The sequence below is a fragment of the Panicum virgatum genome, chromosome 1K, assembly GCF_016808335.1.
Source record: "Panicum virgatum strain AP13 chromosome 1K, P.virgatum_v5, whole genome shotgun sequence".
Lineage (NCBI taxonomy): Eukaryota > Viridiplantae > Streptophyta > Magnoliopsida > Poales > Poaceae > Panicum > Panicum virgatum.
In genome coordinates, this window is record NC_053136.1 from 33,199,083 (window position 1) to 33,266,423 (window position 67,341).

A 67,341-nucleotide genomic window follows, 5' to 3' on the forward strand; every position below is an offset into this window, starting at 1 on the left:
CGGCAAAGGAGGAAATGACAGCGAGGAAGAAAAAGAGCACCGCTAGGACGAAGTTGAGGATAGGGTAATTAGGTCATGGGTAAGAGCCCTCGCCCCAGCGCAGATCATTGTAGTGATTAGGCATGAATTTGGACAACAATTTTGCCTTCCAAATGAGGCAGAATGTTTTCAATTTGCTTTTCTCCGAAGCAATTTTTGAAATAGACCCTTTGGCAAAACATTTTCTTGAACTGGACCGTACCCAAACCTACTCTTTTGACTAAGTTGATTTATAGCAATTGATAATGTATTAGAAAACCAACACTATACTACAGCCCCTCATCGCCGACACCGTAAGGGTCGGTATAAGCCCATGTAGCGATGCATCATCGGTCGGTATAAAGTTATACCGACCCCTGCTACGGTACTTTTGTGTTTATACCGACCCTTGTCTGACGCTAGAACGGGGCTGTGGTATAGTGAAAGTAGAGGTCAGCACCCATGTTTCAAGACTTTCACCTAATAAATACCCTCTAAGTTGAAATGGAGAGAGAAATGCTTAAAAGTCTATTGGTAAATATTTTTTTATTGAGTGTGTTGCCAGGTACATTTTTTACTTAAACTGCTAAATTATTTTGCTTCTGCATTATTTTTTCTGTTTATGTATGCAAGTTAATTTTCTCCCAAAAAAAAGATACAAAACCATGCCTTCTAAAATATTTTAGACATTCATAGGTCAAGCCTTGAATCTTTGATATGCATGATCATGTATTTCAACTAAAAATGTGGAAGGAAGAAAGCTCACAGAGGCACTTATTGTTTCTCTGATTTTTTCTGAAATATTTCCATGAATAATTAAGGGTGTTTGATTTTGAGAAATTAAACCAGGGTCGAATTCTGATTATAAGCAGCAAAAATGCAGACCCAAATAAATTACTTTCTCGGACAGGACAGGGACGGACGAGGTGCAGACTGCTGTACTCATATATATCGGATAACAAGAGCAACACAAAAGTTACCATCGCAACAAACATGTACCACACATTCTTAGTGAATAGTGATTCATTCACTCACAGACCGGACCGGACACAACTGAATCAACCGAATCACACCGTCAAAATGCAGGCACGGAGGCACATCACGCTAACACACAGGTTTCACTCACTGACACACGAACACGAGCTCACTCACACACAGCGCGAACTGGCCATTATTCTAAACTCCGATCCAACACAGCACACAAGACACAGCAGATGGATCAGACCCGGGCATGCCTGGGCGCCATCTAAGGACAGCAAACCAGTAAGTAACGATAGCCCCCTCCTCCTCTAAACACATAGGATTTAGATGGAGAGAGGGAGACCTGGAAGAAAGGCTTAGCCTTCCCTTGCCGATAAGACTTGCCTTCTTTCTTCTGCACTGCCGAAGCATCCCTGCTCACATGCCGACCCCCGGCGAGGCTCCCGGCGGCCAGCATGGCAAGCATGCTTCGTCACACTGCTTGCGCTGACACAGTCACACTCACACCGCCGCTGACAGTGTGACCAGTGCTTCACTCGCAACACCTTCTGCTTCGCCTCTCTTCTTCCTCTTCCTCTTCCTCTTCCTCGACATGGTATGCCGGGACCTCTGCTTGATCAGTTAGATGAGTTAGAACACTGATCTGGCCATGGCCAACCTCCCTTCTTTTTATAGGCATGCTCATCGGTAACTGAATCACTGAAGCCTCTGCGAGCGATTGGCCTGTGGGGTTTGTTAATTGGCAGCCGCGGATTCTTTGGCTGCGTTGTGGATTCTCGCATATCTGCACCCACTTATCTTTGAGCCACTGGATTCTCGTGCTTTTAATACTTTTTATGGGTGGCCATTAAGGCGTTAACACTTTGTTAAGCCTAACCTAGGGCGATATAGTCTACAATAACTGTCCTTTAGTTAGCGCCGGATCCTCTGAGGTACAATCAGTCGACACCTGTCGATGATTAACACCGACAGTTTCAGAGAAAATACCTGAGTGTCAAGGAATCTCGTTGGGCTCCATTGCTGCATACTAGTCTAATAAGTATCGATGTGTATCTCCAACAGTTATGTCACTTAGGACAATGATGTGTGCTGTTGTCGGAGACTCGGAGTAGAATTTAATGATTAAGTGAGTGCTAGCATGGATTTTCCTACCCCTACTTATCTGATCATTTTTTTTTGAAAAGGGAAATTTTATTGATTTCAAGCACAATACATCAAGGTGATACATCGTCTTGAAATTTTCCCGACCTCTGCCTAAACGACACACAGCCTAAAAAGAGTTTGATAAAGATCCTTCCACACTAATGACTGTCAATCCGAAGACTAGACCGTCACCCATGTGCCCAGGCAAAAAAATCCTTGGCCACCTGTGCCAAGAAATGGGAGGTCGCTACAAGCTTGTCCTGTAAAGTATACTTCTGAAGGATAGCACATGTACGGAGCCAGTGCGTAGTTGAGTAGATAACCTGCAAAAAGAAAGATTTTTTGTTTGTATACTTATCTGATCATAATGTTTTCCAAGACAATAGTGGAGAGATCAATTATATTTCTTGTATTTTTGTTTGTAAAAATGACTTATTAGTCTACATCTACAGAAAAGTATACTTTTCATACATGCCCAAAAGATGTCACAGCCATATTTTTGCAGAGATATTGTTTCTGTGAACATTCAGAAAAAAGTCCAACTGGAATGTTGTTGAAAGGAGATGATAATCCATGAAGCTGCGGCCCCAGAAGATCCGGAAATTCTTGCCCCTACCGAAGAAGGGTGGAAGGAGACGACTCCCTGTGTGAGTCTCGGCATGATTCACCACAAGTGCAGGACAGCAACGCAAAGCAAAGCTTAAAAGAGTTGCACGCTTTGGGAAAGCGCCATGCATTAGCACGTCCCTGCAGGAGCCCCATCCCGAAAAGGAAGCAGCAGATCAAGCAGGAATCTGATTGTTTATAGATGATATCTGGTCCCTCCAAATGGGTTATCCATCACCCACCACCATCCAATGCGGAATGCGGTGCGCGCTGAAATAGCGGGAATGTCGTCGTCCAGACATCAGAGAGACTCATATCCTATTCTCACTGTCCAAGTTTACACCGAACTCTATCTGAATCGAAAGGCGAAGCTTTCCACTGGGTGGGGTGACTGATGTGCTTGTCCTAAGTGATGGCCTTATCACCTTCTAATTGCCTTCAACTTGCATGAAATGGACATCATTATTACCACTTTCTCATCCTCATGCCTGCCTTTTCCTCCAGGGGATATGGTAATTTATATAGCTAAAGGACAGGCCATGGCCTGGAGATAAGTGCTGATGAGTGTGACCCTGGAAGTGTGCCTTGCTGGTTATCATCAATCTCTAGCTCTCTACTTTATTTTCACGAAAGATGAGCAAACTGATAGTGTCTATTTCTTTCACAGGTAATGAAAGGAGACTTACAGTGGGCCTATGTCATTGCAAGTCTTAGACTAGATCTTATTTCATTGAAAGGTTGAGCAGTAAATTAGTTTAAATAATAACATAAATTGGAAGAAAAGAACAAATACACTGTATTTTCGTGAAAGATGCAGGAAATAATATATAGTGTACGTCTACTGCTTTTTCTCAAGAAAGTAAAGGAGATATGGTGCTGGGCCTATGTCATTGAAAGTCTTAGAATAATTATTGTTTCATTCACATGTTTAGTGCGTAGTAAAATTAGTTTTAGAAGTAACATAAATTGGATTGTGTACTTGTTTAAAACAGTCTGTGTGTAAGCATAGTATATACGTATTTTTTTGACAAATTCATTATTCTAATATGTCATGGTTTTAATAATTATCTCACATCAAGAAAGACAAGAACATTTAATCGATTCAGATAAGTTTTACTCCCGTTTCATTGTTTTCAGGCAGAGAGATCTTGAGCCGCTGTGGACAGAGTTTGACGCCTCGCAGATGCTGTCTTACTGGATCACTCGTATGGACTCGGATTCTGTTGAAGTATTACAACCATCTGTGTTCAGTGCTTGTGCTTGTATGGAAGTGCGTTATTAATAATCTGTACTAATGGTGATCGCACAGCGGCACAGTACAGGAGTGTGTGCATGCCAGGAGCCCGATAATATTACAGCCAACTGCCACTTAACAAAAGTGCAGTGAAATAATCACCCACAGCACGATTATTGCCGAATCTGAATCTGAATCACCAGCCATGCTATTATCCTGTTGTCTGCTGACGCAGAAATTTTCTGGCAGCATAGCACAGGCACGTGCATGCATACATAATTGCATATGTATTCTTTAGAACTAGAAACAGCACTGATAATCTTTTTCCCTGTTTCTTTCCTGATGGAAGGATGGCGCACGCATGCGCTCGTGGCGGGGGACTCGGAAGTCGGAAACCACAGATCAGATCAGACGAGAGCAGAGAGAGCTAAACGTTGACGTTGTCTGTGAACAAATCCGAGGGATTTACATGGGCCGACTTGTCCAGTTGTCCAAGGAAAAACTCCTAGCCTAGGTAGTGTCCGACTCCGAGGCCCGGCACCAATTCAACAACCTAGCGGAGGCCCGGCCTATAAACACAAGCACACGCCGCAATTTTCCTTGAGCACTCTCGCCGTCTCGCGCGCACGGACGGATTTGCCCCCGGCCGGTCCCCGCAAGAACCCAGCGAGAAGCGAGTAGGCAGCTGCCGGCCGCGTGTCATGGAAAACGGCGGCCGCGGCAGCGCCGCGCCGGCGGCATACTTCTGCGTGGCGTACGTGGGCGGCGTCCGCGTGCCCGTCCCGGACAACGTCGGCCTCGCCGCGCCGGCCGGCGGCTTCACCTTCCCGGCGGACGAGGCCCAGCGCGCGGCGGTGAAGGTCGCGAGGCAGATGGACCACTACCACCGGGCGCGGCGCCGGGCGCCGCGGATGCCGGAGCTGGCCGCGGTCGTCGGCGGCGAGGACGCGCTCGTCGACCTCATCTACGGCGACGTCGACGAGTTCGGCCGGGTGCTCGAGGGCGCGCCCATCGCGTCGGGCGTGTACGCGACATACGTGCCAAACTGACTCACGATGCATCGGTGTTTATTAGCGTCGTCCTTCGGCAATCGGCAGCTAGCAACGATGTTTGCTGATGTGTGTTTCTCGGTCGGGTGTCTGCGAACGCCAATTTTAATTTGTTCTTTCTTGGAGCTTGTATGTTTTAGCTATGCTTTAGCTATCTATATGGTTAGTTGATCAACTGGTGAACCTCTGATGTGTACGTGAACTGGATGTGGCTGTTTTACGTGGAAAAAATTAGACGGGCCGATGGCTTGTACGGTTTCGGTCTTTGTAATACAAAACAATAAACTACTTGACTGTAATCTAGCTAGTTTGTTGTGCTAATCTTGCTACGATTCTACTGCCATGATGTCTAAGGTCTTAGCTTGTTGGTTGCAAGGGAATTGAAGCGGATTAGAGACGGGGTTGAGAGAGATTAAATCCCCAACAAGTCAAAATCCCCTCAATCCCTTCCAATCCCCCTCAATCCTCTTTGGAGGGGATTAACCGAAGGGCCTAAAGGAATTTTGATGCTCCTAACTCTGACATTCAGGCCTCTTCTGAATTATGAAGAGTTTTGAATTATGAAGAGGCGAAGAAATACGTTTTTGAACCTCACCTCAATGCCACATAGCATACTTAAGTTTAGAAGCTCTAATCTGGGTCGAAAGCTGGGCCTGGATCCTTTCCCTTTTTTAAGAACAGTACGTCAGCACACAGGACTGAAGATAATGGAGACGAAGGAGGCAGCCGTCTCCGGCTGGATTCTACAGTAATTTTAAGATTATTGCTTAGTGGAAGAATAATATTTTTTTACCTGGTGCATGATCACCAGGCAAAACTAATGCGTGGCGTCGCCCTGGGAGAGAGGGAATAGTTTGCTTCGGTTCAATCTCTATTTCGTAGGCCAACACGACGAAAGAAACGAGCCATCGGATTCGGATTACAGGCCAGCGCTTGGTTTGGCCCACTCAAACACGGCTCTGAGGCCCATCAGAGGTTGAGGCCGTGACGAAGAAAGCCCGCATCACACGCTCGCAACAAGACTGCCTGCACAAGAGCTGATAGTTAGTGGTTACAAGAATTTTAGTAGCATGTCAGTTTTTAATTTTTTGTAGGAGCAAATATTTTAAAATTTAACAGCTATGCAGCACAAATACGGATACGTGTATCGATATCGGAAAGATACGGATACGCGGATACAGCAATTTTCTAAAAAACCCAATACGCAGATGCATTTTACTATTTTTTAAATAAATAAATAATGGCACATATTAAATTTGTAAAAACAGTAAATTATCTACTATCCTAGCGCTAGCGGCCCACTAGCCCATCTAAAGATCCAATGCTGATTTTTATCCTACCGGTCAAAGTCTCTCCGTGTTCCCAGACCCAGCACATGGTGGGTCCTACCAACCTTATCACCTCCGCAGCAGTCATCTCCTCCCTCTGTTCATTTTTCTTCCACCATTCTATCGCCTTCTCTTTCTCATTTCCTCTCCTCTCTCGATCTAGATTCCGAGTCTGCACAAGAGACATGACGGGGAGGCACAAAGCAGCGGCGGAGCTCCCTCTCCGTGCGTGGAGGGTGCAAGGCGACAGCGGGGGCTTGCGAGCTCCCCCTCCCCCGCTGCCTACCCTTCTCCTCTCTGCTCGGCGCGGACGGCCGCGGGCGGAGCGGCGGAGGCGGGAGAAGCAGCACGGGTGGCACGCGGCCATGGGAGGAGCGGTGCGCGCAGCCGGCTCGTCGCCGTTGGATACGTATCCGTTCGTGAGTTTCCAGCGTCACTGTTGTAGGGATACGCGGACACGCCATGGATACGTATCCCGGCCGTATCCCAGGTGTATCCGTGTCGGATACGTATTCGACACGGGATACGCACCCTCCCTGCCGTATCCGTGTTTCTGAGTTTAACAGCGTTGTGCTTGGTAGGCGACGTTCTCATCGGCATTGAGACGTCTATGGTGACTTCGTCAATCTCGAAAATTTGTTGGATCCGTATTCGATGATGTTTATAAAGGTAGAGTTGCGTGAGTGCTTTTATAAAAATGAGTGTGAATGTTTAAATTGTACTATGTAATTAAAAAAACAAGGCAAGTGCCCACCGGATCGGGCTTGAGATCGAGCAGTAAGACGCTGACAGGTAGCGTACGCACAGGGGCGGCGCTAGGGGTATGCCCCTGTATGCCAAGGCATACCCAAGATTTGAGATGGAATACCAATACATATACTGATATACAAAAATTTATACAATAGCTCATAACCTCGTAGGCCTAATTCAGCAAAGAAAGCCCACGAAGAGGAAAAAGCCCAGAACCAGAAAAACTTCCGTCCGTTCATCCCGTCGCCAACCGCAGGGCCAGGCCGTGCGCCCCGTCGCCCGGTCCTCGGTTCTCCCCTGCCGGCTCCCCGCCTGGCGCCTGGCTCTGCCTCCGCCTCCGCATATCCCCCACTCCAGCGTCCGGCGAGGCGGCGTCCGGCTACCTGCTGCCCTGTGCTGCTGACCGTTGTGCGGCTGTGCCCGGTCCTCTCGACCTCCCCAGCACAACAGCACTCCACTGGCGAGGAGCGGAGGTAGCCACCGGTGGCCAGGCAGCGGGCCAGCGGCGCGCGGTGCCCCGACGGTCGGCGGAGGCAGGCAGGCAGCGCCGCAGCACTATCTGTCCTCCACCACCACCGGCCCCTCAGCAGCTTCAACTTTCAAGCAAGGTAAGGTTACACCCTAGACAGTATGACCTTAGATCCACATTCACTCCTCAGTAAACTACTGAAGATATTCTTTTCCAATTCTTTCAATTGTGTTGAAAGAGTATTTTGTACTATGAATTTTATGAAGAACAAACAGAGAAATAAAATGGGTGATGAATATTTGAACAATTGCTTGGTTACAGAAAATTCTTCGGACAAGTGAACGATGGGGATATAATCAATCTTTTCTAACAAGGGGATCGTAGGGTTATATTGTTGTAGTCTTCAATGTTTTGTTATATTTTTTTAATTATTCATATTTAGAACTTGTACTTTCGTTATTATTATAGATTTGTTACCACCGTTATAACTTATCATCCATTATATTGAGTATTTGCTTCAAAAAAATTTATATATGACCTATACTTGGCATACCCAGCAGCAAATTTCTGGCTCCGCCACTGCGTACGCAGCAATTTGTACTTGATCCGCCAGTGCCATCAGCTGGTCACGCGCGGTCGGCAAGGGACGCGAGAACGCGACAGAAAGGGCGCGGCGGTGCGTGGGCAGGTTGCGTCCGCGAGATCATGGGATCAAACAAAAAGCACGCGCAGCACACACACACACCGCTAGCTAGCTGGATGCGCACAAGCCCCCAAGGCAAGCTAAGGCAGCGTCACTCACTTCCCGACCGCTGGAGTATAGCTCATTACGGGCGAGAACTTGCTTGCATCCATGGCGACCAGGACGACGTCTACGGCAAGTTTTGCGTCGCCGACTCGCCGTCTTCCTCTCTCTCAACGAAGGTATGCGTTTCTCTTCGGTCAGGGCTGTCGATATCAGACCGCCGTCAGCTCGTTACCCATCACTGAAAAATCGTGGAGTGGAGACAGAGATCAGCTAGCGGCGATGTGCACAAGAACAGTGCGTTCGAGTCTCGTCCGGCACTGCCAGGGCCCCCCGGTTGCCTGCTGAATGCGTGTAGCTAGCAGCCGCTCCATTCCAGTTCCAGGGGCCGCCGACTAGCCTACTTTCCGTTTGCCATGTCCATGTCCCGTACCCGTACCTAGGCTCCCAGGCCACAGCAGTCCGCAATCCGCATGCAAGATCTGGAGAATACTAGGGAACTAGTAAAGATGGGGAGTTCGTAATGCTAGATGGTGAACATTATACTACAAAGGATACAAATTACAGATTAAGAAAATTCCAAATTCTAGATCCTGAACATACTACTAAACTAAGCATATTCATCCCCAAATCTTTGCCATATATGCTCAACCAAGTCAGCCTTGAGTTGATGATGCTTTTTCATCCCCTGATTCAGTTTTCTTCAATCTCTTGTTTGCAGCCATTTCTTGGTTCTCACTTCTCTTTGCCCATTTTGGTTGGTCCTTCACTGCTTTCCACCAATAGTCTAGAGTGAATGCTCTCCCCTGTGTTTCTCTTTTGTAAACTGCATGGACTTTTGCCATAATCTGGTCGTCAGATTCTCCACTGCGATGTGCATGATGCATTCTAATCCAGCATCCATTGAAATGGACCACGAGCTTATTTTGTCTCGGTGTAGTGGGTTTTGCATTGTGCAACTGTTCTTCTTCTTTTAGGTCTGACATTGCTATTGAATTCTGCCACAATATTCTTCCAAAAGCTTTCACCCTTTTGTGAATTCCCCTTCATTGGATCCACAGAATGACGCAACCAAGCACTAACCAGTTTGAGATCCTCTTCCTCACTCCAATGCATACGACCAGACTTCTTTTCTTCACCTTCACTAGTATCACTCCAGACTTCTTGATTGCTGATATCTGCATTCATATTATTATGTTGTACAGGAGATATCGGTGATGCCGGACCTGACCCAACATCACCATGGCTATAAGCCATGGACTCAACTGGTGATGAAGACCGAGCACCTTCAATTACAGCTCCTCTTCCAAACATTCCAGCAGAAGGAAAGCTAAAGTTGGCTTCATATGGAATACCAGGATGAAACCCTCCATATGGGTGGTAGTTTGGAGGCATGCCATATGGACTAAAGTTTTGAGGAAACTGAGGTTGAAGCTGTGGATTGAATTGAGGAGGAAATTTTGCAAATGATGGTTGCTGGTATCCTCTGGTGGGTCTATTGCTTGGATCTCCTTGCTCTCGAGGATAGGAGTTTGAACGTTGTAGTGGATTTGGAGTTGAATCATCCATTGTTTTTTTTCCTTCGTAGTGGTCCAATTTGAACCGGATGTACGCATAATTATAGCCAGGCGCTCTGGTGCTCAACGTTCATGGAGTGCAGCAACGGCTACTTGTAACGGCCAAGTGAAGGGAAAACAATATTCAATGTTGAGCAGCAGCAACAATCTTAAAAGAATTAATATTCTATCTAGAGCACTGGGTGCAAAACTAGGCTTCCAAAGCCAAACGGATGCTTTCTGGCACCCACTCTGCAGCGTGGAGCACCACAGAATCTTGGGGATATACTTTGGAGCACCCTTCCCGCACGCCGGAGCTGCTCTAACAGAAATTCCAGTGGAGTGATTAAATAGACTGACATCCCCATATTTACTCGGTGAGTGCAAAAAAATTCATCTCCAACAAACCTTCTAAATGAGCTGTCATTTTGATAGCCCTTCCAAATTTCTCCCCAACCCCCTCGTTTGGTGACTCTCTATTTGGGTTGACAACTGTAGACCCCACCAATTTTTTTTTTCATTTTCGCCTATGCGATCTTGGCGAAGCATCCGCCCCCGGCCATCATGACCTTGAACTCCTCGATGGAGATGAGGTCGTTGCCGTTCTGGTCGACGCCCGACGGAGGCGGACTCGCCGAGCCCCCGGAGCACACGCGCGAGCTCGGTGGCGGAGATGGTGCCGGTGCCGTCGGCGTCGAAGACGCAGAAGGCGTGGCGCAGGTCCTCCTCGACGGCGGCCGCGTCGCCCGCGACGGTGGCATTGAGGGCGGCGAACTCGTCGAGGCTAATGAAGCCGTCGCCGTCGGCGTCCGCCTCAGCCATCGTCCGCCTTGTCATCCTTGAGCAATCCCTTTCCAACCTGAAACGGGCACATCAATTTTAGTCCGGTCCTCCCATCTCAGAACGATTAGCTGATAAATCCAGCTAGAAAGAGAGGAAAAAAAAACCCAGCTAAATTCGTACCTTGGCAGCTCGAGTTCTTGCTCTTGACCACTTGGACATGGCGGTCTCGTGCTTCTCGATGTCGAAGGAGACGGACCTGCGCTTGAGCAGCGCGAAATCGAGCAGCTTCCACCTGTCCAGGTCCAACCACGGCAAACAAGAAGCAAATCAGCACCACGCGATGCGCAATGCCGCTTCGAACCGACGAAGGCATCCCAATCGCAAGCATCATCAGAGTGAGCAGCAGCGCACGCACCAGCTCTGCTCGACGAGGACGGCGCAGTCGGCGAGCTGGCGGCGCGTGCGGAAGCTCTTGTACACCTTCTGCAGGCGGGCGTCTCGGCGGGCGTCGGCTCGGCGAACCGGGCCCCGGCGGCGGCGGCCCGAATGGAGATCTCGGTCTCGACCTGCAGGGAGCCCAGGGCGGCCTGCGCGCGCTTGAAGCTGAGCGAGCCCTCGATGAGCAGCTTGCCGGAGCCGAGCGCCTTGAGGATGGGCGGATTCCTGGCGGGCGGCGACGAACAAGGTGTGCGCAATCCAAGGAGCTGGCTTTGCGGCCTGGCTCGGGACAGGGGATGGGAGAGAAAGGAGGCGATGCGAAGGGAATGGGGAGGAGAAAGAGGTGGAGGGCGGGGGGAGGAGAATGACAGGTGGGGCATAGTTGTCAGTTGAAAAAAATGGATTTCCAATTTACTCAGTCTGCTGTAGTGGAGGTTTATATTTAGATGAGTAAAATTTAGAAGTGGTCTTCTAAATGGTCATTTGCTCACCCAAATTTGATAGCCTACTAGAATTGCTCTAAGCCAACGAGCTGAGAGGAAGAGCGTTCAACTCTAAGCCAACAAGCTGAGAGGAAGAGCGTGCTAGAATATGCATGACATAGAAACTGATTGATGCTACTCGGCTCCACTGCTCCTCATTCCATATGCAAATCACTAGCTTTGTTTGCACCAAGCACATCACCCGTCATTGGGCTTGGCTGATTCCTGCTGGTTGCTCCAAGGGTGAGCGGGAAAAGAAAAGAAGAGGAGTAAAATCACCAGCACTACTGCAGAAATGGTTTATTTTCAGGGGTGGGTAAAATAGGGTTTGTAGGGGTGGGCGCGATACCCGTCTCTATATCTCGCAGCTAAAAATCAAGGTTTCTAGGAGCGGGCCGTTTACCCACCCCTGGAAACACATTTCCAGGGGCGGTTTGTGGCATCAGCCGCCCCTAGAAATATATTTACAGGGGCGGATCATGCCGTGAACCGCCCCTTTAAATAGGTTTCTAGGGGTGGTTCGTTGTACAATCCGCCTCTGGAAATAGGTTTCCCGCCTTTCAATATTTCAAATTTTAAAATTTGTTTCCTGCCAATTTTCACCGATTTATTTAAATCTTGTTTCTGTCAAATTTAATCAAAATTGTTTGACGCTTTATTTAAATTTCTGTTTCTCGCCAATTTTAACGTATCAAGGTATTGCGCGATTCTATCAAGCTAGCGCGCTATTGAGTTTGTTGTGACCGCCAAAAAAATCATATAGAAGTATCATTACAGCGCATCATTAGAGTACATACATCATCAAAGTGCGCATAGAATATATGCATGCATGCTTTTGTTATATTTCTTCTGAGTAACGCTACTATAGCCGGCTCAGAGTTGCTGATTGTCCCACTTACGGAGGCTTCTGTATTTTGAGTCAGTTGACAGTTCATGCTCTGGGTGAACAAAATATCCATCTATATGGACCACTTCATGCAATATGAAACGACATAAATCATCAACTACATAGAGAAGTTGTTGCTCATGGAGTTGACCTTTGTGGGTTTCCCGTTGATCCTGCAAATAAAATATCCATGAAAAAATTAAGGCAAGTATTAGATGCAAGCAATAACAATATGCAATTATGCTTCTATTCCTAGCAAATTGTAGACTCTTACACGTTGGGGATCCATTGTGTATCTCCCGAGCTCCCTCATGTGCTCGCACATGTAAGTATCCACAGTACACGAAACCTGCATGTTGCTTGTGGCATGGAAAGTTTTTGCGCATCACCATTTTTTCTTGTCTATCTGGGGGATGAATTTCTCCTTTGTAAATGTAGTGCTTGTAAGTCCTGTTATTTTATGGAAAAAATAATTAAGAAGTTATTTGTATCTGGAAGATTTAGCATGATGTCCAATACAATATATGAAAAAATAAATGTAAAGGGTAACAATTTTGCTAACATGTTTAGGATGCATACGAATTCTGCGTATGTGCTCGACTGAAAATCAGCGGAGTCTAATACAAGTATTTTCCCAAGCTTCGGCTGTAACGCAATTGCAATCCAGTGATTTCTGCAAAAATAACACATAGGCATTTAGTCGAAGCAAGTGCATATTATAACAAATGAATAAAATTACATATACCGGAAGTGGTATGGTGCCCATATGATATCCCTGTAATGCCACCGTTGCATCTGAAGCGATATGTAGGCACCAACTTGCCTTACGATATCTTTGTGTAACTTTTTTCGCATTTCAAGTTTTGCTTGGCGCATTGAACACTTGTTTAGCTCATCGTTGTCATCCTTCCACATCATTGGTCCATAATGCCTTGACTCACAAATAGCGAACGGGTCAAGGAACGCAATCTTACGATTTAGAGCATCCGCTTGTCGTTGTTTGCATCCTGTAGAATGAAATGTCCCAACTAATTAGATATGTATGCATATATAATTATAGATCATTGCATATAAGATATTAGTTTGGATGCGACACTTACATGCACCAGAGTCTGAACATTTCTATGCTTAGTTGTTTGAGGCAGAACATGTCATGGATGTCTTCAAAATTGAACATGATATCATTGATACCCTCAGATTTGATCCAAAAATATCCGGATCATACCAAGCCCAAATAGTTTGAGTCCAAGTCTACATGATCTCGTTGTACCAAACTATGAATTCTCCCCTAGAAATGTCTTACCATATTCAATTTTTGTATCTATTCTGCAGAACATACAGGGCATTTGTCCAAGTCTTTGAAAGTATCCCCACGATACAAAATACAATAATTTGGGCATGCATGAATTCTTTCCACACCCATTGTGAACGGGCTGACAAGTTTCTTTGCTCGATATGTGTTTGCAAGCATTTTATTTGGCTTCGGAATCAACCAGACCACATAGCCAGGAGATCATTGAAGCTACTATCTGACAGCTGTGCTTAGCCTTTAGGGTCAATAGCTCAAGTACAAAACAAAAAATGGTCCAGTGTTTCGGATATCCATTAGATCGCTCGTATATATTTTTCTCTTCTGATTTCTTCACCGTCTCGAACTTTTCTATCCCCTTTGCACTACCAACCAACAGCTCTGCTTTGGTGTGCCGCAACAACTGGCTTAAAAAATCACCATCATCAAGTTCATCGCTATCATCATCACTGCCAATATCGATGGGCCCCCTGTCCACACCATCACTATAGCCACCACCAACATCTTCATCATCACCGCACGCATCATCATAATCATCAAACAAGATATTAAACTGGAGGTCTTGCAATATTTCGAGTTGATTCTCTCTCGGAGGTGGTGCTTCTTCACCATGTTTATTTCAGATCATCTAATTGTCTACAAAACCACTAATCAAGACATGCGATCTAATTATAGTTGTGTCACTGAATACTCTCATATTATTGCATGGTCTGCACAGGCAATGTATCAGCTGTGTCTTCTTAATTCTTGTATGGTTTTCCGCAGCTTGAATAAATTTATCAAGTTCTCCGTGGAAATATGCATCCATCCTTCGTACTTTGTACATCCATGTCCTATCCATCTCTAAACACCAACAACAGAAAATCAATAGATAATTTAAACGGATTAAAACAAGGTCTTAAATAATATTGAAAATAAATGCTAAATAAATCAACAGCTAAGAGTAGATATTGGAAACAAATAAAAGGGGAAAATAATTCAAACCCCAACCCATTATTACACCATTACATTATGTGAAAAAATAAAGGGGGAAATCAACTCTTTCTCTCTCTCCTCTATATATCTAGTAATTTGTTTTCTTAGCCTAAAATATGAAGATTGGGCCCAAATAATTACATAATTATGTTTTCCAACTAATTTAGCATAACTGTATCCAAAAACTTAAGACAAATCGTGACTTAAATGGTAAATCCACCCAATGGAGATCTAGATCTAGCTAGGAAATGTGAGAGCAATTTAAGCCTTCAAATTAACCCAAAAGCTTAGGAAATATATAGAATTAGCATCTACTTACCTCCTAGAGCCCCCAACTCCAAGGAAATCAAGTTCAAAACCTTCCCACCTCTATTTTTGATTTATGATATTTTCGGACAGCACCTCTCCTGAGAACAAAGTGTTCTGTCGGGAGGAGGAAGAAGCTCTTGCGCGCCTAGATATTTATGGTTTTTTCAGAGGCAGGTGACCCCACGATCCACCCCTAGAAACAAATTTCCAAGAGCGGTTGATGACATCAATCGCACCTGAAAATAGAGCTCATTTTCAGAGGCGGCTGATAGCATCAACCATCCCTAAAAAAAGGAGCGTTGCTGAAAATCATTTCTGTAGTCGTGTAGGCGCCAGTCACACAACTTACAACAAGTCACCTTATTTCAAAGAAAAACACTTACAACAAGTCACTAGTGCATGCCTGGTTGGGCATGAAATGATGGGCGATGAAGTTCTGTCCATGGTGGTACATCACACTAGACCAAAGAAGAAAACACTTACCGCAACGTACGCGAGAAGCCAGCGTAAAAAGTAGCGAGTTTCGGACTCCAGTGGCCAACAGTATAGCTACCACTGATATGACCACAACACAAGTTGGCTTCTAATAACCTAGTGGTTAGAGCACCTGAGTTTAGGAGCGAATTTAAAATAAATCAGGATCACATAAAAATTATAATTTATATAAAAATAAAAATAGGCAGGGGCTTGCCTTACTAACTTCGGTCAAAAAGATGTCTCACGTAGCCACAGCGGCAAAAATGGATGGGTTTAAACCAAATCTTTTTTAAGGGATGTTTAAATCAAAATTGACGAACTGATAGAAGACACATTTTTTTCCTTTTTAAGAATTTAAAGAAGACTTCCAGTCCTTCAAAACATAGAATTTAAACAAGTGTGATCCGGATCTAACTTGATATTCACTCATGGCATGCATGCGTGATATTCCAAATTAAACATATATGCTGCACCCTCAGGTCCCTGACGATTCATATGGGAGCCAAACTTGATATTTGCTTTTTTGGTTGTCTTAACACAAAACATAGGACACAATCTAATATTATTTCCACACATAGCATATTTATTAAAAAAGAAGGGAAAATTCGATTCGTGCCACCACAACTCCGTGAAATTGGGTTTCACGTTCAAAATCATGCCACTCAATGGCATGAATTTCAACATGAAATCCAACTTCAAGAAATTGTAGTGGCATGGATCAAAATGACCCAAAAAAGAAAGGTCTAGGGATTTGCTACTCTATATTATCATTTCAAGCTTTGGGATTTTTTCCGCTTTAACTAATGGAATTCCATTCATCTTATAGTCCAAATTGAAGTTTTGGGATAAGAAAAAGATTCATCTCTATCAATGAAATTGGCAAGTACGTTTTCATATTTGTTTGGTTAACTAAGAGCAAGTCTAGCAATACATCCATTTCATAACCACCAAAGGCAATGGGGACTACCCCTATTTCGTGAGGCCCCCAAAAATGCTTCCTGCTTGTGGCTTTCTGTTTCTTTTTTCTTCTATTTCAACGTATTCTTCCTGCTTGTGGCCGCAATGCGAAGGTGGATCGAGGAAGGCACGTGCAACCGAGCTTGGGCTAGTGGCAAGGGATGACCATGCGAAGGTGGGTCGAGGAAGGCAGGGGCTACCGAGCATCGTGACAGTTGTTGTGCTTCGGTCTTCTTCACTAGCTTAGCTTAGGAAAAACATTAACTATTGTTTAAACACTATTTTTTATTCCAAATGAACTCATATTATAAATTAATGTAAAGTAATCAATCCATCCGTTCAAACCAGCCACATTCCCATCAGTGGCGGAGCCAGCCCCAGTACCAAGAAGGGCTCTTTCCTCTTCCTCCATCTTCTTCCTCTTCCTCCTTTCCCCTCTCTCCTCCTCCTCCTTCCTGAAAACGGCTTCAACTCACTAGAGCTGCTCCACTAGATAAGGCGCCATATCAAGTTGCTCCACGATAAGCCAAATCCGGAGCCTCTTTTTTTTTGAGATTATACAGTAGAACTCACACACAATGCACGCATACTCACACCCCTATGAATACATATAGTCAAATCCAACCCTATGTGCATCTTCAAAGACTGAACCGGCAAATCATCGAGATTGACAAAGTCACCACATGCGCCTCACTGTCAACAGGAACATCGCCTACCACTAAATGCACGACGCCATTAAATTCTAAATCATCGAGATAGACGAAGTCACCACAGGCGCCTCGCTGTCGACAGAAACATCACCTACCACTAAATCCACACTACTACGGAACAGGCCTTTGTTCCAGGCTATTTGTCCCGGCTGCCTTTGGGCCTGGGACAATAGGTGGCTTTTGTCCCGGGTCCAACGGCTAGCCGGGCTAGCGGGAGGAAAGGGGCCTTTTGTCCTGGTTGGAGGCACCAACCGGGACAAAAGGGGGGTCTTTTATCCCGGTTGGTGGCTCCAACCGGGACAAAAGGCCCGCGCAGCCAGCCTTTTGTCCCGGTTGGAGCCACCAACCAGGATAAAAGGCCCCCCTTTTGTCCTGGTTGGTGTCCTTGGCCCCCTTATCCCCTTCCCTCTCCCCCCGCCCGAGCCATTCAGCTCACTTGTTCTTACTGTTCTTGGCTCGGTAGAGGGGAGTTCTTGCTCATTTCTTCACCACATTTGGGAAGATCTTTGATTCCCCCATCCATCCATCGGCGCTAAAGGTTTGGGGCTTCTTTTTCTCTTCTTCTTTGGCTTGTATAGCTCATTTCATGCTTTAGAAATAGAGAAAATGTGTAGCTAGCTCATTTCTTGGACATTTAGATTGCATATGTAGATGTAATTTTTTTTAGATTTAGATGAGTATGCGGATAGTAGAAATTTTTAGAATGAGTGTAGACACTTCATGTGATGTACTTGTATATATGATCATATTGTGGATAGTTGATTTTTGTATTCATGAATGAATTAATGAAATGAGTATATTAGAATTTTTTGTATTATGAATGGATTATTTTGACACTCTAGTGATGTATATATGATTTCATTGTTATTTGCAAGAGTTATTAATCTGATCATTATAATTGTAATAGTAAATAATATTTGCATTGTAATGGTAAGAATTTATAATTTTGTGAAAAATAAAGATATTTTCCAGTAAAATATGGCTTCAGCAGCTGGAGGTAGTAGCGCCGGTGGGGGTGATCGTTGTCCTTCTGGAGAGAAGGGCACAACTCGAGTAGGTCGTCGGTCCAAAAAACCTAGTGCTTTTCATAGGGCAGCGTTCTGTTATTTGGAAAAAGAATATAGAGAATGCGTGGCAAGGAGCGAGGAACCTCCGTTTGATTTTGAGGATTTATTGCGGCGTTACGGTTCGTCACCACCAAACTCGGAGGTTTCAGCTCTGCCATCTTCTTATGCGCCAGCAAGAAATCCGTTAGAGCATTCTACGTTCCCACGCAAGGACAGTTGCAAACCTATATGTTGTTGTCCGAATTTTTAAGTTTCATGTTGAGTACTCCTTTGTTAAGTTCTGTAATGCATTAAGTACTTCTTTTAATTAATCAAGATGTATGATGGATATTGCAGATCTTTTAATTATTCATGTTATGTTACATTTAGTTTAATTTAGGTTTGATATATTTTATTTATTCGATACGTGTAAAGAATTCAAATCGATTTCTTAAAAGTACAGATGGACCGGCAATGGATGTACAATTCTAACCGACGTTCAAACGATTTTATTGAAGGCCTGCATTATTTTTTGTCTGTGGCTGAGGCAAACAAGCAGAATGGTTTTATGTGCTGCCCGTGTGTTCATTGCAACAATAACAAGAATTACTCATCTTCAAGAATCCTTCAAGCCTCCAAAGAAGTAGGAAAAGAAGAAGAAAACAAAGGAGGCTCCTATTAAACCCTCGGACGTGAGCCTTGAAGAATGCGATCGGATAACTCAAGAAAGAGTTAAAGAGCACTTCAAGCCGAAGCCGAAGCCGGAGCCCGAGAAAGTGATAAATCCGGGAGATTTAAAAAAATTTAAGGGAATGTGCGAAGAAAATAAGAGAAAATTCATTCCGAGAGATGCCCCTTCAGACTACGACCGCACAATTATCAAAACTACTGAGAAAAAGAAGAGACAATCAAAGTCGTCGTCGTCCGACGTTCCACAGCTCGGAGCCCAAAACAAACAATCAATAGAGCCTCTCGTAGTGGGACAGACAACGCAACAACAAGACTTTGTTATATTTTTGAAAGAATCAAACCTGACGGCGGCTCAGATTGCAGGGGGAGAAGATATTCCAAAGGCCGATGTGGTCGTCAAATGGACGTATGAGCTGGGCAAATCTCTTGTACCCCCAAAGTAGTGTCCGTGCTTCCAACGCAAATGTATAAGCTGCACCAGCACTACATGCGTGCGATAGCCGATTGCATCTTCATGCAGGGCGCAAAGATTAAAGATGACGATTTCTTAGGGGGGCGTTATATGGATAAACTGGGAAGAAGTTTACCAACTATTCCATCAGGAGGACCTCGATATCTCTATGGTCGGCTTGTGGGTTCTGTAAGTATTTTACTCTCCTTACGTATTGTTTTGCATGATCTCAATATACTGATCTCTTGATTTATTTGGTATCATGTAGAATGGAGATACAAACTTGCAGGAGAAAGGGATACTCTCACCTCGGCTTCATCGACCCAATTACTTGTAATTGGAGGCTTCTACGCGACAATTCCGATGAGGTATTCCAAAACTTGTTCAAGTACATAAGCGTTCATCGCAACAAGCAAATGATATTGTTTCCTTACAACTTTGCGTGAGTGATTCTTTCTGTCTAACTCTTTCTATTCTATAATTGAATTATTTAAACCTTAACTACTAAGAACTGCCTCCGTATAATCTTGCAGTGAATACTGGGTCCTAATTGTCATAATTCCCGACAAGAGCCTACTCGTAGTTATGGACTCATTGAGGAGAAATCCAGAACAATACGAAGATCTTCTTAACATGATGAAAAAGTAATTCTACCACTACTCCGTCGATGACCGATAATTTGAATCACTTTGTTACTTGACTATAATTGTTCTAATCATGCACAGGATTTGCAAACAAGTCGCTAAAAATCATCCAGGCAAATTGGACAAGGAATTGAAGATCAAGACAGATTTTGCGGTACGCACTTGGATGATTCGTTGCACGTTTCATTAGTTTTATTATATATTCATGTAAATACATGATAATTTCTTCTCTCTTAAAGTGTATGAGGCAGGAACAAGACACTAATTTATGCGCATACTATATATACGAGAACATCTATGGTCTGGTAGGTCCTCCAAGGGCCTGGACAGATTGGGAGGAGGAAGTAAGTAAAAAACTTGTTAATATTTGAACTCGTATTTTAATTAGTCAAAATTAATTATCCCATTTTTCCATAGGTCGAGGAGACGCGCGATAAACTCATACCGGAGGAAAATATTATGGCGATTCAAGAACAATTGTCCAGATTTATTGTTGAGCAAATCCTCGATCCAAAAGATGAATTATACTATGATGGACAATCTAACATTGACAATCATAGCAAATATGATAATATACGCGTATATATGTAATTAAGAACGAATATATCTATGTAAATATATATGTGTGTATGTATTATATTTCTATTTATGAGTATGTATGTATTATATATATAAGCACTCCAATAATATATATGTATATATATATATTTATATAATATTGGTCATATACATTTTCATATGTAAAGGAATTCACATGTATAGATATGTGTATACATATATATAAGTGAATTAATTTATATATGAAAACTATCTAGGACAAATATTATATAAGTAACTATATATATATTAGTGGAGATCATACACACTGAATTCCAATACATAAGTTTAATTGAAATATAAAAATATAATTGAAATAGAAAAAGAATTGAGAAAAGAAAAACAGGAAGAAAAAAAAGGACCTTTTGTCCCGGTTGCCAGACCCGGGACTTTGTCCCGGCCTGGCGTTCCCGGCGGTTTCCCAACCGGGACAAATTAACTTTTCTATAGTAGTGGCACAACGCCGTTAAATTCTAGAAAATTCGCTCTATCGGGAGTCAAATCCAGGATCTGATGTGCTACTGAGGCTCTTATAACCACTAGGCTATAACATTGTTATTTGAAACTTCATGGATTGTGTTATTCTACAGAATAGATTTATCTGTTGATTGATATGAGTAGAAATAACAACTTCTGATCAATAAAATCCACGTGTTTCAAATAAGAGATTTATATACCGCAGTAAACTCAGACCGAAGCAGCCGCACAATATCTGCCTGGTCCCGTGGGGATCGAGCTCGATCTCGCGAGATGAGCGCCATCACTAGTTTCCGCGGCAGTATCCCCCGCGCCGCCCGCTTTGCATTCAGGCCGTTCCATCTTGTCCAAAACGGAACGGCCACGTACAACGGCAACAGCCGATGCACAACGGCAACGTACTGCGCATGCATGACCAAGCAAGCCCAGAGATTTTTAGTTGTGCGCGCTGCTGCTGGCAGGCAGGTGAAACTAACTAACCCTACGTAGCAACCGCCTGCCGGCATGGCAGGTTCAGACTTGAGAGATAGAGACATCATCCTACGCCAGGGAAGGCCGGACGCAGGACACCGCGGCCCCCAGCATCGTTTCGCGAGGCGGCGTGAGCTGATCGGGCTCCAGATTACTCCACCGGAGGCTGGCTGTTCCCCTTCGCCCCCCCAAGCCCCAGCGGGACGATGGCGCCGTCCGGCCCTGCGAACGGCGTGCGTATAAGACGGCAGCGGCAGTAGCAGCGCAGATGCAGACGACACGGGGCTTGCCACCCTTGAGCGCGGCGGCGTCCCCTCTTCCTCCGTTCGGATCCCGGGTAATCTCCTCCGCCGCTCCCCGGCTTCGTCTCCTCTCCGGGATCTTACTGGCAGCTCCATCCGATCCATTTCTCTCTGTTTGCAATCCTGTCAGATTGTAGATTAGCCCATTCCCCATGACCATCGCCATTGTTCATTCGTTCACTGCATCCTCTGTTTGTTCTGAACTTCTGAACCGAACACGTACGAGCCAGTCGTCTCGCGTTCCTTCGCGCCGATCCTCCGGGTTTCCCGCGACGGCCCTTGACCGGGAGCAGGCAGGAAGTTTCGTCTGCATCTGATCTGCATGGTTGTCATCAGGCGGATTACTTTTGAGAATTGGAGTTTTGGCTTCTCACGGTATCTGCAACAGGGCGCCGGGATCTGAAGCCAAGAGGTGTTCTGCCGATCCACCATAAACCCCTTCCACCACACCAGCGAGGGCCGGGCCGGGGCGACGGGATGTCAGCCGCCGAGAGCCCCGGCGCGGCCGCCGAGAGGCTCAGGCGCCATGACTCGCTCTACGGCGACGCCGAGAAGGTCTCCCACGACAAGTACCACGGCTCCGGGGTCAGGATCTCTCTCAAGCGTCACGCTGTTGCTGTCAGCTCGTTCTCTTCGCGCGCCGGCCTGTTCTTTCATAGGCATGACGGTGACACTGCTGACACGATCGCACGGGTGGCGCGTGGCGCGTGCAGGGCAGCTGGGCGCGGACGCTGATGCTGGCGTTCCAGAGCATCGGCGTCGTGTACGGCGACATCGGGACGTCGCCGCTGTACGTGTACTCGAGCACGTTCCCGGGCGGCATCCGCCACCCCGACGACCTCCTCGGCGTGCTCTCGCTCATCCTCTACACCCTCATCCTCATCCCCATGCTCAAGTACGTCTTCGTCGTTCTCCACGCCAACGACGACGGCGACGGTGAGCTTATTGATAATCTTGTCCAGCCGATCGAAGCAACAATGTCGTCCTAGTGTCAAGTGATCAACATGGTTTCATGCATGAATAAAAAAACAACAACAAACAAACAAACAGGAGGAACGTTTGCGCTGTACTCGCTGATCTCGCAGTACGCCAAGATCAGGATGATCCCGGACCACCAGACCGAGGACGCGACCGTGTCCAACTACAGCGTCGACACGCGGCTGCGGAGGGCGCAGCGGCTCAAGGAGAAGCTCGAGTCCAGCAACGCGGCCAAGATCGGGCTCTTCACCATCACCATCCTCGGCACCTCCATGGTCATGGGCGACGGAACCTTGACGCCAGCCATCTCTGGTACGTGCACCTACGGAGATGGCAATAATTAATAAAGTCCAATAATGCTACTAATCTGCTGCTGATGGATCTGTTCGTGCAGTGCTCTCGGCAGTGAGTGGGATCAGGGAGAAAGCGCCCAACTTGACACAATGTACGCATGCTGCAGCTTTCAGATACCAACTGATTAACTTGTGAGCGTGCTTAACTACGCCATGGAAAATGACTATTAGCTTCTGAATGTCGGTTTTGCTGCAGTGCAAGTGGTGTGGATCTCGGTAGCCATCCTGTTCGTGCTCTTCTCGGTGCAGCGCTTCGGCACCGACAAGGTGGGCTACTCCTTCGCGCCCATCATCTCGGTGTGGTTCCTCCTCATCGCCGGCACCGGGATGTACAACCTCGCCGTGCACGACGCCACCATCCTCCGGGCCTTCAACCCCATGTACATCGTCCAGTACTTCAGCAGGAACGGCGAGGAGGCCTGGGTCTCGCTCGGCGGCGTCATCCTCTGCATCACAGGTATGTGTGTCTTCAGAGTTCAGATGGATCTATCTGTTTTCGAACAGTTTTTGACACAAACCCTGTTGTTGTTCTATTGATCTAACGTCTATTTGCAATGTCATTTGGAAACAGGCGCGGAGGCCATGTTTGCGGATCTCGGCCATTTCAACATCAGGGCCATTCAGGTACCAGCAGCCATTGTTTCAGTGTTTCACTCTTCAGTTGCCGGGGGCCGGAACATCTCGTTAATTAGCTGTTACAGTATAGTTAATCCTACCAAGTTATTCGCTCGCTCTTGCAGATCAGCTTCACCTGCATCCTCTTCCCCTCCGTCGCACTTTGCTACATGGGTCAGGCGGCCTACCTGCGCAGATTTCCTGAAAACGTCGCCGACACCTTCTTCAAGTCCATCCCAGGTACTATGGCCGAATGATCAATGGCTGCCTGTTCGCGAGATTCCCAGTAACTACTCCAGTAAGCAATTATTTGCAAAACTTATGCCAAGGCTGCAGACGTAATAAGCTAATTAAAACAATAATGCAGAGCCGATGTTCTGGCCGGTGTTCGTGGTGGCGATCATGGCGGCCATCATCGCGAGCCAGGCCATGCTGTCCGGCGCGTTCGCCATCCTGTCCAAGGCGCTGTCGCTGGGCTGCTTCCCGCGGGTGGAGGTGGTGCACACCTCCAGCAAGTACGAGGGCCAGGTGTACCTCCCGGAGGTGAACTTCCTGATCGGCGCCGCCAGCGTGGCCGTCACGCTGGGGTTCCAGACCACGGCCAACATCGGCAACGCGTACGGCATCTGCGTCGTGACCGTCTTCTCCATCACGACGCACCTGATGGCCGTGGTGATGCTGCTCGTGTGGCGCACGCCGGCGGCGCTGGTGGCCGCCTTCTACGTCGTCTTCGGCCTCGCCGAGTTCGTCTACCTCTCGTCCATCCTCTCCAAGTTCGCCGACGGCGGCTACCTGCCCTTCTGCTTCTCGCTGGTGCTCATGGGGCTCATGGCGGCGTGGCACTACGTCCACGTCCTGCGCTACTGGCACGAGGTGGACCGCGCGCTGCCCGCGGCGGAGCTCGCCGCCGTGCTGGCGCGGCGCGACGTGCGCCGGGTGCGCGGCGTCGGCCTGCTCTACTCAGAGCTCGTGCAGGGGATCCCGCCCGTGTTCCAGATCCTGGTGGACAAGATCCCCTCCGTGCACGCCGTCTTCGTCTTCGTCTCCATCAAGCACCTCCCCGTCCCGCGCGTCGCGGCGCCGGAGCGCCTCATCCTCCGCCGCGTCGGCCCCGTCGGCCACCGCGTCTTCCGCTGCGTCGCGCGCTACGGCTACACGGACACGGTGGAGGGCCACAGGGAGTTCGCCGCGTTCCTCCTCGACCACCTCAAGGTGTTCGTCCGGGAGGAGGCCGCCTTCGGCGACGGCGTCGGCGGCCGCACGCAGACGGCGGCGGCGGCGGTCGAGCAGGAGCAGCGGTTCATCGACGCGGAGGCGGCGCGCGGGGTGGTGTACCTGATGGGGGAGGCCACGGTGACGGCGGCGCCGGGGTCGTCGTGGGCGAAGCGGGTGGTGGTGAACAACGTGTACGGCTTCCTCCGGAAGAACCTCCCGGAGAGCCACAAGGCGCTGTCCGTCCCCAAGGACCAGCTGCTCAGGGTCGGCGTCACCTACGAGATCTGAGCCGGTCGTCTCTTCTCAATTCCTACCTACCTAGGCCTTGTTTCCCTGTGCTAGCTAGCTCGCTCCTTGTTCTTCGATCTCATGGCGTGCTTCCAGCAGTTGGAGACTTGGAGTGACTGTTCATCAATCTCTTGTGCACAATGTATTTGCATGAGTAGTAGCTAGTAATAGTTGTCTCTGTTGCAAATTGCCAACATCTGCGGTGCGCAAGCCGGCCATTGCTTCAGTGCTCGCAGATCACAATAGCCAATTAGACATGGAGAGAATCAGAGAAATGCATGGTGAACACAAAAATCACTGCAAAAACTGACGTTCCTTTCTGGTAAACTGTACTCCATTCACGCACAGAGGCTTCGCTTCATTCATGCCGTCCCTTTCAGTAGTTGTCCTGCAGAAACTGTAAATATATCTGCGCCTTGTCCTTTCTCTTGTCTGTTAATATTCAGAAGGATGCAGGCCTCAGCTGAAACCGTTGAGCCACAAAGCTGCTGAACCAGGGGGACGCCAGCATAGGGCAGTCCGGATAACGGCTTTGGCTCTTTGTTTGTACTGTATTCGGTGTCACCGAATGAGCCAGGCCCTCCCTTCATTATCAGCAAACAGTGCTGGGCTCCCGGGGGAAAAGAAACTCGGCCACAGTTTGCTCCAGAGTGAGTGATGACCAGACCCAGCACACTTCCTAATGATTTGTTATGTGCAGCCAGTTAATGACACCGTGGACGCGCTCAATTGAATCCAATTTGAACAAATGATAGTCCCCTCATGGCTTCCATCCTCTCACTAGCAGTGATCACCACAGAGACACAGAAGCACCCGCTACTGATGGGTTTTGGTAGTAAGAACTTAATAAAACCCGGACGAAATCGAAAAGCTGTAGATGCTATAAGATCAAATCCTAACAATATCATCAAATAACCGACAGATTTAAAGTCACGGTAGAACTTGAACCTTGCTATTCACCGTGATCACTAGATGGCGCCAAATCGGGGAACGATCATTTGACATACACTTCAGCCTCTTCTGGTAACACAGCTTCTGCATTGGAAGACATGACGTAGAACTCTTCAAACCTTCAGGAAACTCCAAATACTAAAACAAAGGCGGATCTCACAGTTGCACCAAAGAGAGGAGGTTGATACCACGGCAAGCCGGATATAAAAACTGCGGCCAACTTTGTCTCTTCTCCCGGATCTCACAGTTGGCATCCTCCCTTGTACCGACGAGCCGTCTCCTGCCTGCTCTTCACACAGATCGCCTCGATTTTATTCCTCCGTCTGATTGCGACATCATCTCGAGAAAACAACGTTATCAATTTACCACCCAAACCATCCGTCTTGACGGTGACAAGCTACTTTAATCCCCAGGGTGAAACATGACATACACTAGAGCCTCTCTTGTCGATGACTGCAAGGCATACAGATTTCGACGATGTAAAAAGATCAGCGGCAAAAATTACCACCTGCAGCTCACAGTATCATGAATCTTTCTGGTCCTCCGGATGGTCTTTCTCTGTAGCTCACCAGGCAAAAACAGTAACAGGAGTGCAACGAGATGAGCATACAGTAGCACGTTGCTCAGGACTAGTTATCTTCTCCCATGGAACTTTGCTTAGCAAACTTCAGGATACTGACAAATTCTTTAGAAACAATAAACGGAACGGAACATTCGTGCTGATGAGGCAATCAGATTCGCATTGTATCAGTTAAATAATAGCGGCAGCATTGCAGTCCTTGATGCTGACTGAAAGTTTAATCAACCATTTTCCTATTGTCTAATTGCAGCCCCTTCATTCCGTTGTGCATAAATCACCATCCCCTTCACCTTGCTGGCACCCTCTGCAACCAGTATCTGGACTTCCAAGCAATGTCACACACGTCGGAAGAGGAATCCCTGAACAACTTCCAGCAGCAGGCGAAGCTAGAAGCTTGTGCGGCTGGGTCAAGCAAAGGTGACACTGTCATGCCTGTAGTGAAAAAGAGACGAGGTCATCCAGGAAATCTAGGTATGGTGCTTCAATTTTCAACTAGCACACTTGGTTTCTAAAAGCATTTAATAACAGCACTTTTCAACTGATGCTAGCCATCATGCTTGTTAATAATAAATCCATGTCTGAACTTTTTTTTCAATCAAGATTGCATGACTATACGAACACACGTGCAAGTGCAATAAAATATACTCATCATCAATGCTATGTTAAGAATGATCTTGGTTCTCAGTTACAATTTTATGAGAAACTAAACGAAGGAGATAGATGAATGGCAATTGACATTCTGAAGCTCAGTAGAAACTCTATACAACAGTCTAACCTTATCCTTCACCTGAGAATCCAGGTATGCAAGAAAAAATATTCTTTTGTTGATTCGGCTTTTTACTAAGAACACATGATATCATGTTTTTACCTTAGATTATAGCTTTCAAAAGGCTTTATTTAGTTTCACCATTCGTATCAGCTCGCCGCAATAGTTAGTTTTACTTTGTCCACCAAGAATTGAGACACATAAAAGGAACCAAAGGATTCTGAATGGATAATATTTATCATAGAAACCAAATCTTGCACTTTATGGCACTGTGATTCACTGACAGCTGAAGTAGCAAATAAATTGGACTGTTTGATAGGTCTCAATGTATGACATGATTAGAAATTGAAGTGATAAAAATGATAATTTGAATGTGCACTTCAACCTGTGACAACCTAACATTGGTTCATGATATCCCTCTGGCAGATCCTGATGTGGAAGTAGCGGCTTTGTCACCTAAGACACTGCTAGCAACAAACAGATACATATGTGAGGTCTGCCACAAGGGCTTCCAGAGAGATCAGAACCTCCAGCTCCACAGGAGAGGCCATAACCTACCATGGAAGCTGAAGCAGAGAAGCAGCACCGAAGCTAAGAAGAAGGTGTATGTCTGCCCTGAGCTCACCTGTCCTCATCATGATGCAAGCCGAGCTTTGGGCGATCTCACAGGCATAAAAAAGCACTACTCCAGGAAGCATGGGGAGAAGAAGTGGAAGTGTGACAGGTGTTCAAAGAAGTATGCTGTTCAATCAGACTGGAAGGCTCACACAAAGATATGTGGCACCAAGGAGTACCGATGTGACTGTGGAACAATCTTCTCAAGGTATGTCTCTCTTCAACCAACAACACCATAGACAGTAGTCAGACGAGTTACACTTGGCTGTAGAATGATCAAGGAATTTGGTAAATGTTGTTGTATCACACTGTCATACTTCTGCACGTGTGACCCAATGAGAAAAGTTTATGATTATGACCTTATGCATATTATTATATTACATAACCTAAACCAAGGTATGTAGTAGTTATGTACAACGGCAGCTAGCAAAACAAAAATGGGCAAATGATAGGTCCTTGAGAGTGTTGAGTAAAACATATGTCAGCAGCTCAGCACTAATCATGATAACAAAGGCTTATGTGCTTCAAAGGAAAAATACACTCAAAAGAAACTCATCAAGTCTGTTCATGTGAAGTACCAGAACTGGAAGGTTACTTATTTATGTGTTGCCAAAGAGGCTACTCCAATTTGTTAAAAACAAATAAGCTTACATTTCAACTTTTGAATGCCTTCAATTTTCTGTCGAACAGTGTCAGCAACTGAAGAAATGCAATGCCAACGAAATATTGAGTTTTGGAATTACTTGATATCATTTAGCATTGACGGGTATTTATATATGAGCATTTATATCTCACATTTCAATTTTTCAAAATGTACGCCTTCAATTTTCTATTGTATGTATATGCAGAAAGGACAGTTTCATCACACATCGAGCCTTTTGTGATGCACTGGCTGAGGACAACTCCAGGGTAAACCACAGCCTTGCTACAATGGTGGGAAGTCTGCATGGTCACCAGCAGGATATCTTTTCGCATGGAGTACCTACCTTCTCAACTTCACCAACTGATGTGATAGCAAACTTATCTAGCAATGACCATAATTCAGACAGTCATCTGAGATCTTTGTCCCCTTATGCTCTCATTACAAGAAACACAGCATTGTTCTCCAACCAGATATCACCCAAGGATTCAGGCTTTCCACTTGATGGAAGCGCATCAAGCTACCCTTATATGTCCATGAATTCTCCATACATGTCTGCAACTGCACTGCTACAGAAAGCAGCGGAGATGGGAGCAAAGACCAGCCAGGATCCTATATCACCATTGCTCCTAAAAAGTTTCCCAAGTAATGTGACTACTCCTCGAGAGCACATGGACATATCTTCTGGAAGCCAAGGAGACTCCCTTGGGAATTCAGCAGCTAATAGTGTTGGAATCAAAACAGCTGAAGATGAGGGCTCTTACATGAATGGTCGCAATAACATTCTGATGGACTCACAATGGATGAGTAGTTACAGACCTACTACAGTGCCTTTAATTGGACTGATGAACCATCCATTTTCCATGAGAGCAGAAAAGGAGAGCCCTGGCATATTTCCTGGAAGTCAGACGCAGCACAGCAGGCAGGAACATATTTCAGGGGTAGGAGATGCTGGACTAACCCAAGACTTTCTGGGCTTAGGAGGCAGTGGGAATTTGGAAATGAGTTCTGAGACTTACAATGCAGATGAGACAGCATTAAGCTATTCTGATGAGCAGCAGAAGCCACAGGAACATATCTACTCTTACCATCAGTCATCTCTTGATTCCGCGGCACTGGAGAAACCCATATGGGAATCTTAAGGCAGACATTTTACTTACTCTGGTAGTTCAGCTTCAGCTAAGCTGTCCTTGAAGTAGTAGCCGTTAAGCTGGTATTAACATATTCCAGGCAGTAAAAGCCTTGTTCTGTTAGGCTAAATGGGGTTTAAGAGAGCATTTCTATAGGATGATTAAAGGGCTAGCTCAGTATCAGAGTGACCAAAAGGATAGCTTTAATGAATTTCTGTACTTTCATTCAAGAGATATCAATAAATACTTTGCGCTCTGTTGGAAAAGGAAAGCAGGACATGTGGATGCAAATTGTAGAACAATCCATTGGGGTCAACAATTTAATTTATTACAGTTAGAAAATAAGAAGAACCGCATACAACAGATTTCTTTGCTCGTTTGAGAGAGCAAATGGCAGATTTTGTTTACTCTTAATTTTACGAGACTTTAGTTATATGAATGTGGTGTTCCCATTATTTTCCCACAACTAATGTCCTAATCCAGGAGCTGAATAACTTCACAACGTTGCTTCCTACTCGTATTTTGGTGTTCTCTACGACTTCTTTTTCTGAATGCGCCATAAGAGCAATCTATCTGCATACAGGATAAAGTGCAAAAGCTGCCAAATGTGTTCCTAGCATTAAGAATACCCACACACCGGAAAATTCCATTGATGTTGTAACAGAAGAAAAGCCAAAAGAGCAAAGCGATGCTAGTGATGGTTGAGCTTGAGCTATGACTGACCCATATGCAGGTCAAGAAACAGTACGGCGGCACTAGACTGCCACACCTAGTTTATACTGAAGCTGATGCAGACATGTCAATTTTGTTGGCATGAGAAATACTTCAGTCATATATGTCAGTAACTAAGCCATGCCTCGCACATTTGTGCTATCGGAACATTTATTGAACGAGGCCTCAGAAGCTACACTTTCAAAGATTTTGTACCATCCATATCTCTGTGAAATATTGAAACGAGATGCCTTGGCCAAACTAGTAGCCATCTAATCTGGTACCTGAACTTACCTCGATCTAATCCCTAGGCTCGGATCAATTTCTTCCGGCATCCGCAAGACTGACCTGCAAGGATCAGTCTAAGGAACTTCAAACTGAAAGCTTGGGATGGGAAATTTTTACTTCAAAAATCAGATTGAGGTCTCTTTACCAGCACTCCAGTAATAGCGGCAGGTGGGTTTTGGGGGACGGATCCTCTCCGAGAAGACAGCCGACTAAGCTATATAGCCGCTGTCTCCAACGGCGCCGGAGATTAGCAACCGCCGGGGGGCTCTCCGGCTCTCCGCCAGGGCCGGTGGCCGCCGGCGGAAGGTCTCACCGAGGACTAGCCGGGCTTTGCAGTTGGGCTTTTTGCAAGTTCTGGGCCTCTGAGCGAACTGATTTTACGCTTGGGCTTCACACCTGCGGGTCCCTCTCCGAAGCCCATCCCGTCCCGTGGCAGCCGCAGCTGGATTCCGTACACGGCGGCCGCGCAAGTTCCCGTTCCCGTTCGTGAAGCTCCTCGCGGTGCCTGCTGCCATCATCTCCGTTGCAAGTTGCAACCAAATCACAGACCAACAATGATTGGAAAACACGTGTGTTGTGCTCGATCGATGCGGCAAAAGGGTCCATGGCCTGACCACATGTCACTGTATTTGTTTGGCACACCTCATCACGGAGACAAAAAAAAAATCATGCACATGTTTGGTAGAATAGCTAGCGGGGAGCAGCTCGAACTCCACTGGTGGTTAAGGAACGCAGACGGCCTAACCGACGACAAGAAAAGGCTTTACTTTGCATGCCAAAGGCTGATAACCACACCGTCGGTGCAACAGCACTTCGACAGTGCAGTGGATCATGCGCCCCCCAGGCCTAACCGCCTAACCCGGTAGTAAAACATTCCCACTTCTTTCGTTTGAAAACAAGTATTTTTTAGAGTTCAAATTTTATCATAATGTACTCTTAGGTTCTAGCGAGGTATGCATATGATCAAAGCAACATCCACACCAATATGAATGAAAAGATATACAGAACCAATCAAATGATTATTAATTAAATGCTACTTTTACTATAAAAAAGAATTTTAGAGACAGATAAAAATGTATTTTTAGAGGTGGGTGCAATACTCACTCTTAGTTCTTGCAATTAAAAATTAATTTGTAGGGGAGAGTCATGGCCTTATGCATGACTTCCCCTACAAGATCATTTTTCAGAAAATAAAAAAATAGAAAATAAATCTTGAAAACAACAAAATAAAAGATAAAATATCCTAGCTAACTGGCCACCACCACAAGCCCCTCGACAGAGTACAATTTTTTTGCCGAAGTATGCATACTTCCGTAAACCAGAGTTCAAACCGTTCACCTCAAGCCTCGTGTGTATCCTCCTCTCCATCCAGTGGCGAACCTAGGATTTTAGGTTAGGGTACTCCAGTAGAACAAAAATTTTAAATATTTTAGTAAATATATCATTCTAATTTTATAAAGACACAAGTTCTCACATTTTCACCTTCTAAATTTAGTTATCAAATATTATATACAAAAAATATTAATAGCTTAAGTTGTATGAGATAATATAGTCATATCCATATATGGGGCACAACTAGTAGATGATCCTGTGATACTAAACGCTCTTAAATAAATAATGTATAAAATATAAATTTTAGATTTTACCATTAAAACTTTGATAAGGAAAACTTGTAGATTTTGAAAGAGAACTTATAGTAATTTTTTGGACAATTAAATGATCTTAAATAGAAAAGTTCAACTACAAAATTTTAGATCTCATCAAACTCTATAATTTTGGTATAAAGTTTGCCTTCATCCAAGTTCATTTGAAAAAGTTATGAATTTTTTGCATGCGAACATTCGTAGGGGTGGGTCATGTCATCACCCTCTCTTGAAAATAGTGGTCATTTTCTAGGCAGGTGATGACGTCACCCACCCCTAAAAATATATTTTTAGAGATAGGTGATGGTGTCACTCGCCCTAAAAATGGTGACCATTTCTAGAGACGGGTGACGCTATCACGCGCCTCTAGAAATTCTTTTTTCTGGGGTGAATCAATTGCTACAATTGCTCTGCTTCATTTGTAGAACTAGGTTATATTTTAACCCGTCCGTGGAATAAAACGAGTGTTCCTACAAATCGTTTTTTAAGTAATATTTGCTGATTCCAATGTATACATATTGATACATTTATTTAGGATATAGGAGTATAGGTAATTAAACATACAACGTGATTTTCAATCACAAGTAATTATAAATATAAAGATAATTTCTCTCAGCTAGCAAAGTATCTAAAATTTTCTAGAAACACATTTATTTTAGGACAAAGCGGTATCCGGTAGCCAAATCAACATGACACCGCGGCAGCACATGCCAAATTACACAAGCAAAATAAATGACCTGCCAGCCGGGAGAATCATGAATTCATGATGCGGTGAAGAATCTGGCCTTGTTTGACCTTTATATGGACTTAGGCTGTGTTTAGTCTGCGAAAAAAATTGATTTTTTGCTACTGTAGCACATTTCGCTGTTGCTTGACAAATAATATTCAATAATAAACTAATTAGACTTAAAAAATTCATATCGTGCTAATTAGTTAGACTGTGTAATTAGTTATTTTTTAAATTTCATTTAATACTTTATGCATATATCCAAAAATTTGATGTCTAACGAGCCTTGTTTGACCAGCGGCGGGTCAACCCATCCCATCGCCGTCGTCGCCGGCGGCCGGGGCCGAGAGCAGCGACCGGTGCGGATCCTGAGATTGGAAGCTTCCCCTCCTCGCTCACAATCACATGCTCCCCGCTTAAAAAACGGAGGAGATCGATCGGGCAGGAGAGGCAGCGCGAAGGCACAGTTTGATAATCAAAGCTGAAAGATGCCCGACAACGCGTCCGTACTTCGTAGACGGGCACCGACGACAAGCGTGCAGCTACAGCTAGCAGAAGTGGGGGATCAAAACTAGTGTATTTCTACTAGGTATACATCACCTTAAAAATCCGGACCAAAATATGAGAAAATTCATAAATTTTGACACTTGTTTGGTTCAAGGTAAAAAAAAAAGCCACCCAATTAAGTACTACTCCCCTGTTTCAAACTATAGGTCGTTTGATTTTTTTTAACCTCAAGTTTGACCACTCATTCTATTCAAAAAAAATTGTGCAAATTTAATCAAGACACTTGTTTGGTTCAAGGTAAAAAAAAAAGCCACCCAATTAAGTACTACTCCCTTGTTTCAAACTATAGGTTGTTTGATTTTTTTTAACCTCAAGTTTGACCACTCATTCTATTCAAAAAAAATTGTGCAAACTTAATCAAGTTTAAGTCATTCTTGAAGAACTTATATTGATAAAGCAAGCCACAATAAACGAAGTGATATTTTGCACAAATTTTTGAATAAGACGAGTAGTCAAATTTGAGATTTAAAAGTCAAATGATCTATAATGTAGAAAGGAAGTATTCTAAATTCGTCAATATTTTGGTAAAAAGATTGTTACGCTCACATTTTGCCACCTATATTTTAATATCCAATCAAGCAGTTCCAATATGCCGTAAAACCGTATATGAGGGAAATTCATGAAAACGATATTGTGGGAGAAAAAAGTAAAAGAAAATGACAAATTCAGATGACAAATTGAAAAGTACAGCTAGTACGTAGAAATCTGAACCTCCATCCCTGAAGGCTGGTAGGTTAGCTTAATTGCACCTCGCAAAAATGAAGGTTAGCTTAATGTTCCCTCAAAGCTAGCACAGAAAAGTTGCAAACGAAGCAAAAGATGCTCCAAAGGTGACGAAATGAAAGTCCACCCACAACCGGTGGTTGAGGCCTTGTTTGTTTTCAGAATTTTTTTAAACTTCTGTCACATCAAAAAAAATCTTACTATTTTGAAGTATTAAATAAAATTTATTTATATTTTTTTTGACAGCTAAGTGCTAATTCGTGAGGCGAATTTAATGAGCCTAATTAATTCATAATTTGCTACAGTGATATATCTACAGTTTAACTTACCATCCGCTAATCATGTATTAATATATCTTATTAGATTCGTCTCGTAGTTTAACTCTACAGTTCTGCAATTAGTTTTATAATTAATCTTTATTTAATATTTCTAAATACTAAAATTCTTTTTGATGTGATATTAATTAAAGTTGAAACCAAACAACCCCCGGGACCTTTGTTGCAACTCGCAGATTACCACTGCTACTCCACCAGAAGAAGAAGAAGCAGCAGCTGCTCGCCACACGAGAAAAATGGTGGGAAAAATATTTTCTCTCGACGAGTTTAGAAAAAAAAATGAACTGGAAAAGCGAGAGACCAGCTGCAGGTGCCCCGGCTGTCCGCCCTGCTGTCCCTCTCCCGGCCCCACGCACGATCGGGGATCCGACGGCGCGCGCGAATCTTGACGTGCCCACCACCTCTTACCTTTCTCCCTCCCCCTTCCTTCCTCTCGGTCCGGCCTCCTCGTCGTCCTCCACCACATCGCAGCTTCGCTCGTCGCCCCGCCTCGCCTCGCCTCGTCTCCTCTCGCGCCCTTCAGCCGTCGCGGCCGCCCAAGCATCCCCTGCTCCCAGCCGCCGCCTCCGCAGTGCCTCGCCTCGCCTCGCCTCGCCGCGCCCGCCCTCGTCCTCGCGCGTCCTCGGCGGACCTCGCCGTCAGCGGATCCGCCCGCGCGGGGTGCCGTCGTGAGCTAGCCCCGCGGCGCGCGGGCAGCAGTGGAGCGGAGCCCCCCCCCTCTACCGCCCGCTCTGAGGAGCAAGCACGCGGCACGATTTGCTGGTGAGTTTGCGGAATCCACCCGAACGTCTCGGTATTTCCCGAAATCAAAATCGAAACGCGCGCACCAATCTGGGAGCTATCGGAACCCCATTTCCCAATCGTCCGGAGGTTCGGAACCGTTGGGGTTTGCTCGCGCTTTCCCCCAATCGTTATTGCTATTTGCTATCGCCATCGTTTTGAATGTTTGCTTCGCTGTACGCAATTATACTGGTCAGACAACCCTACCTGTTTCGTGCGTATTGCTTCTTCCAGCTCGAGTCGCCGCTCGGACTAGGTAGATCTGAGGCGGAAATGCCGCGGTGCCCGTTCCCTTACCATATGCAAAAGGATTTGCTCCATCTGTTGGGATGAGATCTGCCGGGTTTCTGATTCCGTTCCTGGCGCTGCTGCCTGCCCAACCTAGTTGCTTGTTTTCCTCCTCAAATTGTTTGGTTCATCCAGTACTTGCTTAAGATCGTGGGTAGGCCCCGGTTTGGTGATTAACTCAGGGTGCTGGAATTTGAGGTTGTTTCTATCTGGCAAGGACAATAAAAGAAAGGGTAATTGAAAAGGGAACGGGTTAGTGTGGCTTGCCATTGTTAAACATAAAACTAGTTGCCCACCCCAGGAATTTCCGTTGGAGGATTCTACGCCCAATTGGTAAGCTTGTAGCCTTGCGGTAATCATGCTCCACTTCGGCAGCGTGGTGATAGGTCCTCTTTGAATGCCTTGTTTAATGGCAACCTCTCTCTTTGAATGCCTCCTGAAATGTTGCTATCCTTGGCGGTACTCATCCCTATTGTGTGTGTGTCTTATACGGCATTTATGCCTTCTTTGCAGGCTGAGCTCCACACTGGTTCTTGGAGGTTTGTGACACACTACTGGGTGAGCACACCCACACAGAAAAGGAAAGAAAAGTAGAGAGAGAAAGAAAGATCTCGATGGTTTGAAGCCTTCTGGAGAAAACAAGAGCAATGTGCTGTTGTATATTGGGCTTGTTGAAGGAGCATCCCATATATTTGTAGGAGATACCCGTACGCTTGACTCATGGGCGACTGGGTTATAGGGGCGTTGATAAACATTGTGGGGAGTGTTGCCATAAACTTCGGTACCAACCTTCTGAAATTGGGCCATGATCAGGTGGATATTACATGTCTTTGAATTGTGCTCTTAGTTCTTCTAATTTACTGTATATATGTGCTTCAGTGAGATAGTCAGGGGAGACATGCTGCTGCCCTAGTTTGATCCACAGGGACAGATGAGGGTGGAAACACTCTAATCTAGATCCTTCATTTTTGCCAAAGAGAGAAGAAAAAAAAACTGAACCCCAGTAATATAGGTTTCATGAGAATGTTGTATTAACTAATTAGGATCCTGATTGGCTAGGTTACTGGTTCTAGTGCACCTAAACATGTTTTAAGCAATTAATTGTGAATTTGATGGCAAAATATAGGACATCACAGCAAAAATAGCTTGATTCCCCAGCCCAATTTTGGTAACAGCTAATCTTTGCTGTGTAATTTGATCATAGTTTCTACATTAATGTTGAACATCCTTTGAAATTTATACAACCAATGAGAAATTAGTTAAGAAGAAATAGGCACCCAAGCTCATGTTGAAGAGAACTTGAACTTGGGTGGTGGTGTACACCCACACATCCCACCAACCAAACTAGGTTCAGTTCCCATATATAAATATTATATTGTTCTACGTGGCTGAACAAAGGCTTATTTTATCCGGTGGAACAATAAAAAAAATTCTGTTTGTTTTCTTTGGCAGAGAGAAAAGCTTTCTGCAATTAACAACAGCGAGGGCAATGAAAAATTCATTCCAAAATCAGTTATGCATTTCCAGACTTGGAGAATAGGTAATCCTGTCTGATAGCATTTACCAAGTCTAGAGTCTTTGATAAACTAATTAAGGCCAACTTTAATGCTACATCTCCATCCAGGTATACTCTTCTTTGCTGCTGGGAACTGCCTCAACTTCATGTCCTTTGCATATGCTGCACAGGTTCGTTATGATCTCCTCAGAGCAAATTTAATTTTACATGCAGAAACAATGATGTTGGTTGTTTAGGGAACTAAATTAAAAAAAACCAATATTTTTGGGTGATAACTTAATTCTATCAGACTCTATGGATAAAACAGAAATATCGGAAATCTATAAGTGATAATGTGATCCACTGGCACCCGATCAGTGATAATGGGAAGAATCATTAATGATTGTGTGTAAACATGTCAAGAATAGATATTGTGGATTCGTTGGCTGTTATCTTTGCAATATAGGAATAGTGTTTTCCATTAGTTCTTGAGGTAAAAAAGATAAGAGATGCTTAATCCTACAGTTTCCACCTCTGCTTGCTTCTTACTTATAACTCATAATGCATCCAATCATATTTTCTTTTACATTTCAATCTATTGTGTGGGAATTGATGATTTATTTTGTTATATTGCAGTCACTTCTTGCAGCTCTTGGATCAATCCAGTTTGTGTCCAATATTGCGTTTGCCTATTTTGTGTTGAACAAGACTATTTCAGTGAAGTATGTATGTTTCTCACTTTCTGGTAACTGAAATCAAAATAACAAGGGAGGAATCATGAAATTGATTAAGCTTTTGCACTTTTTTCCAGAGTCATGGTAGCCACAACGTTTATTGTCTTTGGCAACATTTTCTTAGTTTCCTTCGGCAACCATCAATCACCTGGTATGGGTTGTTCCATCCTCCATTTCTAATATATGTAGTCCTTTAGTAAGATAAATTTGAACTTATATTACTTGTGCTTGTTTTTATATCTCAAACATCACTTCCATGTGAGGGAAGCAGCAAGCTTAACTGCAGCATATTTACAAAGAAGAGCTGTGCAACTTCAGTTTTTAGTGGTTTCAAGTAGATTTGCTGATAATAAAATTATATTGGCACTTGGCAGTTTACACACCGGAGCAGTTGATAGCAAAATACAGCAATTTGGTGTTTGTTCTTTATTGCATGTCATTGGTCTTCGTGGTTGCATTCAACCATTATCTCTATAGGTGAGACCTTACCCATAAAACCTAGTCTCTTCAGTAACAGGGTCATGCTCTTCCTTACCAGTCTCAAAAACTTTGTTGCAGGAGTGGAGAGACTATTATTTCAAATAGTTCGAAAGATGCTGGTACATATTGGCGAACAATGTTGCCATTTTCTTATGCTGTTGTATCGGGTGCTATTGGATCTTGCTCAGTCTTGTTTGCAAAATCATTGTATGTTATATTGTGTTCATCAAGATCCATGCATCCAGCATTGCTGATTCTTTCAGATTTATTTGGTGCTGATTACCATGTGTTGTTTTTCCTCTTCTCCATATTTTCTGTCCAGGTCTAATATGCTGAGGCTAACTATGAGCAGCAGATATGAGTTCCATAGCTGGTTCACATACTCAATTGTTCTGCTGTTTCTGTGTACTGCAGGATTTTGGGTATGGCTAACCGAGTGCATTGTTTCTTGGGAGAAGTCTAGATCACCCCCCAACTATGAGGGGTGGACTACATAACCCCCTCGACTATGAAACCGGACATTCTACCCCCTGAACTTTTCAAAACCGGTCAAATTACCCCTGAGTGGTTTTGAACGGCGGATTCGCTACAGTAACCGTGGTTTTGATAAAGTAACGCCGTTTTGCTATTTTCTTTTTTATTTATTTCGGTTTAATCTTTGAAAAATCATAGTGAATCACAAAAAAATCATAAAATAAAAAATCCAATTTTGTTGGACTCCACATAAGTAGATCTACACAGTAAATATATAATATGATATACTTCAGTACAAAATTTTTACTTTAAATTTAGATCTATTTTTTTCTGTAATTAAATAGAATAATTCATAGTCGTAGTTTCTATGGCTCAATTGAGGTGAAATTTTTATGGTGGGCTTACTATTGTATGCTTGAATTGTAGAAAAAATTTCATACTCATTAGATCATGTATAACTTAATTATAGATTTATTTACGTTTATGCTTAGGTTTATGCTTGTTAAATATAAATAAATATATAATTAAGTTATACATGATCCAATGAGTATGAAATTTTTATTACAGTTCAAGCATACAATAATAAGTCCATAAAAATTTCACCTCAATTGAGCCATAAAAACTGCGGCTATGAATTATTTTATTTAATTATAGAAAAAAATAGATCTAAATTTCAAGCAAAAACTTTGTACAGAAGCATATCATATTATATATTTACTGTGTAGATCTACTCATGTGGAGTCCAACAAAATTGGATTTTTTATTTTATGATTTTTTTGTGATTTGCTATGATTTTTCAAAGATTAAACCGAAATAAATAAAAAAGAAAATAGCAAAACTGCGCTACTGTCCGCCGTTCAAAACCGCTCCAGGGGGTAATTTGACCGGTTTTGAAAAGTTCAGGGGGTAGAGTGTCCGGTTTCATAGTTGAGGGGGTTATATAGTCCACCCCTCATAGTTGGTGGTGGTGGGGGGGGGTGATCTAGACTTCTCCCTTGTTTCTTAGGGCTGAGATACTGTACATGCTATTGTTTTTATACATTGCTGTCTAATTCAACTCCCTTATGTGACAGATGGCTAGATTGAATGAAGGGCTGTCATTATTTGATGCAATACTGATTGTTCCAATGTTTCAAATTGCATGGACCTTCTTCTCTATTTGTACAGGATTTATTTACTTTCAAGAATATCAAGTGAGTGTCTGTTTGTGATAAAATTGTGAATCTTGTGTTGCTCAATTAGAAACTGAAGGTCCTGTTTTTCCTCTATCAGGTATTTGATACTCTCAGGATAATTATGTTTGTGTTGGGCATGACATTTGTCTTCTTGGGGATCTCCTTGCTAGCACCCGAGGACAGTAAAGGTTGGTAAAACATTGATTTTTCATGTGCTTTCACACAAACATGTACACATACATACATGACTTTTGACTCTTGATCAATTCTCAGCAGCTGACACTAAAGATGGTTCGAGCCCCACCGAGGAATCCATAATTGATATGGACAGGTTCTTTTCAGACTTGTAGAAAGTTTCAAGTTTTGCTCCATTGCATTTTGTGTCCAGTAATTTACTTAAGTGAATTTATGGTTTAACATATAACCTGGACATGGCAGAAATGGAAAGATGCATATGGAGGAGACACAAGCAGATGGTAGCAACTCCTTCGTAACTTCTGTAAAAGTAAAAGCAAAACGTGTATTGTTGAAGGCAAAGGTGATTATCTTTCCTCCAGGACCTGATTCTACTGTAGATCCGTTACTGGTCCACCTTGCTCATCTGATCTTATTTACAGTCGGCGTGCTCCATGTCCCTTGGCCTTGGGGAGGAGAGCATAAGCGCTTCGTCGGTGCTTGCAATGCCCATGGTCTCATCAAGAACAACTGGCTTCAGAGGAACCGTAAACGACCGGTCGAAGTATGTCCCCTTACGAACCACAGATTGGAGTAATCTATAGCAGATGATGATCTATAGATACACAGCAAAGGTCTTTACTTTTGTTGTTGCCTACGGATGCCAGTAAAGTTTTTTGTTGCTCCCGAGGGCAATTGTCTGTTCTAAAAGTCATAGTTAGATGTAGCCTGTAAGAGAGTGTATAGTTCAACGCCCCCCGCCTCCTCTTTAAACACTGTCCATACCCAGGTTGTAATTCTCGGAAACAGCTGCCCGCACTACACGTGTAAACAACCCGTTTTAGTATGAAAACTCACGCGATTCGACCCCATCACCCGTCTGCCCATCTGCTTCAGCGTGCTTATGCCCAGCTTGTATAGTACTCCAATTGCTGTACTAAAAAATTTTGGTGTGGAGATCCTTCGCTGTCAGATCCCACGAGAAATGGACCAGGTCAAGTTTTACAGGCTGCAGCCATGTCATGTGGAAGAAGCTTCAGTAATGACTGAGTCGAAACGTGCTTTTCCGACAAGTTTAAAGAAATTGCGTGGCAACAAGTGCTGCTTTCTTTTTCGTGGTCAACTGTGATTGCAGGTTGTTCACGGCCGGCGCTGCGACAACAGCATTCTTGTTGGACAGTAGCCTGTTCCCGCCGGATTACCATATGAATCTAGCAAGAATCGTACCCTTGTTTTATGCGGAACTCCGGGGTTCTAGACAGTGGAAGTCCAAACTCCAAAGTGATTTTGTATCTCGATCTGAATCTGTGATAGGAGGAAGTTCTTTCATGCTGCCCTGTGCCCCGTGCCCCTCTCTATCAACAATAAACCCAAGGGTACCCGGAAAGAAAAGAAAAACAGTGGTCCTCGAGGCTGGCAGCCGTGGACGGAAACGCGTAGCTGTCTGACACTGACAGGCGGGAAAACCAAGAAGAAGTTGCCGCGCAACCTCCTTCCTCATCGGCGCCGTGGCGATCGGCGAGCCAAGTTGTGGAGCACTCGAGCTGCTTGTTCGTGGGGCTGCTGACTCGTGCGTGAGGCCGTGACCCGTCCCGCTCGCGAGTAAAAGCAGCGTCCCCATCTGGAGCAAATGCTGATGCGGTCTTCCCTTCCTCCCTCCAAGACTTCTTGCTCGCATCGGCATCGCAGTCGTCCTCCGGCCACCGCGTCGTCGTGCCCGGCGCACCTTCTTATTAACCTCCCCAGCCAGCCAGCCACGTCCTCGATCGCTTCGCCGATCTCTCGTCACGCATTAGGGTACACGTACACCATCATCTTCTACAGTTCGACCTTCCTCTCAGTTGCTCTACTATTCGTCTCGTCACCGTCAGTCGTCACAGAGTAGCGCGCAGGCGCAGCTTCTTTATTCTCAGTCCCCGCTTCGCTTGCCTGCTGCTTCGTTCTCTCCTTTGCGCGGTTACCCAGATCGCAGAGATTGCAACTGCAATTGATTGATGGAGCGCCCGCGCCGGCGGCCGGATCCGGCGGCGATCGACCTCATCTGGGTGTCATGCCGCGGCGTCAGGTCGTCGCTCCCGTTCCACACGCCCTGCCTCTACGCGTCCATCTTCGTCGCCCCGTCGTCCGCAAAGGGCGTCCACGGCGCCCGCCGGCCACACCGCGTCAAGACGCCCACGGACCGCGCCGGCGGTGGGAACCCCGAGTGGGACGCTCCCCTGCGGCTCTACCTCCCCGACGCCTCGCCATCGCCACCGCCGGCGGAGGCGGGAAAGAGCGGCAACAAGGATACCGGCGACGACGACGGCGACGACGTCCTTCTGCTGCGGTTCGAGCTCAAGGCGGAGGTAGCCGTCCTCGGGGACAAGCTCGCCGCGTCCGCCTCGGTGCCGGTCCGCGACCTCGTCGCCGACGGGCAGACACGCCGGGTTTCGTACCAGCTGGCCGGCCCCGACGGCAGGCAGCCCAACGGCGTCATCTCCTTCTCCTACGCCTTCCACGACAGGGACAGGAACGGAGGGGGAGGCGACGGCGAGCTCGCCGTCACGCCGATCTCCCCCGCGTCGTCGTCGTCCACCTCCACCAGTCCCGTCGCGCACCCACTAGTGCCCACGACCGCGGCGCCGCGGCTGTACCCGGCGATAGAGTGGCCACTGGCAGATCAAATACCATTGATTTACCCACCGCCGGTGACAGCAGAATCCGCGGCCACGCTCGCCGGCTCGCTGTACTACCCTCCTCCACCGCCGGCGACTCCAGCGGAGCCGGTTGCGGTCTACCCGCCGCCGATGGCAGGGACGACGTCGCCCGCCTGCAGCGTGTACCCGCCGGTTGTGGACGCGGTGCCGGCCAGCGGTATGTACCCGACGGTGGACCTTGCTCCGGTGAGCTGCTACCCGCCGGCACTGTACGGCGTGGGATGCGGGTACGCGGCGGCGCCGGGATGGGACGATCGGTGCCTGTACGGCTGAAGCCATTGTTGTTACGACGCCACGGGCTTCCTAGTTTGGTTGACCATTTCTTGGTGCTGCCCTGCCCTGCCCTCCCCGTCTCCGCGTTTTACATGGTACGCGGAGCCGGCCGGTGCGCGGCGCGTGTAGTTGTCGTGCACTGCATGTACAGTTCCTGAGCCTTGCCGGCGCAAGTAGATGCGCTCGATAGTTCGATGGTATATTCTTAATACTGTCCAACTTCGGCAATGTGATACATATATATATATCATTGTTGAGTTTTTTTTTTTGAAAAGGTATCATTGTTGAGGTGTATGCACCTATAAATTAGCTTGTTCCGAGACAGTAACCGAATAAGAAAGACAAACAATTTGTACCTACATCAAAAGTCTATTTACTGAACTGCACCTCTTGTGGTGTGAACGGAAAAGTCATGAGTCCAGGTTCTTGCGCCTAACCTTGTGATAGTAGTAGCAACTAAAATGTTACAATAAAATACAACGTCAGTGGTAGGCCTTCCAAAATTTTTGCTGGAGTACATACGTGCAACGAACTCTAGTCCTTTTTTTTTTTTGAAAGGACAATAAACTCTAGTCTAGTGAAAGAGCAAAAGGAAAAAAAGGAATATGGTCGTTCTATTCTGAAGGAGCATGGGAACTTTGGAACACCAGCCAAATGGGCTGTATCCTGCGGCATAGACTATATATGCGGAGCTGTATAGGCCTAATGGGTTGTGTCTTGTATCCGCAGGCCAAAAAATGGATTATTAAAGTATACGAGTACTTTGCGTGCGCCTTGGCACGCTATGTTCTATTTTGATAGGAGATGGAAAGAAATTAGTAATATTGTTGGGTAATAATCAGTGGAAGATTTAGCAGTCAGGGTATTTGCAGAAGTTGGAGCATAGTACCATATATTAGAAGGTAGCTATATACAAGGAGGGTGCAGCATTTGTATGCTACACTAGATTGTTTGTTATACAGACATTGGATTCTTATGTTGGGATAATAGCGGTTTGTGTGCAGTGGAGTCTTGGAAAGTGATACTGCCTTTTCTTTTGTCTTTGCATTAGCAGTTACTTTCTCCGCCTGCAAATAATGTAAATTGTCACTCTTCAATAAGTCAAACAATTTAAATTTTGGCTGAAGTTATATTGGGAAAAAGAAAATAAACATCAATGGTATAAAATAAGTACTGCATTATTGTTTGGAGATATAGGTGTTAATATTATTTGATAGGAAATAAATTTGGTTCAAAATTCAGTTGGTTTGATCAGCATATGGTTACTATAATTACATGCTTTTGTGGATGGAGAAAATATTTACTGAGCGCAGGTAATTTGTAGTTTTGCATAGAAGTTATTGTGTGGTAAGTGTGGTGGTGGGGGGGGGGGGGGGGGTGGGGGGTGGGGAGCAAAGAAAGTAACAGGCAGGGGATGGATGGAGGAAGAGGAGAAGCAGAGGAGAAAAAGGATAAAGAAAAGAGGCTGATTGGGGAAGACTGACGACGAAAGGATGGGAGCCAGAGAGTTCTAGCCAAGACGAGAGTTACGCATAGAGAGGAGGTAAGCTGCAGGGATGGACTAGCGTTCCTTACCATAAGATGAACATCACATGGTGTAAATCTTTTGTGCTGTCGTGGATAGCCTGAGGTTGCACCGAGTGCTGCGCCTTTATTAGACATAGATAGGCTGAATTTGTACGAGGGAGGGTGGCAATATATCGCCCCGCCTGTCATGAAGTGGGAGGAAAAATAAATTAGATCCAAGAAAGCTATCGGATGAAGCGAAAGTAAATTCAGCTCATGAATAAGGAATTGAGGGAGTCATTTGTGTTAATGTTAGGGGGGGGGGGAGGTTGCAGCCCGTGCTCTAGTTTATTGCTAGTTTTGTAATTTTTTAACCTGTTCCTTTTATTTTCTACTCATTTTCATTTTATTTTTCTTTATGTTTTCTATCTTTTCTTTTATTTATATTTTATATAATAATTTATGCACCATATATATATAGTTTTCCCCTTCAATATTGTGGATTTTTATCTTTATTTTTTATACTAATTTGTTCATCAAGTACGCAGATTTTGTTCACTGGTTAAAATAAAATGTTTCAGCTATTTTTGTTCGTTTTTGTAGATTAATTTGTTCATGATGTTATATTAATTTTTTTACTGTGTCAACTAAGTTTATTCGCATATGTATTCAGTTTCCATTTTGTGGATGGATTTGTTCATAGTGATAAATTATTTGTTCCCTCTACACAACAATTTATCCATACATACAACAATTTGTTTGTGATGTTCAACCTTTCTATTCGTAGCATACTATTATTTATTCATCACGCTTAATCTGTTTGTTTGCGTGACACTCATTTGTTCCAATTATTCAAGTATTTGTTCGCAGCAATTAAAATATTATTTTTTTAAAATAATAGTCAGATGTGGTCTTATTTTGATGATGTTGCCGTCAGAAATTCTATGGTGAAGTTAAAATTTAATTTGGATGATCAATTTGAAATTTGTGGATATTTCTTATTTCAAACACTCTTGGATGTGTAGTGCTGTCATCAATATTCCTGTATGCATGCATGGATGGACCCGCTCCCACTTCAATTTAAACAGTACACAACTAAATTAAGGGCATGTTTGGATTCACCAGCAAATTGGTAGGTAGCTAATTTTAGATATGCTGAGTCCAAATGGAGCCGGATAATGTGCAGCTAAATCTCTTCTAACAAGTTTGAAAAAGAAAACCTCTTCTAACAAGATAAATAGCAATTATCCAATTATCTGGTTCAACCTAGCTAATTCCAGCTAATCGGATAATGAATTAGTTAGGTGGATCCAAACGGGATCTAACAATCATTATTTTTTTGCTTGTGGACCATAATCCTCATATTCTTCACTCTTCAAGTGGCAATTGGTGAATTTATTGTCTTTGCCCTTTGGCTATATATAACCGGCCCCTAAAATGAGTGGTTGTAATATAATTTACTGTATATTACAAGTTTAGGGATATAGACACACAAATATAGCTTGTTGAGGACCTATGTTATCCTCACGTAAGTTGAAAGAACGCTGGTGCGTTCATTTTACTCTTTATAAACATTTTACTCTGTTTTTTTTCGGTTGTAGCCTCTTGTGAGATCAAAGCTGGGCACTTTTTCCATTATCTAAAAGATGTACACGACCTATGATTAATTATTTTCTCAAATTAAAGATGCTCTTAGATATAACTAAGAGGCAACGTCCATTCTCTCATTTGTCTCTCTCACGTAACACTCCTGACCGTGTAGAAGATGACTAAGGTGGCATGTTGCGCATGCTCTTATTAGCTTTTTTTTTGTGTATCCTTAGTGCTAAACTAATCATTAGATCTCCAAAAATATCAATATATATTTTGGAAATAAATTCTTTTACTTAAAACATGTTTAGTGAGATTGAATATTTATATGCAAAAAGGTTCTTTTAACTGAGTGTTCAGCCTGGATTCTTCGAGCTATCATACTATATTAGCCTAGGGGTTACACTTTTTTAACCATAGGTATTCTACATGTAGCAGTATGGGCTATTGAAGCATGGGGATTCTATTGGGTGATGGCATATGCAAGAAAGGCATCTCTTTAACTTAACCTTTTCTGGTATGCCAAGAAACGTATACATAAAAGGACACGCATGCAACCAGACTGCAATATCTCTGAAGGAACGCTTAGTATCACTCTGCATGCACTCGAAAGGAAGGAATAGCTCAATGCGTTGCTGGGGACCTCTATAAATTAAGACTAGCTGTTCAGAAGTTGATGGAGTTCCTTGGGCATTTGGATCAAACTAGAGAAAGCATTATTAATCATTATATTGCAAGGTAAGCACAAGTACTTATGAATCACTTCCTCTGATGCTTCCTTCCGAAAAGAAATATTTTTTTTTACATAAGGCTAATTTATAACCATACAACAAAAGAAGTCTACAGTAACACTAGCATGATGTAGATTACATATCAATATCACGTATTTCGTTCTATTCATGCATGCTTCATTGCTATACAGGAAAGAAAGCAAAAACAGAAATATATAGCACGGATTGATTGATGATCGGAGTGTACTTATGCTTGACTCTTCTACAACCAAGAAGTAAGTGATGATTGACTCATCCTAAAATATAAATCACTCCTACTTATGCTTGTCAAACATATGAAACATAAGTTTGTCCCTTTTTTTATGTTTCCTATAAATGTAAATAGGTCCGAAAGAAATAAGTATGCATAGGTTCAAAGGTTATAGTTGTATGCTCATCGGCCCCTAAGCCCTTGTTCGTTTCATCCCTAAACCATGGGGATTGAGGGGATTGGAGGGGCTTGAAGAAAATTTTGACTTGTACGGGATTTAATCCCCCTCAATCCATCCCATTCTCCTTAGTTCTGAGAGATAACGGCATAAATGATGTAATAATATTTCAAACAATTGTTGTAATAAACATATCAGTTGCTTTGAAAAGTTCTATAATATTAGATACCCCGTCATCCTTTGTTGATTAATCTATTTCAGATTAGCTAGAATGGTACATCTAAAACCTTCAGTTATTGCGTATGATGTAAACATATATAGGTAAAATCCTAGTTTACCATCATTATTATTCACTAGGGGGCAAATTGTTTTTTTAATAAAAAAAGCTGCCATCTTTCAGTAGAAAATAACAGAGTTCTTGTTGTTTGTGCATGGAGCTAAGATCATATATTTCTATCGCAAAGAATTTTGTTATTTTAATATTTAGTAGTGGAGCTATATTAATCTATATATATGGGGACTCATATATAGTAGTGTCTCTCTCTCTCTCTCTCTCTCTCTATATATATATATATATATATATATATATATATATATATATATATATATAACAAATTTTTTTATAGGGAACCAATTTTACTATTACTAATTGGAGGCTCCTTTTGAAGCCTCCATACGAAACACCTAAATCATAGGTGGACATTTAAAAAATAGAAATCTTAGAAATTCTCAAAAAAATCTAAAACATCCGACCATCAATCTGATAACTCTAATCATAATAGTCATTAGATCTATTATCTTTTCTAATAAATTATACATCTGTGATTATGAAAATAGACTACAGTAACACTCTAAACATGAATATAAATTACTCACCTCTGCTATTATAAAAATAATTCAAATAACCCCCTAAATTTGCTTATAAATTATCCAATTATATTATTATTAAAAGGTAAAGTAACCCCTAAATCTTAATATAAATTATATAATTTTGAAAAAAATTAAAGTGCACCAATATAAAATTCTAAATTACTATTTTCATCATTATTAATATATTATTTATGTTATTGTATATATAAAAATTCTACCCACGATATGTCTCGCCGTGTATTCATATATGATGGAAGAGATAAGAATATGAATTCACAAATAAATGGTTCAATTAAATATGTATCAATCATCAATGGAGGTGTGATGCAAAATACAATATATTGCAACTATATATTTTAGAGTATGTGTTAGAATATCTATATATAGTATATAGATGGCACCCACTAAAGTCATTAACCCTATTTCAACATGCAAGCTATTCACATCATATAGGAACCCATTATATTAGACGCCACATCGTCATCCACTAGGACCATCTATTATGTCTTCCACCGATTTTCTATGACTAATAACATCCATGCAAAAGAATGTTGCCATGCAATCACCTTAGTGTTTCTACTTTAAAATTTCACCTTAATTCAAAACTCAACATTCGGTCATCCGGATTCCGATTAGGACTCTGAAGGATCAAGGATGATTGTTTGCTTTAGTAGAGAATAGAGATTCCCCCGTGCGGGTGCACGGGTTGATAAGTTAGTTAAGCTAATCATTTTATACATTGTTGTGAAAACAGGTGGTCCTAGCTAGACATATATAGGTTGTGCAATATATATAATGGAGAATAACTTGGTGAAGCTCTTTAATGACTGGGAAATTCAGCTGCTAGTGCTTCTAAGTTTCGCAATACAAATATTCCTCTTCTTTACCGGTGGGCTACGCCTGTATGGCACCAACGTACTCATTAGTCTGTCCATTTGGATAGCTTATTTGGGAGCAGACACGGTAGCAGTTTATGCCCTTGGCTACCTGTCAAGGCAAGAGGAGGATGCCCACAGCTTGGCTTTCTTCTGGGCACCCTTCCTCCTCATCCATCTTGGAGGACAGGACACGATCACCGCATTTGCCCTGGAGGACAACAACCTGTGGCTGAGGCATCTGTTGAATTTGGTGGTTCAGGTTATCCTTGCTGTGTATGTTTTCTGGAAGTCCATGTCCATCAGAAGACGACACAGCGTGGCGCTTCTAGTTTCAGGCGCATTTGTGTTTGTAGTGGGAGTAATCAAGTATGGAGAAAGGATATGGTCTCTCAGGTGTGCCCGGTTTGAAAGCCTGGAGGAGTCTTCTGGATGGGAGTACGAGCGTGCTCGGGCACAGGTAGCGTTTGCTTCAATGATGGAGGCTGAAAGCTCAGGGTTTGGCTTTGAGGATGATGACTCCCCTCCTGTGCAAGAAGAGACAACAAACGACGACGACGACCACCACCATGCTGCTGCTGATGACTACGGCAGCACTCTTTTGGACGCTTTAGTTCGAATGCCACTAGTTTTTTCTATTTTTGTCTCTCGTGCATCAGTGATGTTTCACGGAAGTATATCCCTAGATACACATTTGTCGCATTTGGAGAAGTCGCAGAGGCTCAAGTCGCTGGAGATTTGTCTTGGCCTAATGTACGATGATCTCTACACCAAGGCTCTTGGGCTTAGAACACTGAGAGGTGTTGTGCTTCGGTGCGTCTCTCTGGTATGTGCACTGGTTGCTTTCGTGGTGTTCGTCGCATGCGACAGGAGAAGGTATGGCACAGTTGACACAGCAATCACCTACTCATTATTCATTGGATGCCTTCTCCTGGAAGTATGTGGCTTGGTTAGGCTCATGGCATCACCATGGACATGGGCGTGCACATGGGCATTGCAGAAGGTTCTTAAGCTTCGCGTCAAGCTCAACGAGTTCAGCTGGTTTCTTCTTTCCAGTGACCTCACTGGGTGGTCGCAGAAAAGGCCACTGTGGTCCAATGCAATGGGACAGTACAACTTCTATGGTTGGTTGACAGGCAGGGGCAGTGATAGGCAAGACAAACAACCAAGGTACTCTTTCAGCCAGCGATGCATGGCCCTGGTCAGGAGGTTGGCAACATTACTTGGCCTTGGAAAGGAGAAAATATTTTTCATAAGCAAGCTATTGGACACAGAGCATGTCAAGGTGGATGGGTTGCTAGAATGTCTGGTAGACGGGGTCGATCGCTTCGTATTCCCGTTCGCATACCGAAGCAGAGAATTACCAAATCTTGGCGCTATTTTTAGAGACCCGCGGTTCTTGGACGTCGGTTTTGGTAGTACTATCCTCAGTATGCATGTGCTGACGGAGCAACTCCTGTGTAAATCTGCCCAGCACCCGGACGTGGAGGCAAATGCTGCTGCTGCTGCTGCTGCAGCAGCTCATACTAGTAGTATTAATCTTTTGATGGAGGAGTGCAGGAAACTGTCCCGCTATATGATATACCTCATCGTTGCTTGCCCTTCCCTGCTACCTCTTCAAGACAGCTCGGTAGCGATGCTAGAACAGTGGCAACAGCATCAAGGTCAGATTTGGCTGCGGGAACAGCATAATACGGCAAACCCTATCGAAGAATTGGTAACCCCACTCCGGCTAGACAAGGAGACACTAGAGGAGATCAAGGAGGTGTGGATACGGCTCATCATCTATGCCGCCAGCAAGTCAGAGCCTGAACAGCACGCGGCGCAGCTGGCCAGAGGAGGAGAGCTCCTCACCTTCGTCTGGCTGCAGCTGCGCCTCAATCTATTTGGTACATCCAGCAGGATAGAGCTCACTAACAAGCCTTCCATCTACGAAACCTTCTACGCCCTGCATTTACCGTCTGAACGTTCGGACTCTGCTCCTACCTAGGAGCTTCTTACTGTGTGTTGACTTCACCTATCCGGGTAATGTAACACCCGTTACTAGTCTTCTCCTGCTTATTTAAATCAAGAGTTTTTTTATAACCAATTACTCTATTCTAATTAACGTCTACATATCTAACTGTTTGTTTCCGGCTTATGGCGCACAGGAGATAAAGAGTGGGGCGCGGGATCAGACTCCACGCAGCTTCATCTGATGACATGCATCGATCCTACACAAATCATATAGGAGTAGTATGAAATGGATCTTTCTTTATTCCTGTAACTGAAAGTATGTTTTACAGTCTATGTAACATTCATCTGTTGTTGTACAGATGACAATATATCTGTGATCTTGTAAAATACTATAAACAAAATTTGCTATAGGATACTGAAAGTGATATCGACGTGTGGCCAGCAGACACGGAACAAAGTTCAAATTGCTTGTAAACACTTTTGTTCTTGATAAATTTCTTGAGGGCAGCTTTAGCGTCACTACCAGAAACAGCTGATTTGCCGTGTGCCCGAGTTGTAGGAGACGTGTGTTAACTCCCATAAGAGATGTGGTTTACTTGCGTCTCCAAATTTGCGTCTCCGATGTGAAGCAAGAGGAGACGCAGTTAACCGCGTCTCCTATAAAGACCAGATAGGAGACGCGGGTGAAACAAGTCTCCACCAAGGGTAAACAAGTGTCTCTCATACCAGATATAGGAGACGCGTCTAACCGCGTCTCCTAAATTTTTTATACAATGTCTCCACTAAATTGTGTCGCAGATGCGGAACAACAATCCGCGTCTCCACTAACTGTTTATGTTGGAGACATGTTCCTGAATCCGCGTCTCCTAAGAGGGAGCTTATAGGAGACCCTGGTATATCGCGTCTCCTAACTTTGTCATTCCCCGTCTCATGTTTTAGATATAAGAGGCGTGGCTTGTATACCAGTGTCTCCTTTAAAGGCTGATATGGCAGACTCTGTTTGTAAACATGTGTCTCCTTTGTGTGTTTTTATAGGAGACGTTGCTTTTGTCCACGTGTCTTCTTTTATGCCTGTTATAGGAGACGCTGGTTATTACCATTCCGCGTCACGTGGCCATTGCGTCTGTCTCACAGATTTAGCACACACATACATACAAATTCCCAGCTAATAGATAGGCTCGAACATTACAGGCAGAAGATTAAGCATTCAACATTCAGATATCACAAGTTCAACATTCAACATGCAGTTACAAGATCAACATTCCATGAGTTACAAGACCATCAACATTTTCACAAGAACCAATTTTGCAGTGTTGTCAGCTCATCTAAGACCATGAAAACAAGTTCGTCTAAGCGTGATTAGGCGCAGGATTATTGCAGTGGAACTCTCCCTTCTTCGAGATCACCTGATCCATGATGAAGGATGATAACATTTCTTGAATGGGGTGCAATTCATCATCGCTGAGGGGGGTTGTTAGCACTTCGAACTCCTGATTTGGAAGAACAAAGTCAGCAAGGAATTAGCAACTTGCAGAGATAAAATAGCCATCATAGAGTATATTTGACCACCATTAAGCCTCTCAAAGCCAAAAAAAGGAAAAGGAGCCATCCAAACTAATGCAACCCTAACTATTTGCTCAAAAAGTAGCAGAATTCAAAAAAAACTAATCTCCAACAGGCCAACATGCCCACATAATACAACTATCATGTCAGTCATGCCATTTTTAAGAATAACCATCTATATTTCAGTTCTAAGGCATGGAAAAAAGGAGCCATCACTTGGGAGATATACCTCAGGGTCATCGGCCATATTTAGTAATTCCATTGTTTTGACCATGTGATGGACGACATAGAAGCCACATACGTTGCCGGGAGGTTGCTGGTGGCACTGCAAAAAAAGGTATAAATAGACCAAATAAAAATAGTGAGAAGACAGAAACTACACAGCTTCATTACTAGCTTTCACAACAATGTATACCATACCTAGAACTTTGTGACATGTTCCAAGCTCCGGCTGCAGTCCATCTTCTTCAGTGTGAAGTATGAAATAAAAGCCCTACAAGAACACAGTCACACAGCCATGGAACATTATTGTTAGGGTATATAGATTATTTTGGAAATTAGTTGAAGGTTATGGAAGAACTCACTCATTAATGACCTCTTCAATCACACTATAATCACGCGCCTTGGACCTTTCAGAATCAAAGTACAAAGCTTTGTTCCACTTTGGAATGATAACCACTAGAATCCAGTGGTCACCTGTGTTATGTGCAAACATTATAAGTTTCTTCCTAGCAAATTTGTACAAGGCCTTTCCCAAATACTCCACCACATAAGATCGATCTTGATTCATGGTACTCATGCTCATCAGCTCCGGATCGAGGAAGCCCACGGGCACGGACTTTTCCCTTGTTTCCACAATCATGGACCTAGTTAAGAAAAAATTAGTGCCAAGACAACAAATGAACAAATGAACTAAAAATTTGTGAGAATCATATTAGAGTAACTTACAGCGTGAAGCAGTGGAGTAAAGACACATCCAGCCCATCGAGATTGAAGAGGTCATACAAGTCATTAAAACACAGAAGAAAATATTTGTTGCTATCTGATCGCTGAAAATGGATACGCTTGTACTGGACCACTACATCTATCTGTTTTGCCACACAACCTTTCATATAGTACTTATGGAGTGCCTTGGTTGTAGGTCTGGCGCTCTCAAGTTGAGCAGCTGTCAACATTGGCTGTCCATATTTGTAATGTGGGTTGGACTTAGTCCATGCCGATGCTATACCTTTCTGCTTAGGCTGCTTCTTATTCTGAGTCATTTTCTTGTTCTCTGCCCTACTGTTGGCAGCAACCTTCTTTTCTGCACTAGATGCATTTCTTGCTGCACTCTTGGCTACAGCAGTGTTGGGAGCACTCTGGCAGCAACCTTCTTTTCTGCACTAGCTGCATTTCCTGCTGCACTCTTGGTTGTAGCAGTGTTGGGAGCACTCTTGGCAGCCACATTATTGTTTACACGTACTAGCTGCGTCAGTCTTGGGAGCACTCTTGGTTGCAGCAGCGATCAGATCAGTCTTGGGAGAACCAGCAGGTTCATCAGTTTCCTTTGAAGGCACAATGGTCTTGGCTGCATCTGATGTACTCTTTTTGTTTTTCTTGGCCACAGTTTGTGAAGAAAATTTCTTTGACCTAAGCACAATATAACGCTGGTGCCACTATATCCTTTGGAAGACAGCTTCTCCAAGAGTCGAGATCTCATCATTAGGAGCGAATGGAAGCACAATATCAGGCCACTCGGCTACAAACTCCACTTTGACCACTGCACATTCTACATTAATCGGAACTGTATGTAACTCAAATTGTCTTGGATAAACCGTACCCCATTCAACCTCAGCTCGGTGACCACAAACATTATTCATTAGGGCACATGGTGTGGGCTCACTCAAGCCACTTATAATATCACGGTCCTGATCTGTGTCCATCCGCTTTGGAATTTCATCTTCATGTTCATTTCCATCTTCATCTTTATTGTCTGAAGGACCACCATTATGGTATTTAGCTAAAGGCTCAGAGGCAGACGCACAGCTGCTCCTTCATCCGGGTGCGGGGCTTGTGTTCCTGGAAAGTGGCACAATCTGTGAGCCCTGTGATGCAAGCATGGATAGGATGCCTATTGACGCTCACTAACGATCATTTTCAGGTGTCAACTTGATCAGAAAATTATGAGAGTTTGCATTTCTTACACGCATTTTTATCCGAATAAACTCCTAAACCGCACTTCACCTCCTAGAAAATGCAAGATGTGTTTTTGAGCTAAAATGCAGGTTGCAACCACACTTTGGCCCGACATAAAATCACAGCAAACATCAGAGCACCGATTTAGGCTCAAATGGACCAAAAGTGGCTCCAGCTCAGACAAGCCAAGACAAGTCGAGACCAATGTGGAGCAGACAAGGAGGCCCAAGACAGCTTGCTGGACGAAGCTAGGGGCGGTTGGCGCCCTTGGGCCGTCAGCCGACCACCCTGGTCGGCCGACCAGGCTTGTGGGCCCCACCGCCTCAATTTCTCCACGTGTCGCCTCCTCATAGGTCCCTTAGGTCGGTTTCATGAGTCTCACCCGTGGCTCCCTGCTATAAATACAAGGGGGAGGGGTAGAGATTAGAACACACACACACACACACACACACACACACCACACTCACCTCTCTTCTCAAGTCCATCTTGTGTAGTCTATAGGCTTAGTGGAGTTTAGGAGGAGTTTAGTAGTCATCGAGTCGCCGGAGTTGCTCGGGAGTTCTGGTATGGGTTCATCTCTAGTCCTCTCTTGTAATATTCAGTCGTTTGTAATAGAATTAGACTATAGTTACTGATATCTACTCGAAGTATGTTCTGAGTTATCGGATATATGCTTCTTGATCTGGTTGCGTTATCATTTGATGCTTGCATTGCATAATCGCCCTGTGCTTGCGATGGTTAATATATCGGCCTTAGAACTCTATCAACTGCTCTAGTATTCGTTTGTTTGCTCTAGTATGATGTCTGTCCATCCGGAGGATCGGGGCTCCGCGCGGGATACTAGAGTATCGCTTAATAGTGTAGACATGGTGTCTAGATTAGCTAAGTGTTGCTGGATGTCAACTATACCCACGATTTGTAGAGGTAGCCGGCAGGTGGTGACAGCCCTGTTCGAGCCCTAGTAATCCTCCACGTTCGGTATGGGGGGTAGGAGGTACATAAAGCCGCCGGGCTGTACGGGCTCCTCTCGTTGCTTCGATAGCGATCTCCCTGTTGTGTAGTTTAATCTCTGACGATCTAGCCATAAGATAGCATAGATATAGCTAGCCTAGCACAGTTGACTCGAGCTCTAACTTCTGCCTTCCTCCCAGCCTATAACATCTTCTTTTGTTTTATTTATCTTGAGGGTAGTTGTGTGTGTGTCACACTACCTCCTACCATGTTATATATCTTACTCCTATTTATACACTTGAATATCCAATCGAGATAAAGTTCATCAACTAGTCTATATCTCTTCATTCACCGCCTTCTCTGCGGAAATATAAATGACACCCCGGTATACTCCCGGTTAAAATGCTACAACGGTATTCCGTGCGCTTGCGGATTTATTCGTAGTTCATGAAATACCTGCCACCTCAATTGGCGTCTGCGGCCGTCATCGCTGTTTTCCGGTGGTGACGTTTGTAGGTGCCAACAATGTCCTTGGTCAGCTCAACCCTGAGTTCTTCCTTCATTGTCTGCAAGTCTACTGAGCGGATCTTTCTTCTTTTCCTATACATATCCGAGTGCCCAGGCCATGCTTCCTTCTAGCCATTGTAGCTGGAGACACCCCGCACGCGTCTAGGTTGCTCGGGGCCCAAGCATTGAGTAAGCACATCATTCTCCCTGATCCAAGTGAGACCTGAAGATTCTGCATTTGCTTGTTTTTCTTTGATTTCTTCTGAAAGTATCTTAGTTGCCTCTGTCTTCCACTCAATAGTTGCAACACCTTCTGATATCACCAGCTTACTCCTTGCTCACAGCCAATTCCTAGTTCGACCTTCAGGGTACTCCTCATATGGATTGGGGATCCCTAGAGCAGCCAACTTTGTGTCATCTTCACCCCATTGTGCTTGCATCCCTTCATAACCGTATGGACCCATGCAGTGCTCGTGCTTGTACTGTTCTCGAAGCAACTTGTATCTTTCACTCAATCTTTTGGCTTCTTCAAATTCTGTCATCTGGACAAACTCTTTCCAGTCTTCTGGTTCGATATATGGGTGCTTCTGAAATGGAGTCAGTCTTTTCTTGATAAAATGTGTCTTAAGTTTGCTTTTGTGGGTTCTCCATGCCTTGGCTGTTAACTTCATGACCTGCCTAAACCCAAATGGCTTCATCTCTGGCGGGACCTCCAAAAAAGGCTACACACATTTATCGAACAAAAACCACTTCTATTTGTCACTTAGGGATTTGAAACCTGGCATAACTAGAGATAGCCTCTGTCTTGCAATGAGACCAGCCAGCGTCCGTAACCTCAACTTCTGGTTCCTTTCTGTTGGCATCCCCCCTCGATCAATTCCAGTTACTAAAATCATGTCCTTTGGCCATTTTGTTGATGTCTTAGCTCTCTTCTGTTGACCCGCAGTCCCATCACATGGCAAATCTTCTTCATTGCTGTTGCAAACATCAGCTTCCTCTTCATCTGTTTCAGCACTGTCATCACCAGAATTTGTCCATTCATCGGATGAGGCCTGTTAATTACATTCAGGATATCAAATTAGACCAGCAACATAATATTAAGAAGCTCCAGTAACTTATGCAGATTTGGACTAGCAACATAATATTAGACTAGCAACATACCATTTTGACAAGTAGAGGTCTGCTGATTTGGCGGTTGATGCAGAAATTGTTCAACTTCAACAACAACGAAACACATAGAATGTGTACATGCAAGAAGACCATAAGGTATGAGTGCCACAACAAAAAAAACTATAAAGTCTACTAATCAAGGGTACAAACAATGGTAGGTGCTGAGCTTGCATGCATTGAGGGGGCCACCAAATCGGGATTACAGGGTATCCGAAGTCACCGAATACCACAGGACTGCTCTGTTGTATTTTTGTCAACCCCAAATAAAGACTTATGCATTCAGCACCCACCACATAAAGTAACTGAACTTGAACATACTTGTGCAATTTGTTGTAATCATGGGAAACTATATTGTGATCATGTGACAAACCAAATAGAAACCACATAAAGTAACTATATTGTTGTGACACCCTAGGTGTCTGCGCAATAGAATTGCATTTATTTTATGCATCATATGCTTATTTTACTTGATCAAGGACCTTATTGCAAAATTATAAGGTCAAATGTCTAATTATGAATTAATGTAGGGTCTTTTCTATAGTTTAATTTGAATAGGGAGAGCAAATATTGCTTTTGTGGAGGATTTATTTGCAAAATTTAGTGTAATCATTACATGGCAGCAAATTTTACTTTTAGGTCTTGATATAAGGTGAATTTACCTTGGAAAAGACAAAAGTCCTTTGAATTCAAAATCCTTCTTATGTTTTCAAAATAACTCTTTAACCTTTGGTCAAATCAATTTTTGCACAACATCAAAGTTGTAGATCTTGAAAAATTGAACAACTTTCATGTTGGGCACTTTTTCATTTGAGTCCTAGTTTAAAATTTATTGTTGTTTTACAGTAGGGTCCCTAGAATTTTCTGATTTCACAAAGCAGTCCACATTTCTTCTTTCTCCTGCCTGCTCCTCTGCTTCACGCCGCCGGTAGTCAGCGCCGCGCCGCCCGCTGCTCGGGGCGTGTCCCGGCCACGTCCTGCTTCGCTGCCGCCTCATGTGGCGCCCCCACGAACCCCTGGACCCACCTCCCCGCGTGCTGGAGCTCCCTCCCCTCGCCACGCCGTCCTGGCCGAGCTCCGCGGCCGCCACCTCGCCGTCGCGGTGGCGAGCTCGCTGCAGAGCCCCAGGCCCACAACTCTCGCGCGCCCCAGCATCCTAATCCTCGCACTCATTTCCCAGCTCCCTGCCTCCAACAACCCAGAACGCAGCCGCTCCGCCCGAACGCCGGCAAGATCGACGCCGCCGTGTACCCGCCACTGCAGCCCTCCTCCGCCCACGCTGACCCTACCATTAGCTTCACCTCGACCTCACACAGCTCACGGGAAACTTCTCGTCGACCAAATCCCACTGGAGCACCCCCCCCACCGTCGATCCCCTCCGCCGCCGCAACCCTGTCCGCCGTGGACCACCCTCCTCTGACCATCTCCCGTCGCGCCACGAGCACCAGAGGGTGCGGCTCGATCTCTTCTTCGTTTCCCCCAACCTCTCCTTCGCCGCCGGCGAGCCTAGCCGCCGGTAAAGGCCGGCCATCCTTCCTCTATTCTCCCCTGCGACCAAGGACTTAGTTGTTAGAATTCAAAGAACCCTAGGGGGTTATCTGCATAGCCCGTGACTCATGTGAATAGTGGCAGTAAGGATCTTTTTGTTATTTTGGCTATAAACTTTGAAATTCCATAGAAATTCGTAGAAAACTCATAAAAAGGCAAATGTTGATGTTTTGGAATCCTTGAGAGTAGCTCTATGCATTAGAATCATAATATGTTGGGTGTTAGTTGAGAGTTTTTGCTGTAAAAATAAATTTGTGTTACTAGTGCTTAAATGCTAGTTGTTTTTATCTTTTTCATAACTTTTGTTTGAAGCCATTCTATGCTCTGAAATTTTTATAGTGGAATGCTCATGTGACTCTAGTGTTACTATAAACATTTCGTGGTCATTCCTTCTGTTTAGCTATTTCTTTGATTTAATGCTTGTTAAGTGAGATTTAATCATGATAAATATTTTACTTGCTAATAAAATCCTGATAATATTTGTGGAGCCTTTTTTTAGTCATATGTTACTGTCTGTAAAAATTAAACACCAGTTCATTACTAGAACAGAAGATAAAAATGAATCTTGTTAGATTTCTGTCAGTTTTGTTTATTTTCTCAGAATTATTTTTTTGCATAATAAATCCTTAAAATTTTACAGTAACTAATTTAGCTCTGTTTAGACTTTATTTTAAATTTCTAGCTTCTAAATTGCTCTGTTCTAACCTGTATAATTCAATCTTGTTCTAGGAGTTGTCTGAATAAATGAATTTTTCTGAATAAATGGCTGCATGATTTGGTATGAAATTTGCAGGATATATTACTCTCTTTACCTTCTGTTTGATTTAATTTTTTTATAAATTTACTACTGATTGTGTGCTGAGTTAGGTATTTATTAGCAAACCATGAATTGCAAGCTATAGAAATCAACTACAACTTGTTTATGAAGTTAGTGAGCTTCTTTTGTGCTGTTGATCATGATGCCTTGTGTAGTTAGAAATGTTAGTTATCTACTCCATAAATGACTGCCCATGTGTGTGTTAATTTTTTTGCTTAGTGTTAACTGCAGCTTCACCACATCGTGTGTATGTTTATAATACCGTTCTTGCATCACATATAGATACTACGGTGTTAGCTGACGGGACGTACGAGCTGATCCCGGAGCCTGAAGGAGGTGATCCAGAAGCCCAGGTGAACACTGCTGTACTAACTGAAGCCCCGGACCAAAGTTCGGAAGAGCCCAAGGCTGAAATAGTTAGCGACTACCGCGAAGGCAAGCCCCAGACATAACATGTATTTCAAATTATTACAATTTATCGTTATTACTTATTTGTGCATTTACAGTTCTTAGGATTTGAATTGAAACCCTAGATGCATGATCCTAGGAACCTATGTACTGAACACTAGACCTGAGTTCGAATAATTGCTAAGCTTATAGGACCGGTAAAAGTCGAGTGATTGCCTGTCACTCGCGAGCTCTATAGGAATTGCTTGTTTACTTTCTGCTATCAATATAAGGACAATGGACGGGGTCGTGTTCGATATCATGATCTTGTGTGAGACCCCGTCTGTGTTGATGAACTTGCTAAGGTCGCGGTGTGTGGTAGTGTTGGTTAAGTTTTTGAATGTACTAGCCACATGCCGTAAATATGGTACGCGGTAAGCCTAGTAGCCGATCGGACCGGTGAGTGGATGTACCTTCCACTCTCTCTTAGAGATAGGTTTTTATTTATGTTTATGTTGTGCAACACCGCAACTACAGGGACGAGGTTGGTGCCCTATAGTCGGGGAGAGTGGCACTATCCACAGGTCGGAATGAAAGGTAAACGGTTGTTTGGGAACGACCCGATGGTGTTCCAAATGTGTGTGTTAGGTCTGCCTGGCCAGGTTAACAAATTCGATTCGAATCGTCCGCTTCTCATGGTTTGGGACTGCTTGATCTCTTTGCCACACAGAGTAATAAGAGCAACATTATTATGATCAATCTTGATGTTTGCTTAAAGTTCTACCATGATTGAATAGTAGTTGCTTACATAGAATGGTTAATCAACTAGAATCGTGGAAGCTAAAATTTGAAAGTAAGGACCAACTCTTTATTGCTTTTCAGCAAAAGGAAAACCAGAGCCTCACAGAACCCTGCATAGTCTAGTTAGGTGGGCTATGTATACCCGTTGACGGTTAAGTCTTGCTGAGTATTAGAATACTCAGCCTTGCTGTTGAAACCTTTTTCAAGTATGAGTTTTGAGGACCAGATCGCTAGTCTGTCTTGGCCCTGCTCTTTGCCTCCTGGCTGGTCCGTAGAATGGGATCCGTCTTCGGCCGGCAATGACCCTGACGAGTGATACCTTGCTTGGGCTAGCTTGGTATACTTTTGCGACGTGTTGTAGCCGTCGTGTTCTCTTTCCGCTGCTTTTCAAACTCTGAACTTAAAGTTATGTCTTATATAACTGTTTTACTAAGTTTGGTTCTGTAATAATGCTTTGAACTGGTTTGTAATAACTACTGTGCTTGTGTTGTAAAATATGTGGTTGTATTATCTCTGAACTCGCCTTCGTGCGGGGTATGCTTGTTCGATCGGAGAACCGGTGGTTGTATCGGGACGTTACCCGACAGACCAAGAATTGTTCCGTTTGAAGTGTGTTTGTGTTGGTGTTGCCTTTATGGTGATGGCCAGCGCACTTGAGCTGGGATAATTCAGGTGGTTCTGCCACAATTGTGACACCACATAAACCAAATGAATGGCTACCACCACACAAGCATACTGAATATGTGGAATGCTAATCACAGGTATTCTCAGTTCAGAGTGCAGTATTCTCAGTTCAACCAAATAGAAGCCAATCACTAGTGTTCTCAGATTAGCAACAACAAGAGGACCTAATACTCAGTCTAAACCCTAGACTATTGTCCTAACCAACAGCAAGAGACTACTGGCCTAATCATCAGTGTAAACCCTAGACTACTGGCCTAACCCTAGATACTTGGCCTAACCCTAGACTAGCAGAGGGAGAAGGGACGATGGTGCCACTGACCTTTATCAGCAGCTTGGTGACTAGCTCCTCAACGCCACTGCCATGGACACCGCGAGGATAGCTTCAGCCATGGAGCTTGGCCATGGACCTCTACCTGCGAGCTCCACTCCACACATTAGACTCTGCCTGCGAGTTGCCCTGTGGCGGCGGCGTGGTGCTTGGATCTTAGACGCCTGCGCCTGCGAGTGGAGATGGAGCACTCCGACTGGATCTAGTGGGCGGAGGGGCGCGGCGGGGCGGCGGAGCACGACGCAGTGAGAGGCGAGGAGGAGTGCGGCGTGACGGGAAGAGAGGGGAGGAGTGCACTGGGCTTGTCATGCGAGAGAGGAGGGTTGGTTATATTGCGTCTTTGGCCTTTTGGGCCCAAAACACATAGGAGACGCAGGTCACTCTAAACGCGTCTCCTATGCCCAAAACACAATGTAAAAAAATTGTGATGTGTGGCGGAATCGAACCCGCGACATCACACACAGGAACGACCATACTATACCATTGCACTACTCTAGAATTTCAGTTATAAAGCCATAATGTTGGTTTTTGTACTTGTTAGGGAGAGGTGGAACCCTAGGAGGCGTGCGAGAAGTTCTTGGGCCTTTTAGGCCTCTTGTCTCGAAGGCCCAAAAGATATGGGAGATGCGGGTCTTTATAACCACGTCTCCTATTACTGATTTACAAAGCAAAAAATCGTGCACGAGTTCGAAATCGAACCGGCGACCTAGCACACCGGAATGAACAACCATACCATTGCACTACTAAAATATTTCAGTTCTAAGGCCACATCTTTTGCTTTTGTACTAAACTTACTATATTCACTTGTTAATAAAACCTAACCCGTGACCTCTCCGCTCCCCATCGCAATCTCCTCCCTCTTCTTCCCCTTCCCCTGGCAGCGGCGCTTCTCCTCCCTTTCCACTGACCGGCGGCGCACAGCGGAGATGGCGCATGACGGCTTCTCCTTCCATTCTTCGGCAGCTCACGCACAACCACGAGATGGCGATGGCCGCTGGTGCTCCGCCGGCGGCACTGGGAAGAAGACTGGGAAGAAGCACGGCGGGACGGAGACTCCACCGTGCTTCCCCCTCATGGGGTGGCGGCTACAATAGTGAGGCTTCGGCGAGCGGGCATGCATGCTCGGTTCCACCCATGGAGGGCCATGGATTCTGGTGCGCTACCCCTTCCTCGAACGACGGCTCTGACGGCGACATGAAGCCGGGCACGGCGGCTCCAACTGGCGGCCCGAGCTCCCGCAGCAGAGGATGCCCCGAGGTAGTCATCGACTTGACCCAAGATGACGACAAGGGAAAGGGGAAGAAGCCAGTTCCAGCCATGGAGGGCCCCGAGATGCACACTACGCAGAGACACTACAAGAAGCAGGTTTTGCTCTCGATCTCTGCCTTTTCTTTCTTGGATTAGATGCTCACTAGCTAGCAGGGAAATGGATACGAGTGTAAGCTTGAAATTTGGAATTTTAGGAATTTTAGGGAAATGGATACGAGTGTCTGAATTTGTGATTCTCACATATAGGAAAGTTTAGGTCCCGTTTAAAGAATGAATGAAATAGTTGAAGGTGTAGTTCTGCAAAATATTGTGATTCTGAAATTTAGGTGTAGTTTTGCGATAAAAGAAATAGTTGAAGGTGTAGTTCTGCAGAACATTATGTAGAAATGCAGTCTGAAAATGTAGCTTAAATGTGTTGTTTTCCGATAGTTCTAAACTCTAGTGTGGTCCTTAAATGTAGCTTAAACCATTTTTGGTGGTTAGTAGGCCCTAGTGGTTAGCAACTTAGTATGGTAAATAACCCACCTAAACTTGTTGTAATGAATATCTGGATACACAGCTCATTGTTGCAGCAGAGTTTCAGAGTTGGTGTAATGAAGTATTTAAATCTTGGTCAGAGTTGGTGTCCTTTTTCATGTGTAATGAATTATATGCAGCAGAGCTATCCCATCAAGAACTTACATTCTGAATTTGATATGTAGGGAATCCCTTCTGAGAATGCTAAAAAAATCGAGGCCTTGCACAACAAACTACAAACACAAGCCAACAACATCAATGGACCAGTCGACGAGCTTGCAAAGGCACAAGCACAGAAGAACACGATTGAACAAGAGCTGAAACAAGAACAACTGAAGATATCCAGGAAGTGGAAGGTGGTAACACGAATGATTGCTATGACTGGGACTGCACTAACAGGTGCTAACAGCTGAAGTTAGCAAGATCAATGGACTTCATGCAGGACATCTCTTTTATCGATGCACTGTTTATGTGCCTAAATGATGCTCTGTGACATCTCTTTTGGTTTGTAAATAAGTAGGTTAATGATGTATACTGGTTATCTGTGTAAATATATACCTGCATGATATGTGCTTGAATGTTATGTGCCTATTTGTCTACTATTATGTGCCTGAATCATATGATATGTTTGAGTATATATGCCTGATGATATATATGTGTGTGTGTGTGTGTGTGTGTGTGTGTGTGTGTGTGTGTGTTCTCAGGAAGAACAAATAGGAGACGCGGGTCAACAAATCCGCGTCTCCTATGTCTCACGCGAATTTAATTGTCCAGAGTTACAAATTGCTCTTAACAACAGTTTCAGACACAAATGAATATAAGATACATTACCTTTGAAATTGACACATAATTCGCACAGGCATCATATTGCACATATAATTTATACATAAATTATCTTCCAATCTTTGAGATGTGCCAAATTACAATATGAGACCTAACTTAAATATAATTCATACATAAATTATCTTACAAACTTTGGGATGTGCCAAATTACAATATGAGACCTAACTTAAATATAATTTATACACAAATTATCTTACAAACTTTGGGACATGTCAAATTATCTTACATATAATTTATACATAAATTATCTTACAAATATGAGACCTAACTTATCACCCATTTTTGACTTGCCGTTTTCGCCTTGTTTTGCAGCCTTTTGCCTTGGTGACCCCTTTATTCTTGTGGCCGCTCCGCAAGTAAGGGGTTTTTTCGCTATCGAGGAGCACAGGGAGATTGTAGCTACCAAATAGAGGGACTTCATCGAACTGATTGTACTCCTCATCCACAACATTTTCGACACTCACTACCCATCTTTTTCTGGGAAGCACCACGTGTCTTTTCTTGTTTCTCGTGTCATGAACATAAAAGACTTGGGATACTTGATCCGCAAGTACAAATGGCTCTTCCTTATACCCAACTTTCTCCAGGTCAACGGTTGCGAACCCATACAAGTCTTTCATGACACCCTTTGCGCCCTGAACCCAGTGGTACCTCAAAACTGGCACGTTAAAGTCCGAATAATTAAGCTCCCATATATCCTCTATTTGTCCATGGTATGTTGTCTTCTCGTCGTCGTTGTCAACAGCCTCTAATCGCACTCCGCTATTTCGATAAGTGCTCTTCTTGTTTTGGCCGGTGGTGTAGAATGTGTAACCATTTATACCATAACCTTGGTAGCTAGTTATTGTGAACAGAGGACCAACCGCCAAACTTCTAAGAGCATCGTCTGTGCTAGAGTCTGAGTTTTGTATTCGGTCTCTGAACTAAATATTGAATCCCTTCATATGTGCCCTCGCTAGCCAAGCTTCGATCCGGTCTGGATTTTATATTCGCAGGTGCGCTTTATGCTCATCAATGTATGGGGACACTTCCGTTGTGTATTGCAACACAAGAAAATGAGCTTGTCGAAATGCATCCGCGTCTGGATTTAGTGTCTTCTCCCCAAGTATACCCGTCCCTGCTAACCTTCCCTCGTTGCGAGCCTTCGATATGCCAATTGGATTTGTAGGGTCATTGAAATCTAGGCACCAGTCAACCACCTCCTCAACAGAGTACCCCTGAACCATGCTACCCTCAGGATGAACCCGGCTCTTTGTATACTTGTTCAGAGTGCTCATGAATCCCTCGTATGGATACATATGATGTAGGAATACCGGCCCAAGATATCTTATCTCCTTAATTAGGTGGGCAATGAGATGCACTGATACATCAAAGAATGATGGTGGGAAGTATGCTTCAAGGAGAACAATTGTCTCAAATAGTCTCTTGTTTAGCTCATCGAGTGACTCCTCATCAATCACCTTTTGAGATATTGTGTTGAAAAAGAAACACAAGCTCATGATAGTCATTCGTACTTTTTTCGGCAATATGTTTCTGATAGCAATATGAAGCATTGAGGTGAGCATGACATCGCAATCATGAGCTTTCATGGGAAGAAATTTCTGCTCCTTTGCGTGCACAAGTTTTCGGTTGTTTGATGAATAGCCGGAAGGAACTTTGACACTACGAAGAAAATCACACAATTCCTTCTTCTCTTTTGCAGTTAGAGTTATGGTAGATGGTGGGAGTTGTCCTCCGGTGCCGTCGCGACGGAGCTCAGGTCTTATGCCAAACTCTTCTAGATCTTTTCTTGCATTGTCATGGTCCTTGGTTTTATGTTTGTCGTTAATGAGTGTACCAAGTAAGTTGCCACAGACATTCTTTTTCACATGCATGGCATCGATACTGTGGCGGACAGTAAGAATGGCCAGTAAGGTAGCTCCCATAAAATTGACTTCTTTTTCCACCTTTGTTTTGGCTCATGTACTTCGTTCTTTTTTTTGCTTGTGTTTTCCAAGGGTGGTCTTGCCTTTCTTCCCATGGGCGACGGGGAGATCCTTGACCTGGTTGTAGACATGATGACCATCGAAATTCCTTGGAGCATTTCCCATCTCCCTTGTGCCATCAAATTGGTGTTTCATCTTTCGGTACGCATTGGAATTGGGAAGAAAATTCGGTAGATCAGTAATCGTACAGAACAACAAACCATGTACTGTGTAGGGTTCCCTCTTGTACCCATCATAAGCATCAAAACCATGTGACCACAGTGTTTT

The 67,341-nt window shown here is 44.2% G+C and overlaps 5 protein-coding genes, 2 long non-coding RNA genes and 1 pseudogene across 9 annotated transcripts; 5 read left to right on the plus strand and 3 right to left on the minus strand.

Moving 5' to 3' along the window:
- Window positions 1–10,257: 10,257 nt before the first annotated feature.
- On the minus strand, window positions 10,258–11,480 carry LOC120654609 (annotated as a pseudogene).
- Window positions 11,481–22,360: 10,880 nt separating this feature from the next.
- LOC120654618 (potassium transporter 19-like) lies at window positions 22,361–25,390 on the plus strand. Its single transcript, XM_039932198.1, has 8 exons — window positions 22,361–22,468; window positions 22,597–22,819; window positions 22,934–23,173; window positions 23,256–23,306; window positions 23,411–23,671; window positions 23,786–23,838; window positions 23,955–24,069; window positions 24,197–25,390. The coding sequence occupies exons 1-8, from the start codon at window positions 22,361–22,363 to the stop codon at window positions 25,330–25,332; spliced, it is 2,187 nt and encodes a 728-aa protein (XP_039788132.1). The 3' UTR covers window positions 25,333–25,390.
- An 802-nt stretch (window positions 25,391–26,192) lies between these two features.
- On the minus strand, window positions 26,193–31,376 carry LOC120703146. Its single transcript, XR_005686814.1, has 3 exons — window positions 31,159–31,376; window positions 31,020–31,073; window positions 26,193–27,295 (listed from the first exon to the last, which is right to left on the minus strand). It is a non-coding gene; the product is annotated as an uncharacterized LOC120703146 (long non-coding RNA).
- LOC120703137 (zinc finger protein GAI-ASSOCIATED FACTOR 1-like) lies at window positions 27,174–30,026 on the plus strand. The gene is made up of 3 exons (XM_039987154.1): window positions 27,174–27,334; window positions 28,056–28,452; window positions 29,093–30,026. Exons 1-3 carry the CDS (start codon window positions 27,196–27,198, stop codon window positions 30,024–30,026), a joined length of 1,470 nt encoding a protein of 489 aa, XP_039843088.1. The 5' UTR covers window positions 27,174–27,195.
- A 4,047-nt stretch (window positions 31,377–35,423) lies between the features above and the next one.
- Window positions 35,424–41,483, plus strand: LOC120703153 (probable magnesium transporter NIPA8). 2 transcript variants are annotated; one of them, XM_039987174.1, is made up of 14 exons: window positions 35,424–35,770; window positions 36,590–36,889; window positions 37,529–37,616; window positions 37,701–37,762; window positions 38,208–38,293; window positions 38,383–38,456; window positions 38,680–38,782; window positions 38,864–38,992; window positions 39,108–39,207; window positions 40,333–40,452; window positions 40,532–40,622; window positions 40,711–40,765; window positions 40,873–40,972; window positions 41,052–41,483. In XM_039987174.1, the coding sequence occupies exons 2-14, from the start codon at window positions 36,797–36,799 to the stop codon at window positions 41,211–41,213; spliced, it is 1,263 nt and encodes a 420-aa protein (XP_039843108.1). In that variant the 5' UTR covers window positions 35,424–35,770; window positions 36,590–36,796; the 3' UTR covers window positions 41,214–41,483. The 2 variants fall into 2 exon arrangements, with proteins under 2 accessions (XP_039843108.1, XP_039843101.1); XM_039987167.1 differs by having other exon boundaries at window positions 35,429–35,770; window positions 40,708–40,765.
- Window positions 41,484–41,948: 465 nt separating this feature from the next.
- On the plus strand, window positions 41,949–43,936 carry LOC120703169 (histone-lysine N-methyltransferase SETD1B-like). The gene is made up of 2 exons (XM_039987183.1): window positions 41,949–43,834; window positions 43,867–43,936. Exon 1 carries the CDS (start codon window positions 42,603–42,605, stop codon window positions 43,575–43,577), a length of 975 nt encoding a protein of 324 aa, XP_039843117.1. The 5' UTR covers window positions 41,949–42,602; the 3' UTR covers window positions 43,578–43,834; window positions 43,867–43,936.
- Window positions 43,937–44,392: 456 nt separating this feature from the next.
- On the minus strand, window positions 44,393–45,855 carry LOC120703180. The gene is made up of 2 exons (XR_005686827.1): window positions 45,153–45,855; window positions 44,393–44,644 (listed from the first exon to the last, which is right to left on the minus strand). It is a non-coding gene; the product is annotated as an uncharacterized LOC120703180 (long non-coding RNA).
- A 1,386-nt stretch (window positions 45,856–47,241) lies between these two features.
- LOC120703186 lies at window positions 47,242–51,958 on the plus strand. Of its 2 annotated transcripts, XM_039987200.1 has the most exons (4): window positions 47,242–47,411; window positions 47,596–47,679; window positions 49,457–51,602; window positions 51,728–51,958. In XM_039987200.1, exon 3 carries the CDS (start codon window positions 49,498–49,500, stop codon window positions 51,565–51,567), a length of 2,070 nt encoding a protein of 689 aa, XP_039843134.1. In that variant the 5' UTR covers window positions 47,242–47,411; window positions 47,596–47,679; window positions 49,457–49,497; the 3' UTR covers window positions 51,568–51,602; window positions 51,728–51,958. The 2 variants fall into 2 exon arrangements, 1 of the variants encoding a protein (XP_039843134.1); XR_005686830.1 differs by lacking the exon at window positions 49,457–51,602.
- The last annotated feature ends 15,383 nt before the right edge of the window (window positions 51,959–67,341 follow it).

Excerpts from the sequence above, each read along its gene's own strand:
- LOC120654618 (XM_039932198.1), top strand. The coding sequence starts at position 22,361 with ATGTCAGCCGCCGAGAGCCCCGGCGCGGCCGCCGAGAGGCTCAGGCGC. Across the intron at positions 23,174-23,255 it reads CTTGACGCCAGCCATCTCTG|TGCTCTCGGCAGTGAGTGGG; the intron begins GTACGTGCACCT and ends CTGTTCGTGCAG. Across the intron at positions 23,307-23,410 it reads AGCGCCCAACTTGACACAAT|TGCAAGTGGTGTGGATCTCG; the intron begins GTACGCATGCTG and ends GTTTTGCTGCAG.
- LOC120703137 (XM_039987154.1), top strand. The coding sequence starts at position 27,196 with ATGTCACACACGTCGGAAGAGGAATCCCTGAACAACTTCCAGCAGCAG. Across the intron at positions 27,335-28,055 it reads AGGTCATCCAGGAAATCTAG|ATCCTGATGTGGAAGTAGCG; the intron begins GTATGGTGCTTC and ends TCCCTCTGGCAG. Across the intron at positions 28,453-29,092 it reads TGTGGAACAATCTTCTCAAG|AAAGGACAGTTTCATCACAC; the intron begins GTATGTCTCTCT and ends ATGTATATGCAG.
- LOC120703153 (XM_039987167.1), top strand. The coding sequence starts at position 36,797 with ATGGGCGACTGGGTTATAGGGGCGTTGATAAACATTGTGGGGAGTGTT. Across the intron at positions 37,617-37,700 it reads TTTCCAGACTTGGAGAATAG|GTATACTCTTCTTTGCTGCT; the intron begins GTAATCCTGTCT and ends ATCTCCATCCAG. Across the intron at positions 38,457-38,679 it reads CGGCAACCATCAATCACCTG|TTTACACACCGGAGCAGTTG; the intron begins GTATGGGTTGTT and ends GGCACTTGGCAG.
- LOC120703169 (XM_039987183.1), top strand. The coding sequence starts at position 42,603 with ATGGAGCGCCCGCGCCGGCGGCCGGATCCGGCGGCGATCGACCTCATC.
- LOC120703186 (XM_039987200.1), top strand. The coding sequence starts at position 49,498 with ATGGAGAATAACTTGGTGAAGCTCTTTAATGACTGGGAAATTCAGCTG.